Source organism: Castor canadensis, chromosome X (genome assembly GCF_047511655.1).
Source record: "Castor canadensis chromosome X, mCasCan1.hap1v2, whole genome shotgun sequence".
NCBI lineage: Eukaryota > Metazoa > Chordata > Mammalia > Rodentia > Castoridae > Castor > Castor canadensis.
The window spans coordinates 1024331-1092036 of record NC_133405.1 but is presented as its reverse complement, the minus strand read 5'-3'; the positions used below and the strand labels follow the sequence as shown (position 1 = coordinate 1092036).

The following is a 67706-nucleotide window of genomic DNA, read 5'->3' as shown; positions in this document are numbered from 1 at the left end:
CGTCCTCTACTCGTGCCCGTCCCAGTTACCCAGTTACGGGAGAGGGTGAGTGCGCTGGCCGGGCCCGGCGATCCGGGCCTAGTGCCCTACCTGCACGCTGCACTCGCGGCCCTGGAGTGCCTTCACCGTCAGCTGCATGGTGACCGCGCCGGTGTCCACTACGGCCAATGCCAACCCCAACAGCCCCCAGCCGCGCGCCGCCGCCCCGGGCGCGCGCCGGCACCGCCCGCCGCCGCCGGAAGCCGCGAGCGGGGCGCGCCCGCCGCCGTAGCTCCTCACCCACGTCCCTCGATCCCGCCCCCGGCCCCCGCCCCCCGCCTCCGCCCCCGGCCCGCGCCCCGGGAAGAGTTGCCACGGGGACCGAGCAGCCTGTCGGATCCCCCCGCGGCGATGGTGCAGAGGACTGGCGCTCCCAGTCCTCCAGGTTGGGGAGGAGGAACGAGTTGGGCCAGGTTTGCTTCATCTGGGAGCTAGAGGTTGGGAGAAGGAAGGACCAGGAAGTCTGCCGGCTCCCTTAGGCCTGGCCCGCCCTAAGTTCCCAGCCTGCTCGAGGAGCAAGTCAGTGCACCCCTCCCCCTGCCATTGTGTCTCTCTTTGACAGAAATAGCCTAGCCCTGCCAAACTTGCCCCACCGCTTGGTGGCTTTCTGCCTCCTTTTTCTACTCTGGCTGCAAAAACAAACAAACAAACAAACAAACAAACAAACAAACCAAAGCAGAACAAAAAGGCCGAGTTTTGGAGCAAGAAGGGAACCCAGGCTTCTGCCCTCTTCCTCCCATCGCTCATTCTACAAGAGAGGCCTACCTCTCACAGGAGGGGTGCACAGGGAGGACGTCAAGACAGCCTATACAGGTTTGCGGCTACCACTCAGAGGTAGAGCACTTGCCTACCACGTGCAAAGACCTGGGTTTGGTTTCCCGGCACTGTTCAAAAAAAAGCCTGTGCAGGGGTCACCATGCCACTGAAGCCCATCCTCCACTCTGGTCCACACCTACTCCCCTCCCCAGGCCTCAAGGGTCAAGGATTGGAAGGGACCCAGGCTTGCTTCTCTCTTTTATTGAAATATATTTTCTGGGCAGTGCCCATCTACCTAAACCAGCATGGCCTCTTTGGCACTGAAAGCCGGAGAATAAAAAACCAGTAAAAAAAAATAAGCCTGGATTTGGCTGAGTGCATAGTACATGAGAACTAAAGGCCTTTGGTACACACGAACTGTGGGGACAGTGGATGGAGTGTAGGGGCTGAGGTGATGAAAGCTTGACCTAGGGGCCTCATGGAACTGGGAACAGGTTGCTGTAGATGAAGTGGCCAATGACCAAGGCCAGCATCTCGGAGGTACCACTCAGTGCCACAATGAATGGGGCCTGCGAGGCATAGTCTGCTTGAAGGCGGCGGAGGGACAGCTGCAGCATGGCCAAGGCTAGCAGGCTGTTTTGCACCCCTACCTCAATGCTCACTGTCCGTCGCTGGGCCACTGGCAGCTTCAGGCACATGGCCAGGCAGTAGCCCACCAAGAGGCCAACCAGGGGCACCGTGAAGCCCACCAGTACAATGGGTAGCTTGACACCTGCCAGGATGAAGACCCCCATGTGGTAAGCCAGGAAGAGGCCACCCAAGAGGAGCACAAAGCTGAAGGGCTTGATGACCTGCAGCAGCAGCTGGGAGAACTTGGGGAGCTTGGACTTGATCAGCACCCCTGCTGCTATGGGGATGGCGATGAATAGCAGGGTCCCCAGGATCTTGGAGATGGGCACATGGAGTGTTTCGTGGATGCTGAGCAGGTGGCTGTAGATGGCTGAGGACAGTGGTAGGAAACCTGTGGCAGCTACTGTTGAGATAAAAGTCATAGAAATGGCCAGGGTGACATCCCCTCCAAGAAGGAGGCTGAAGAGGTAGCTCCCCCCACCACCGGGTGACGAGCAGGTAATGATGAGGCCCAGGGCCAGGGCCTTGGGCAGCATGAAGACTTTGGCCATCAGGAAAGCATAGAAAGGCATGACCAGAAATTGGCCCAAGAGGCCCAGCAGCATGGGCTGGGGGCTCTGCAGGAGCTCCTTCAGAACCTCGAGTTCCACCTTGCACCCAAATGAACACTTGTTGACAAAGATAAGAGGCAGAAGCAGGTACAGTATTGGGTTTTCCGAGAAGTGGGACAAGTTGGTGCTGAGGGTAGCAGGGGTGTCTTCAGCAGGTGAGACCCTGATGCAGAAATCTCTCCGCTCCTCAATCAGCATGGGTGCAGCCTCGTGTAGGTCAATGAGCTGGATGTGGAGTGGGGCCAGTCCAGCTAGGCCTGAATGGATGCTCACCACAAAGCCACCCCCACTGCCCCAGGTAATGGCACTCACGTTCTTGATGGTCAGCACCTTCGTGTCCAGGGATGTAACCCTCAGTGTGGGGCTGGGCCCTGTCCTATTGGCCCGTCCTGGATATTGGCTTGAGATCACAATGATGCCCTCACTCTCCTCAGGGAACTCAAACTCCATTACTGAGCCATCCCCAATGCTCAAGTAGCGGCCCCCTGTGTGGCCCAGAGCAGTGCTGAGGTTGGCCTTGGCCATCCCTTGGGCCCCCTGTAGCAGGCTGATGAGCAGCAGTGCAGCTCCAAGCATATCTAGGGGGCCAGGCCACAGCTGGGAGCTGCTGCCGCCCCTCCTGAACACCATGGCTCTTCCTGAAGGATACTGTGCCCAGGCCCTCTGCAGCTTAGGAAGGCACCCCTACTGGTGCTGCTGAGTTGTCCTGAGACGGGTCCATGAGCAGAAGCCGGTCCTGTGCTGCCTTTCTTGATGGCAGGGCTCTCCCTGAGAAGAGAAGGAGCACAGAGAGTGAAAGTGAGCATCTGCAAACCCAGGACCATGGGGGATCTGGAAGTCCACTGCCGGAAGGCTCAGCAGAGCTCTTGCCCCAAGCTCAGGAATGGGAAGGCAACAGGTAGCACAGGCCCCTCCCCCAGCACAGCTGCCTCAAGCATCTCATCACTGATCCTGAGGGGCCACCTACAGATAGGAACTCCCATTCAGCCTGCCATACCTGCCGATTTCGATTTCCCTGTGCTTGCCCACCATAGTGGCCTTGCAGAGATGTCCTGATACCAAGGGATTCAGGAGAGCTACCTGTATTCCTGTCACCACTAGCCTTCTCCCCACTGACTTCAAGATGAAAGCACAGCAGGGCTGTAATGATAATTACAATGGAGATGAAACCTTTCAAAAGCTTCCTGGGGGGGTGGAGGGTGGGAGGACAAAAAGACCAGCTGGATGAGAACAGAGGGTGTTGATGGGTACACAGTCTTGGGCCAGATCCAGGAAGTCTTCAGAGAGCAGGCTGGAGATCTGAGTGTCATTTGCACAATGTAGTGGTAAAGTGGCATGGCAGTAGGTGACCACTGGGCCAAAGGCTCCAGGGATTGACGTCTGCCACTGGCACGCAGTTGGGAATACTGCTGCTCTGGCTACATGGCCTGCCCTACCTGTCTACCGTGACAAGACAGGGTCCTGGGGAAGTTGCAGGAAAGGGCAGCAGGACTGGGTCTGATGTCCACTGGGGTACTTCTGCCAGAGCTCCCAGTTCTCTGGCAGTCTCAGAATTTGAGCCCCTAGAGGTGTTGCCTTACATCTGAGGGGCTCTGCACAGAGTCCAGGGCCTTCCCCCATATGTGCCCCTACCAGAGCCAAAACTGCCAGTGGAACTTGAGGGTTTCTAGTTGGTTGCGTATCTCAGAGTGAAAGGAGGGGGTCTGCCTCCCTTCTTCTTCTCCATTGGGCGGCCAAGACCCATCATATCATGTGCTACAACTGGGACAATCAGGATGAGGACAGAGCAGTTTTTACATCACTGTTGTCAGTTGCTTCATGCCCCTGTAGTGTTGCAGAGACCCCACCCCTCTGAATCCTAAATCAGTGTTTGGCCCTCCCTCCGAGGCTGGGGAGAGGGAAAATTGGGGGGAGGAGGGCAAGTTCAGAAAAAGGCTCACCTCTGGGAAAATCTCCCCACCCCCACCCTAGAATGTAATAGTCCTGCTGGCTTGGAGCTTAGGTCACTTACCCTGGGAGCCATGGTCCAACCTTATGTCTCACAGCTGAAGAGGGAGGCAGGAAAACCAGGGTCGGGTAGAAGTCAAGTGGAAAGGAAAAAGATGCAGGCAGCAGTGTTGGGAGTTACGGGAGAGGCTAAGGGCCATCCACCCCACTCCCCATCCCTTCAGCAGGGCTGGCGGCCTTGGGTTACTGCAAGCAGGGTTTGGCCAGGATCCCACACCGTTTCTGCTTGAGGGGCTGGAAGAGTTTGAGCAGATGCTCTCCAAGGCAGGGGAGGCAATCCGGGCAGGATGCTTTCTTCACATCAGCAGAGTGTTTGGGGGCTTAAGGTAACGGGCAGTGCTGAGCGGGACTGCTTCCCACCTGGAACTGTGGAGACTGTCAGGTGGGGCACACGCAGAACCCGGGCGCGAACCGGGTAGGGACCGCAGGAAAGGTGCATGATCGGGCCCAATGGTCTCTTTGGGGTCAGGGGGGCAGTCACGTAACTCTATGGCCCGCCAGGCCTGGCGAATGCGCTGCGGTCCTTCCCTGTAGGGTCTGGCTGGGCCGGGGTGCCTGAGTGGGCGATTGCGGAGCGGGGTCGGGGCCAGAAGCCACCTCCCGCCCGTCCCTTCCCGGCCAAAGGCTCTCACCTGCCTCCGCGGCCGCGGAGCTCGACACCAGCGCCTGCCGGGCCAGCAGACGCCCGCTAGCGGCCCGCCAGGGCCCCGCCCCGCCCACACAGGCCCCGCCCCGCCCGGCTGAGGCTCCGCCCGCGCGCCAGGACCCCGCCCTCCCATGGCGGCCCCTTGCCTCAGGTGGCGAAGTGGGGTTCCGAGCGGATGTGACGTTTCTGAGAGCCACAAGGCGGCGCGCGGCTGTCTGCTTCCTGAGTCACAGCTGGCTGGCGCTGCGCGCAGTGCTTAGCGAGTCACTTAGGCGAATCGTTCCGCCACCGTCAAGGTTCGGAGGGTTTGCTGGAAAGGAATGGAAACAGAGGGCAGAAGGATGGAAAAAAAGGGTGGTGGGAGTGTAGAAAGGGTGCTGGAGACAGTAAACAAGTGCAGTTAAAAGTGATTCGTATGTTCCCAAAGATTTCTGGGGCACTTGCTCTAAAATGAACTTCTTGAGCCTCTTGATGAGTATGGTGGCGTATAACTGTAATCCTACCTACTCTGGAGGCGGAGGTACGAGGATCGAGGTCCAAGGCTGGTCTGGGCAAAAGAGCGAGACACTATTCTAAAAAGAAACTAAAAGCGAAAGGACTGGGGTGTGGCTCAAGTGGCAGAGGCAAGCATGAGAACTTGAGCTCAATCCCCAGGACCGCCACACACAGAAGAACATCTCACAGAAGAACATCTTCCGTTGGGGTGTAGAGCACTTGCCTAGCTTGCGTGAACACCTGGGTTCCACCCCCAGCACAACAAAAGTAAATAGGCAAATAAATACATAATAAGTTAAATGAATCTTGGATTGGAGATGTGGCACAAGTGGTAGAGCATCAAGGCCTTCAGTTCACAACCCTAGTAACAGCCCCCAACCCCACCCCAAATGAACTCATCATGGCTGTGATGGAGGCCAGTGCTCCCCAAAGTCATGGTTGGGAATGTGAAAAAAAAACCAAAACATTGGGCTGGGATGTAGCTCAGTGGTAGAGCGTTTACCTAGCATATACCAGGCTCTGGGTTCCATCCCCAGCACCAAAAAAGAAAAGGCAAAAAAACCCCCGTAGTGTCTCTTTTTCAAATAATCATAATTTTAATAAATTTATTTACATTGAAATTTAAAGCATTTATTTAAAAATTATGTTTTATAACGTTCAAATTAGTACAAGTATATGACATATAAGCAAATGTACATGTTGGGGGGTACATGCTCAAGGGGATTTCAGGTATGAGTGATGGAAAACATTTGTAACCATCATAGCTCTAGGCTATTCTTTGGGCTCAACAGGACCAGTAAGTATACCACTTGTGTGCAAGTACTTCGTGTCCCAGAACGTTGGTACTGTCCCTCTCAAATGGGGTTGAGGGGTACTGATGGAAGCAGGCAGTCCTTGGAGCAAAGACATGTGAGAGGGTTGGGTTTGTCACATGCTGGGGCTGAAGACTGCCGCCTGGAAAAGGGCAGTGGGGATAGGGGCTGTCTGAGGATGGGGTGAAATTGGCCACAGGGAGAAAAAAAATCAGCTGAAAGAGCCACGGAAGGACAACCTGAAAGGTGTGTCTTTGGAGGAAACCAGAGTATTTTTGGTTTTGGCAGCACTGGAGTCTAGACTCAGGGTCTCACACTTGTTAGGCAGGCACTGTACCACTTGAGCCACTTCACCAGCCCTTTTCTGTGTTGGGTATTTGCCCAGGTTGGCTTTGAACCGCAACCCTCTTGATCTCTGCTTCCTGCATAGCTAGGATTATAATTGTGAGCCACCAGCACCTGGCTAGGAAACTTGAATTTTCATATTCCAGTTGCCTATGCTCTTGGGCCTACCTTATGCTGTTCAATGAACCTGAATAGCACCTGCACCTGGCCACTTGAGAGCCAACAATTCCTGTTGTATGTCAGGAGTCAAGGGGAGCAAAAGTTTTCCATTATGATTTTATTTTATTTATTTACATTACTGGGGCTTGAACTCAGGGCCTACACCTGGAGGCACTCCACCAGCCCTTTTTTTGTGATTTTTTTTTTTTTTTGAGATAGGATCATGCAGTTTGAAGCTTGTCCTGGGGTGGCTTCGAACTGCAGTCCTCCTGATCTCTGCCTCCTGAGTAGCTAGGATTACAGGTGTGAGCCACCAGCACCCAGCTTGCTTTCCATTATTGTCAATCACTTCAGCCTTCCCTGAAAATCCAGAGGAGGATGGTGGGATATCTGACATGAAGAATACGGTGGCTTTGTTTGCAGGAAAAGGAGGAAGGAAAGAATGTTTAGTGGGCTCATGGGACCAATAATTTACCCCAGGAGAGAAAAAAGAAGGGCTGTACAGATTAGGCAAGGACATCTGGTTCCAAAAAGGAAGTCAGATGGGAGACCTGCCACTGTAATGTGTAATAGGACCACAGTGTTGACCCTGAGAGCAAGCCTGGCTCTTGCTCTCCAGGCAGGGGCCTCCAGAAATATGTGCTAAATAAGCAGGCATAGAAGTCATATACAAGTGCATGTATGGGGTACATGCACTTCTAGAGAAGCGTGGTTGCAATTGTAGACCTTGCCTGCCTAGCGTCATGTCATAGCACATCAGTTTTCTCTGGAAGAACCATTCCCTTCTCCACTCTTGGTACACATGGTTTGAATGTGTGTCGATGACCCTAACACTGGCCCCTGAGGTGAGCACGTGCCCAGATGTAGCCAGTCAGAGCCATTCAGCTTGGTGCCAAGATAAGCCCATAATCCAATCTGGACCAAGGAGAGTTGGTCTTCAGGGAGTTGTACTGAAACTATCGGGAAGGTGGGAACTCTTTTCTGCTTGGGTTGCTAAATGGGGACCCTACTATTTTCCCCCACTACCCAGGGAAGACAGCATATTGGAAACTGAAGGAAAAAAGAAAAGCAGTGCCAAGGGATGGAGAGAGCCTATATCCAAATGACATTATTGGAACTAGAATCACTTGGGGGTTTGGGGCCCATTAAAGGAACAATACATTACATCCGCTGTTTCAGTTTGGATTCTGGCACTTGCGAAGATATGCTAACTGCTAAAGAGTAGGTGGTGGTGATGGGGGTTGTGCACACCCTGGTGAAAGACAGGCAGGAAAGCCAGACATGCTGTGCTCTGCACCATCAATTTCCTAGCCTGTCTGGGCCATGTTGTTTCCATCTCCATCATACTGGAGCCCCTTAGCAGCAGACTGTAGTCCCCTGAGGAAAGAGAAGTCATCACTGTGGCTCTCTTCCACGTTCCTAGTGTACATTCAGCATGGTGGCTGGCCTAACACAGGTACTTGGTGAATATTTGTTAAGCAAATGGACAAATTGGAGGAATACCGGGCAATCTTAGCAATTGTTTGGCAGGCACAGTTCTATGCCTTTCCCAGCCTCACAGTGTGAGGATCAGTTTCATCTGGGGGCAAGCTAGGAACCAGTGGTTCCATTGAGTAACCCTCCTAAGCTCAACAGGGCCTTTTTCTGTACAGCAGGGATAATGGCTGGACTTGCTAGTGTTGTGTGAACCACGTAAGGGTATAACAAAGTTGAGATTTGCCTTAACATATAGGAAACATGGTAGGGTGCAGAAGAGACAATACTGGTCACGTGTCAATCATCATGGAAGCAGGTGAAGGGTGCGCTGGAGTTCTATTATTCTCTCTACTCTTGGAAATTTTTGAAAATTTCCATAGTAAAAGATTTAAGAAATGAATGTCTTTGATACTATAATTGTGAATAGATGTCATTACACAATTTTGTCAAAACCCAAGAATGTACAATACCAAGAGTGAACCCTAATGTAAACTAATGTAGGTTCATTGACTATAGCAAACTGGAAGTTGATGGGCGGGGTTAGGCACTCTATAATTTTTGCTCATTTTTCTGTGAACCTAAAATGGCTCCAAAAAAAGGAAGTCTCCTGAAAAAAGGAGTAGACAGATGTAACAGGCAAGTGCTCCATTACTGAGCCACACTCCCAGCCCTAGGACTTTTTTTTGTGGTGCTGGGGATGGAATCCACTGTAAAGAGTTTAGCACAGACTCAAGGCTGGGTGTTGTCTGCTATCATTTCATATATACAAAATAAGCAAGCTGAATCCTTGTTTCTCTGGGTACACCCGTTTCCACCATGGTGGCCTCTCCACCTGGGCACCCCATGCCTCTGACTCAACATCTACCTGCCACTGAAATACTTTCATTTTTTGAGGTTTCGTTTGCACTCAGCCCTTTCTCTGGGACTGGCGGCATTTAATGCCACTCCTAAGCTCATCACCCCTGACATGGCCACCTCAAATTACCATGATGCCCTTGACTCCTCCCACTTAGGAAGTCCAAACTGCCTTTTCTTTTTCTGAACTCAGACACTGCTTCTGCCTCCCTATATTTGATAGTCCAGCACCTGGGATGGTTTTAGTTCTTATGTCTCTCCTGGAGGGTGGAGCCATCTCTCCCAGTCAAGGCTATGGATGATGCCAGCTGGGGAGCTACTCTGCTTACCAACCTGAGTCACATCTGAGCCACAGCAGAGCCTGTTGATGGCAGTGGCCCTGAAGACAAAGGCTGTCTGCAGGGCCACTGCAGGGAATAGGTTGGCTGAGCCTCTGAGACTTGTCCCCTCCACACACATAGGACAACAGCACCCCTGACTCACTAAGGACAACATCTGGATGCATTTTATTCCATTGGGGGCCATCAATTTATTAAGAGGCCATCTAGAAGGTGGGCCCTCTGACAACTGCAGGCTGTTGCATGCTGCCACATGATTCCTTAGGAACTTTGATCAGGTGCCGACTACCTTGCCACCCAAGGTCAGCTCCTGCTGAGAGTGAGGCAGGAGGCAGTCAGGCTTGCAGAAGTGGCCATCAGATTTGGCTCACTGACAGGAATCACATTGGAAACAGGTTTGCCCTGCAGTACAATGAACGCCTCTAGAAGGGAGATGTTCTGGAAGAGGCCCCAGCCTGCCAGATGGTTGCTACGATGATGGGGGCAAGCACCCAGCACTCTTGCCACCGTGGGCTCTCAGGGATTGGAAGAAGGAGACATGAGGAGTGGAGGAGAATGGGGGTTGGGGGCTGACTGGAGGGCCAGTTTTAGGAAAACAAGGAGATGGGCTCCCGTGACAAAGTGCAATGGGCCAGCCCCGTGGCCCCCATCACCTTGAGGCCATCTGGTCACTGCCTTGGAGCCCGGATGTGTTGGGGCTGAGGAGCCTCCTTCCTGGGCATAGGGCAAGGCCTCCACCCTGCACTGGCGCCATGCCGCCTCCCTCAGCCTGGTCCTGGAGCTCAGCTGTGCTAGCCGGCTATGCTCCTTCGGGGGATACAGCCTTCCATCTCCAGCGCCTCCGGCCAGCCCTCGTACTTGTTGGTGTGCTTACTGTTCTTCACATGCTGCAGGGCAGGGGAGTGGGGCAGGAAGTCACAGTCTGGCCCCCAGGGATAGGTGACAGAAGCAGGCCGGGGCCCGGGCCTTCTGCCTCTTATGCTGTGCCAACACTTGAGTGCTCTCCAGACTCTCACCCCCTTCCTCTGCCCCAGGGAAAAATGGCAGTGACAGCACTGGCCCATCCCCTCATAGGTGGACTGGACTTTTATGGAGTGTAGGCACCGCAGAGGGGACTGAGAATGTGTGTCCCCAGCTGCAGGGAGCTGCAAGGGAGCTGCAGTAAGAGCAAGGCAGGGGTGGGACACTTCAGCTGGTTTTTCATCAGCCAAAACCTCCTGGAGATTTGTGTGTTGTGGAGAACAGGGCTTGGGGTCACCATGGCTTTTGCTGGGAGCCTCCCAAAGGTGAGGACGAGGCCAGGAGCTCTCCTTTCTCCCCCAGCCCTAAACAGGGTCTGGCAGCCAAGGAAGGTGGGAGAAGAGCACCATGAGGGTCAGGCACCCTGGATTTTGAGAGGACTGGGACAGGACTGAGCATTATTTAAGATGTTTGGGAAGAAGACTTCTTAGTTGTGAATCTTGCCAATGTGCAAACTTTACCACTTAAAGACCCTTTAGAATAAAATACATACAGAATAGGAAAGGTCAAAGTTACTGTCCCTCCCTCCGCAGACAGTAAGGGGGCCAGGGCTACCACTTATCAGCTCAGGGCCCTGCTGGGCAGAATTCAAGGGCAGGCTTACAGAAAGGGCAGCTAGGCTGCCAGGGCTGCGAGGCGGAGGTGCCGGGTTCTCTGCTGTACCTGCTCAAAGGGGCTCTTGTTCAGCACACCCTTGGCCCCCACAAACACCCAGCTGTCCCGGAAGGCTAGCTCCTTGGCATTCCTGCTGCCCAGTTCACTGAAAAGCTTCCTAGTCTCTTCATTCATCCTGCCACACAAGGAAGAAATGTGAGCTGTAAGCTGTCACTGTTTAGGTACAAGGCTGAGGCTGGCTTTGGCAGTCACTTACTTGGTGGCTGGGTCGTCATAGGATGCCACAAACACCAGGGTACCTTCGTGCAATGGCCGAATGAACTTCAAAAGATCGTTGACATCTGAGGGGGTAGGGCCCATGGAACTTGGAGCTTCAGGCCCCACTGAGTACCCCTTCCCCAGCAACCACTGTTCTCCAAATGAGGAAAAAACAAAGTAGGGATTGGGCCAGGGACACGCCCCATTGAGGACCACTATTGTGGCATGGACAAACTGGTAAAGAAGCCAGGGATGTCCTGTCACAAAACACAGTGTCTATACAGACATGGTGGTCTCTCCCTTCCCCTGCCTTTTGTGAACCCAGGGAAGTGTTTGACAAGCCTGAGTGCATGGACACAGGACAGGATTTCTGGGAAAACACGTCCAGCAGGAAGTAGTGGCTGCCGCTCACCTCCAGCCCACATATCGAAGGCCCGGGCCTCAATGAGCTCACCGCTGACCCCTGCATCAAGAGAAGGGGGAAGTCCTGCTGGGTAAGCTGCCAGGGCTTCCCTACCCTACTACTTTGGCCCCAAACCAGGCTCAGGACGCAGTGGGTGGGCAGGTAACAACTGGGTGCAGTCCTTCTGGAAGCTTTTCAACCCTCCCCTCTTATTCATCCCCTTATCCAGATAGCTGCGTCCCACTCAGAAGCATGGAGCCTCTGGCATTTGAGGCCCTCCAGGGGCTCCCACAAGGCACCCTTTACTGCTACTATGCTTTTGTGAATTGGGTTGCTTTGTAGAGCCTTCAGCTGGCACAGACCCTTTCCCAAGGCTCCTTGGAAGTTTCTGGAGGGGAGGGCCAGGGCAAACACCCAGAAGTTGCCTATGTTTGCAGAGGAAGTATGGAGAGGGGTCAGGTCAGAACATGGCTCCTGCTTTTGTGGCCTGAACTTTGACCTGGCAGCATGAGGTACTCACCATTCACCAGGGCAATGTTTAGCCCACGGCCCACATTGTCCTTGACGCTGCTCATAAGCCTAGTAGGGGGACAGAAAATTTCTGTGAATATCTACTCTGTTCTTCCTCACACAGCCCTCAGCCCTTGGCCCTAGAGCCTTCTCACTTCTCAGGCCCTGTGTCCCCCAAGGAGCTCACATCTTGTCCTCGAGGCAGATCTTGGGCCCGATGACGTTGGCGGCTCCACTGACCATGCGGAATGCCAGGTGCTCCTCAGGACATGGTTGGGGCAGGCCACACTTGTACTTCCTGGCCCGTGGTTCTGAGCAGGGACAGCAGTTGTGACCCATGGGCCTGGCCCTGGGGTCACCTGAGATCTGAGGGGAGGAGGTTGGTACTAGCCACAGGGTTGAATATGTGACCATAGAGCAGGGAACCAGTGTGTGTGGGGGAACATGGTTCAGGCCTAGTCTGGGTATACTTCCATGGACATCTTTTTTTTTTTTAAAGTTTTAGCAAAGACTGAGTACAACAGGATAAAGTATGGACAAAGTAGGGGGAGGGAAAGAGTGAAGAACATTTCCTGTTCCTTACACAGAAGATGCGAACAAAGACTCCAACACTCTTGTCTTGTTTACAAGGTGACAGGGACCCAAGAGAGAAGGCTTTTCTGCTACTGGTGGGAGAAGAGATAGGAGGTTGAGGGCTGGCCTGGAGCCCTTACAGAACCAGGATTGAAGCAAGGGTGGAGAAAGTCAGGGTGGGTCTGACTACATGGATGAGGCATACAGCCAGACCAAAGTAGAGGAATTGAGGCAAGTAAAGAGAGAATGGGATTCTGCTAGTCTCCTGATTTCTTCGGGGATCACCCTGAGTTAGGGTGGAAGGGCAGGTGGATGACTCTGTAACGGGTTGAATTGTGTATCCACAAAAGATATGTTGGAGTCCTAACTCCCACTACTTCAGAATGTGGCCTTGTTTGGAAATAGGGCCTTTGCAGACAAATTAGTTAAGATGAGGTCACACTGGAGTAGCTTGAGCCCTTATAAGGAGCGAAGAGACAAAGGCACACAGAAGGAGTCAGCAGTGTAACAGTGGAGGCAGAGATTAGAGTGATGCAGCTGCAAGCCAGTGTATACATGGGTTAGTACTAAGTCTGGGCGGGGCAGGGAAGGATTCTCCCCTAGATCTTCCAGAAGGAGCACAGTCCTGCTGACACCTTGACTTTAGACTTCTGGCTTCCAGAATTGTGAGAAAATAAATTTCTGTTGTTCAAGACACCCACTTTGTGCTGGATACTGGTGGCTCATGCCTGTAATCCTAACTACTCAGGAGGCAGAGATCAGGAGGATTGTGGTTGGAAGCCAGCTCAGGCAAATAGTTTGCGAGACCCTATCTCCAAAAAAACCCATCACAAGAAAGGGCTGGTGGAGTGGCTCAAGGTGTAGGGTGTAGACCTTGAATTCAAATCCCAGTAAAGCAAAAAAAAAAAAAAAAAAAAAAAAAAAAAAGACACCCACTTTGTGGTGCTTTGTTATGGCAAACTCAGGAAGTTTATATAGATGTTGGCATCAGGAATATTGGAGTGCTTATATAACAAATACCTAAAAAATGTAGAAATGAATTTGTACTTGGGTAATGTGTAGAGGCTGTAGAATTTTGAGGTGCAGGGTAGACAAAGCCTTGAAAAAACTGTTGGTAGAAATATGGATAGTAGCTGGTCATGGTAGTGCATGCCTGTGTTAAGGCAAGAGAATCAATCGTGAATCCAAGGCCAGCATGGACTACAAAGTGAGACCCTGCCTCAAAAAAAAGAAAACACATGGGGCCAGACGTGATGGTGCATGCCTATAATCCCAGCCAAACGAGAGACAGAGATAGGAGGACCATGGTCAGAGGCTGGCCCTAGCTGAAAGTGAGATTCTCTCTGAAAATAAACTAAAGTGAAAAGGGTTTGGTGTGGCTCAAGTGGAAGAGCACCTGCCTAGCAAGCAAACCCAGTACCACCAAACAAACAAACAAAAAGAAGCACAGATAGTAAAGACGATTCTGTTGAGGGCTCAGAAGGAAAAGAGCAATAGGAAATGCATCTGTTGTTTAGAGAGCACACGATCATCACAAACTTGCTAGCAGTATGAAAGCTAAAGGTGCTTTTGGTGCGGTCTCAGAAGGCAATGAGAAACATGTTACTGAACAACGGAGGAAAAGCCATTCTTGTTATAAAGTGCCGAAGAACTTGGCTGCCTTGTGTTCTCGTGTTTTGTGTAAGGAAGAACTTATAAATACTGAACTTAGGTATTTAGCTGAGATTTCCGAGCAGTGTTAAAGGCATGCCTGGTTTCTCCTTGCTGCTTATGGTAAAATATGAGAGCAGAGAGAAACTGAGAAAAGAACCGCTAAGCGTGAAGGAAGCAGAACATGAAGATTGGGAAATGTCAGCCTAATCACATTGCAAAATGAGAACATGTTCTCTAGAGAGCCCGCCAAGCATGTGCTGGCTAAGAACTTGCTGGAGGTGAGCTGTGTGACTGACATCCAATCTACCCTCTCAGGAGAAGCCTGGCTCCAGATGGGGTTATCCAGGCAGGACTCTCTTGTCTTACAGTTTGGACCCTGATGAATTGCACATAGTGAATTGCAGGTTTCCTTTTTTTTAACTCTTTTTTTTTCGTGTTTGCAAAACAGGTGCTCTACCACTTAAGCCACACCTCCCCCAGTCCTGAACTGCAGTTTTTGTTAGAAGTTTATACCATCAGAAACACTGTCACACCAGGTACCAGTGGCTCGTACCTGTAATCCTAGCTACTCGGGAAGCAGAAATCAGGAGGATCATGGTTCAAAGCCAGCCCAGGCAAACAGTTCTTGAGACCCTATCTTTAAAAAAAAAAAAAGACCCATGACAAAACAGGGCTGGCGGAGTGGCTCAAGTGGTAGAGTGCCTACCTAGCAAGTGTGAGGCCCTGAGTTCAAGCCCCAGTGATGCCAAAAAAAAAGGAAACTGTCAGCCTATACTGAAAGGGACAGAGATGAGACAAAAGGAAGGAAGGGTGGTTCTGAGGACAGATCCAGAGATGTACAGGCAAGAGAGGGCACAAGCCAAGAGGGTGAGAATATCTCCTGTTCCAGAGGGTGGGGTCACCCTAGTGGGCCCAGAAAGCAGAGCATCAGGTCCCACAGAATTCTTTTCAGGCTTTGAACCTAATGGAATTTTGCCCTGCTGGGTTTTGGACTTGCTTGGGATCACAGACTCCCTTTTTCTTCCCAATTTCTTTTGAAATGGGAATGTTTATCCTGTGTCTGTCTCATCACTGCATTCTGACAGCAGGTAGTTCATTTGCTAGGTTTGTAGACAAGCAGCCTGTGATAGCTAGCTTGGTGAGGCATGGGTAGAGAACAGAAATCCTGAAGGACTGGAGGTAGGCAGGGGTGATACCGAGGCATTATGTGGGGCAGGCACAGGGGAGGAGCAGGGAAGGGACAGGGGGCTTACCTGCAGTCACTGAACTCTCTGGGCCTGTGGGTACAGAGTTGTTACTGTTAGCATGCAGGCCTCTGGGGTTTGCAGCACAGCAGTCACGCTCAGGGGCTAGGGGCTAAGCCAGACTGCCCTTGGCATGCTCCCTGCTCAAGTCTACATGATGTTCAGATCAAAACTGTTCCAGGAAAAGGGTAAATTGGAGTTCTGACCTATGACCAGTCACAAGGTATAGAGGTCCCTCCCTATCTCAGAGCCTGGCAGAAAGCCTGCAGGGATCAATCAGGGTATCACTCCCAGCATTCAGTGGAAGCCTTCCCACCCCTATTGACTTCCACTGGGCACAGGATTGTAATCAGGGGGTCTTGCTTTCCCAGCTAGAGCACCTGGTTGGTAGGGAGAAGGCTGCGCTTGGTGCCAGGAGATAAGCTGAGGGCAGCCAGAGGTAGCATGCTAGGAAGGGGATGGAAAACTCAAGCCGCCCCCACCCCACCCTGGGCATCAGCCCCCAGGCCCTGGAGGCCACCCTGGGTACCTCTGCAGCCAGGCAAGGGAGGGCCCCACACTTACTGGTGAAGAGTTGCTGGATTCGAGGAAAGCCACCACCAGGCCCACCCAGGAGGATGGTGACTAAGATCCAGGTGAGACCCACAGTGATGACTAGGGCCACGATGCGGAAGGGGCCTGGAGGCAGGACAGACATGGGGCAGGCCCACCTTAGGCAACAGTGAATGAACTCTAGAATGATCCCAGGGCCCCTCGTGACCAGCTCTCCCCTTCCATTAGGGAAGAAGTGACGGGAGGACTAAAGAGGGAGACTCAAACTCCCTGGTAGGTGGAAGGAGGAAACTGAGTTCAAGCCCTAAGGCTGTTCTATTTGGTTCTCCCTAGCAGGTTTGGAGGGGACTTCTAGAATTCACTGCTCCAGAAGGGCTTCCTAGCACCCTCCTCAACTCCTTCTTCCGAGACAACCAATAGAGCTGTGTTCTGCCCATCTGCCCGTCCTTTCTCCTGTCCAATGGAGGGTTCTTATGCCTTTGGAAGACCAGTTCCTCCACTTGCTGCAAGCCAGGTCTTGAGTTCCCCTCCCTTCTCAGATTTCTTGTAGTAAGGATCCTTCTTTCTGTTTCACTCTTTCTTCTGTATTGTCAACATCTCCCAGCTTAAGAAAGCAAAGAGGAGCTGGGTGCTGGTTGGTCACAACTATAATCCTAGCCACCCAGGAGGCAGAGATCAGGACTGCAGTTCGAAGCCATCCCTGGGCAAATAGTTCACAAAGCCCAAAGCCCTATCTCAAAAAAACCCTTCACAAAAAAGGGCTGGTGGAGTGGTTCAAGGTGTAGGCCCTGAGTTCAAACTCCAGTACTGCAAAAAGCAAACAAACACTCAAAAAACCCACATCCCCATTCTCTCTCCTCTCACTTTCCTCTTCCCTATCAAACTCTTACTGGGGTTTGAACTCAGGACCTCAGGCTTGTTAGGCAGGCACTCTACCACTTGAGCCACTCTGCCAGCCCCTCATCAAACTCTTTAAAAGTCAACTACACTCACCCTTTCCATCATCTTATGTCCTACTCTTTCCCCAACCTGCTCCAATCTGGTCTTGCCCCCACCACTCCAAGCCAATAGCTTGTGGCCAAAGGACACCCATGATCTTCATGGTGTCATGTCCCTGGTCACCTATGGGCTCCGCTATGCATTGACCTCTCAGTGGGCTGTCACTTTCCTGACTGGACCCCCCTACTTCTCCTCGGTCAATTGTGTTCCTCTACCTTTCCCTTAAAGTTAGACCCTCCCAGGCTTCTGTCCCAGGCTGCCTTCTTGTCTCTACGTACACCCTCCTTATAGGTGACTTAATTAGGTACCATGTAGCAATGAAACCTTATTTTCTGGCTCCAGCCCTGACGTATCTTTAGCCCACACCCTGGCAGCCAGTTCCTCACTGCCCAGTTCCACTTGGATGTACCTCAGCTGGTTGGTTTGTACTCCCATTCTCAAGCTGTACTCTCCATCTCACCCCAGTCATTCCCCCAACAAGGCATCTTCATCGTAAATATCCAGCTGACACCAGAGAAGTCATCCGGTTCATGTGGAACCCCCCTTGGCTCCCATGTCAGTTCCCGTGTAACCATGCCTCTCCAGCTCCACTCCTGCTGCTGTCCACCCAGCCGCCATGCTCCCTGGAGCCTCTCAGTTTAGGAAGAAGTCCTCACAGGTGAAAGGTTTTGCCCAAGGTCACAGAATGAGTGTTTGTGTGCACAGTCCTCCATTTTCAAAACCAAGCCCAGTGGCCACCCCGGTCCCTCCTGACAGACGTCGGAACACCTGGGCCTCCCTCCCGTTCGCTGTGGAAGCCACCCACCTGCCAACCTCATGTCCACTTCTCCCGCTGGGTTGGGACCGCCGGCAGGTGCACTGTTTGGGGACCGTGCGCTGTGTGTGTAAGGGACAAAGCAGAAGAGCAAGCCTGTGCTGGACCCCTGCTGGGGGGTGGGCGCGATCGGTGCTACGACTGTTCCTGGCCAGGCCAGGTTCCTCGGGAACGCCAGGAGACGTCCTGCCTGGCCAGGAGGGGCCTCCGGAACCTGTCCGCTCACGATCGGGCTTACAGAAGCCTCCGGCACTAGGGCGTAGAAGTGGTTCTCACGCACCCTCCCGGCCACTCCTGTGGGAGGCCCCAGGCTCAAGCCGTTGCTCTCGAGACTGGTGACAGCTACCGGGCTCGCCGGGGCCTCGGTCAGGGGGACTCCGTGTCGGGCTGGCGGCCCAGCTCTGCCCGGCGAGGTAAGACAAGGGAGTTAGCGTAGAGCAGCCTGGCAGGCCCAACAATGGCGGCCCGGGGAGGGGCCACAGCCCGCTGGCACCGCCTCGCCATCCGCCTTGCGGCTAGGAGGCCACGCCCTGCTCAGGCCCCACCTCCATCCTTCGCGCTAGCCACCGGGTGGGAGGGGCCTGGCCAGGCCCCGCCCACCCCACCCCGCGGGCTCGCGCTCGGCCGCCAGGCTACTAACTGGGAGGAGGAGCCGACATCAACCCCGCCCTGTAAGTCTCGCCTTGGACTAGCTCCTGGCTTGAGGTCAGATATCTGAGGCCTTGGGAAGAGGATGGATCTGGGAACATGATTAGAAATTTTCTAAAGTTAGCATTTGTGCCTTTTAGGAACAAGGAATGTCCACAAGCCCGTAACAACAGAATCCGACAGACCTAAGTCAACTAGCGTGAACCTAGTTGGCTGCTTTTCCTTCCAGAGTGTGTTCTGTCCAGAAACTCGTTCCTTCGGTTTCATGCATCACTCAGTGAAAGGCAGTATCTGAAACACTGTTGCGACACACTTAAAAGCTTTCGCGTGTTCCTGCCTGAGCTCTGTGCCTCAAGTGCACACAACCATCTGCAGCGATGGCTGCAGCAGGGCAGAACCAGAACGACATCCCTGTCCTTTGATCCCATAACCCCACTCGCATGAAACCCCCTTGGCCCCTTGGGGAATAATCCAAAACACAGAGAAAGTTTATAGAGCCCGGCGTGGTAGAGCTCTGGCTGGAATACCGTGCTTTCTGTAATGGCATGCCTCATATGTCCCTCATACACACTTCTCCCTAACATGATCAAGAGAATCTGAGCAGCTTTCTGCTGTACATGGGTTTGTACTTCGGTTTTATCAATTAATTTGGTGGCCTCTCATGCATTTCTAGTTCCAAACCATTGGCACCATGCCCTCCTCATTGGGGTTCACTAGCAGAAGCTCCCCCAATCACACACTTGGCATCTGTCCCCCGCATCTGCCAGACTGGTAGTTCTTGTTATTTTGTATTTTTCTTTTGGGATGCTGGGGATCAAACCCAGAGACTGGTAGTTCTTACACCCTCCTCAGATTAGGCAGGGAAAGGTTGATTTAATGAGTTCCCCTGATGAGCCAGAGGCACCTCCCCCTTCCCCAGGGTCACCAAAAGAGTGATAGACTAAGAGCTTGGGCTTCAGTTCCAGATCTGTGCCTCCTGGGATAATCCCTTATTTTCTCTGGGACTGGTGTGTGTGTGTGTGTGTGTGTGTGTGTGTGTGTGTGTTGCGTGTGGTGTGTGCTGGGGACTGAAACAGGGCCTGAAGCACGCTAAGCACATGCATTACCACTGACCCACACTCCACACTTGGATTTTCTTTTTAAATTAATTATGCAAAATAATGGGTTTCTACATGACACACACACACACACACACACACACACACACATTTTTGCTGTATTGAACTCAGGAGCTACACCTTGAGCCACTCCACAAGTCCTTTTTTTTTTGTGATGGGTTTTTCGATATAGGGTCATGCAAACTATTTGCGGGGCTGGCTTACAGCTGTAATACCCCTGATCTCTGCCTCCGGAGTAACTAGGATTGCAAGCGTGAGCCACTGGCGCCCAACTTCCTTTAGCAATTCTTGTACCTTAGGTTTGCTGCTGCTGAGTTTCAAGCTTTTGTATGTCTGAAGTCACCTTTGTTTCCCTTCCTATTTATTTGTTTGTTGTCCTGGAGATGAAACCCAGGGTCTTCAGGCATGCTAAGCAAGCAGTATACCATAAACTATACATACAGCACAACTACATTTTCTAAAATGTAAATTTTTGACTGGATGTGATGGTGTAGGCCTATAATCCCAGCACTTAGGAGGGAGGCTGAGGCAGGAGGATCTGGAGTTTTAGAACCTGTCTCAAATCCCACCCTGCCCTCCTTGCAAAATAACCCAAAATTTCTACTTTGGGAAAATTTTACATTTTCAGAAAAGCTGCTGGGACAGTGCAGAAAGTCCCCATATGCCCTTTATCCAGGTCCCCCAAATCTCACCTCACCGTGGTTCATCAGTTAAGAAATTGACATTGGTAAATACCGTTAACTGGACTACAGAATTGATTTGGATTTCACTCCTTTGCAGCTGATATCCTTTTTTGCTTTGGGATCCTCGGGGACACCGCAATGCAGGCAGTCATCATGTCTCCTCAGTCTTAACGTCTGTGACTGTTTCTCAGGCCACCTTGTTTTCCACAACCCCAAGAGCACTGGAGGGTACTTATGAGGTATTTGTAGATTCTCCCTCTATTTGGTTTCATAGCTTCCTTTCTACCTTAAACTGATTTACTGAGATATAATTTGCATACTATGAAATTCACCCATTAAATGCATATATAAAATCCAATAGGTTTTAATAAATTTATATAGTAGTGCAACTACTACATTAATTTGATTTCAGAACATTTCTATCATCCCGTTCAGTCGTTCCTTACTCTTTCTTCTCAGGCAAACACTGATCTGCCTTCAAATAAGATGGAAGTCATAAGCTGGACACTGGTGGCTCATGCCTATAATCCTAGCTTCTCAGGAGGCACAGATCAGGGGGATCATACTTTGAAGTGAGCCCTGGGCAAGTAGTTCATGAGATCCTATCTTGAAAAAACCCATCACAAATAAAGGTTGGTGGAGTGGCTCAAGTGGTAGAGCAGTTCCCTAGCAAGTGTGAGGCCCTGTGTTCAAACCCCAGTAAAGGAAAAAGATGGGCTTCCCATAAACAGGACCCTGTGACAGGTGGGCTTCCATGATTGGCTTTCTTCACTTAGTGTCACTTTTTGTGGCTCATCCACATCACAGCATTATCAGTAGCTCATTCCTTTTCTTGCTGTGTGGTAGGCCATCAGATGGACAGGCGGCATTTTGTTAGCTGTTCACCAGTGACGAACTTTTGGGATGGGTCCAGCTTTCTCCTAGTATGAGTACTGATGCTCTAATATTTAGTGCAAGTCTTACTATGAATGTATATTTCCCTTTCTTGTGGGTAGCTACATAGGAGTGGAATTACTGGTCCCCTGGTAACTATGTTTACGCACTTAACTGTCTTTTATTTTTTTATAGTACTAGGGATTGAACTCAGGGTCTCAGGCATGCTAGACTAGTGCTCTACCACGTGAGCTACATTCCCAGCCTAGAACTCTGTTTGACCTTTTGAGGAACTGCCAGGCTGCTTTCCACAGTGGCTGCACCATTTTATAATCCTGCCAGCAAAGTATGAGGGTTCTAATTTCTCTGCATCCTCTTCAGCACTAGTTATTGTCTGTCTTTCTAATTGTGGCCATCCTAGTGCACGTGAAGTGGAATTTCACTGTGGTTTTTAAAAACAGAACAAAAGAACATCTTGCATATTTATTTAGAAGACCATTTTGTTTTATGCACAAATTGTTACACTGAAATGAAAAATGCTGGAGGTGTACAGCTCAGTGGTAGACTCCTTGCCTAGCACTCTTCAGGTCCTAGGTTCAATCCCCAGCAGCAACCACACACACACACAGTATGCCATAAAAATGTATTCAAACAACCAAGAGTCATTAAAGAAAAACTGCTAATTTTCCTTTTCTTTTGTTTTTGGTGGTACTGAGAGTTGAACTCAGGGCCTCATGCTTGCTAGACATGCACTGTACTACTTCTGCCATACCCCCAGCCCTTTTTGTGATGGGTATTTTGAGATAGGGTCTGGTTTTATGCCCAGGCTGGTCTGGACCTCCATCTTTCCCAAGTAGCTTGGATGACAGACACAAGCCACCACACCCAGCAACTGGTTGAGATGGGGTCTCAATAACTTTTTGCCTGGGCTGGCCTTGAACTGTGATCCTCCTGATCTCAGTCTCCCAAATATGTAGGATTACAGGTTTAAGTCAGTTGAGGCTGACTTTTTTTTTTTGGTGTGGGGGTTGAACTCAGGGCCTCATGTTAAGCAGGTGTTCTACCACTCGAGCCACACCAAGCCCCTTTTTCCTCTCTTTGTTTCCTTTTTTTTTCTTCAGTACATGGTCTCACTATGTAGCTTGAACTAGCCTGGAAGCTGCTATATGGCTTCAAACTCTGGATCCTCCTGCCTCAGCCTCCCAAGTGCTAGGATTACAGGTGGTATATACCACCATTCCCAGCTATTTTATTTTTATTTATTTATTCTGGTAGTACTAAGGTTTGAACTCAGGGCCTTGCACTTGGTAGGCAGGTGCTCTACCCCTTGAGGTATGTCTCTAGCCCACTAGTTGGTTTATAATTTCCTCTTTATTTAGTGTTCATCAAAGTCTCCAGATTAATGCTCAGGGGTAGTGCGATGTAGACTATTCACTCTCAGACTTAATACCATCTCATTGTAATATGGTGCCCTAATAAAATTCCACCATCCTGGCCTGGTCTACTTCTGCCTGACAATGAAATTAGTCCATCTAAGGGTTAAAGGAAGGAAGCCCCTTATCGCTGGGATGAATATGACCCCTTCCTCAGAGAAAGTCATGAATAATCCCCCACTCACTGACAAAAACCCTCCCCCTTCCTTTCAAAGGGACTCATCCTTTAGCAGGAGGGGATTCTGATCTGTGAGTTGTTTCTCCAGCTTCTTCTTATCTGGCCAAAGAACAAAGCTTTTCTTAACTGCATTATCAGCTCTCAGTTTTGTTTGGGGTTCATGATTCTAAGAGGGAGAAAAAGTCCAGATTGGGTTAGAAATTGGTAACACATATATAAAATTCATTCTTTCTGGGTGTGGTGACAGTACGTCTATAATCCCAGCACTTGACTGAGGCTGGAGGATTTCAAATTCAAGGCCAACTTGGGCTACATAGGAAGATCCTGCCTCAAAAGATAAAACAAATTGTATTCAAGTGTACAATTCACTGGTTATTAGTGTATCCATGGTGTTATACAACCATCACCACTGTCTAGTTCCAAGTATTTCCATATCCTGCAAAATATACCCCAGACCCATTAGCAGCAGTCAGTACCCATTCCTCCCTTGGTGTCTCTATTCCTATTGTGGACACTTTGTATAAAAGGACTCACACATGATGTGGCCTTTTGTGTCTGGCTTCTTCCACTTGCCATGTTTTCAAGGTTCATACATGTCACCTGTATCAGTAGTTTCTTATTATTTCTAATTAGTTTTACTCACTCAGCCATTTCTGCATGCTAGGCAAGTGCTCTACCACTGAACTACATCCCTAGCCCTCCATTTACACACCCCCTTTTTTTTTGTTGGCACTGGGGCTTGAACTCAGGGCCTTACACTTACTAGGCAGATGCTTTATGAATGGCTGGGACATGTGGCTCTCCTGTCCCTGCTTCAGTGTAGGAACTGAGAGCTGAGGTGCTAGTTTTTTTCTTTTTTGTGGTACTGGGGCTTGAACTCAGGGCCTTCACTTTGAGCCACTCCACCAGCCCTTTTTGTGATGAGTATTTTTGAGATAGGGTCTTGTGAACTATTTGCCCGGACTGGTTTTGAACCATGATCCTCCTGATCTTTGCCTCCTGAATAGCTAGGATTACAAGTTGTAATTGCTATTTAATGAGGTGCCAGTTTTTTCACCCCGCCTAGTCCTTCATGCCTCTGCCCAAGTTTTATGATCTAGAGATGAAGTGACATTGAGTGACCTAAATGGTCCCTCACCTCATTCTTTTTTTTTCTCGAGTTATTTTTTAGATAGGGTCTCAAGATTTTTGCCTAGAGCCAGCCTCGAACCTGGGTACTCTGCAATCTGTCTCCTAAGTAGCTGGGATTACAGGTATGAATCACTGCTCCTGGCTCCCTCATTCTCCTTTCCAATGTAGTCACCAAGATTTGTGCTTTCAGTTGACTTAGCTCTTCTGGCCCTGATGCAGACAACCCACCATGAAGTAATAGTTGATGGTCCTCAATTGGGCCCCTCATATCTTCATTTGGTATCTGTGGCCAGAGCTGATGTAACAGTTGGCTGTCCTCACCTTTACTCTGTCTTTGTCCTTTATATACACCCAGAGGTAAAGTGACAGTTGGGTGTCCTTACTAGAGCCCTCCTGCCTCTGTTCCAGTATAGGCACACAGAGCAGGATCAGATTGGAAGGTCATCCCCACACTTCTTCCACCTTGGTCACTTGCAGTCACTTCTGTGTTAGGGACCCCCACATGGAGCTGGATCCCTCTTGCATTTCGGGCTCCTCCTGCTACTCCTAGATAGCAGCCTCCACCCCAGTGATGCTATGCCAGCAGGTTCCCAGCACACAGCTCTGCAGTCTAAAAGGGTGCTCCCCTAAGGGCTTTGTGAGAGCTCTGAGCACAAAGATACACCGTGGGGTCAGGACTGGCTCCTTGCACCTTCGTTTTTCTTTTTACAATGGTTCAGTGCCATCTTTAGGCCCACATCTGAGGTTTTGAGGACCCAACACGGAGGACTAGGGGGACTAGGGCGGTTGGAGATTTAAGACTCTTTCTCACGAGCAGACATGAGGATGGCACCATCTGGTGGTGTGCGGGGGGAAGGCCTCTCTCATCTTCAGGGACAGGTCTGCTGGATTTTATCTCAGGGTTCACCCTCCTGGAATCATCTCTAGCCTTTTGCAAAGCTTCTTTTGTTCATTGCAGCTACATGGCACCGCAAGAGTCAAGACAAAGCCCTTTTATAGCCATATACTATGGCCCCGGGGTTAAAGAGGAGCCGTGTGGCACTCTGCCTAGCATGAAGGGCCCAGTGACATTCACGAGATTCAGAGGAAGTGACTGTGTGGTATTGAGGCCCAAGACTGACCCTTATCCACTCACCGGGGCTTTGGGCCCTGTCCCTAGAGTCTTCCTCCTGGGTCTACAGCAAGAAGTAGAGGGGGCTGGCCTGGCCTGGAAGGCCCAACAGCTCAGCCCTCACATCTGACCCCAGAGGACAAGAGGTGGCAGTTGCTGCTAGTACACATACTTGCCTGGCTAGCTCCCAGGCCCAACTCCAGTAGCACCACCAGCTCCTGGGTGTCAGGCTCTACTGTGCCCCTTTCTCCAGGAGGATGGAGGCCCAAGGCCTCTGTAACCGAAGTCTGACCTCCAAGCCTGTCCACAGAGCCCTGTCAGCTGGTCTGAGGACCTGGGCTAAGCAGAGCCCTTAAGGGACTATAATTTGTCTTGGTCCAACCATCAAATTTCTATTCAAGGTCGAGGTGACCTTGGCAATCCCCTTCCTCCCACAACTTGGAGGTACCACCTCGTCTGCTAAAAGGAGGGGACGGGAGGCTGGGAATTGCACACGAGGATGCAGTGTGGATGTCCACACATATATGCATGCATACTGTGTCTGGAGTGGTGCAACACACCATCCTAGATTATGGGACAGGAATAAGCCTACTGAACATTCAAGTTTCTTCTTCCTCTGTGTATTTCCCCTTGTAGGGTCCTGGACAGGAGTCCAAGCTCTCCCTTTACTTAACCAGCCCAAGTGTTGCCATTCCAGCCTAGGGAGACTTTGCAGGGCTGAGGGTGGTTGGTTTTCAGTAGTAGACTAAGGAGAGGCTTGGATGGTTCAAACAGAAAGCTCTGCATAGCTGGATATGGTGGTGCATGCCTGTATTCCAGCTGCTTGGGCCTCCCCAGTCCCTGAACGCTGGGGCTTATACTCACCTCTGCCAGGAGCAAACTGTTCCTCACGTGGTCATTTTCTGGGCCACTGGCTTGCTCAGTCCGTAAAACACACTGCCTTCTGATCAGTCTTCTGTTGCCCTGATCTACCACAACCTGTGCCCTAAGTGCAGGGACCATGGTGTTACTTTCTGTTATCTGCTCAGTGCTCAGCCACAGCAGAGGCTCAGGAGAGGGCAGGAAAAGATGCTTGATGGCGACTATCCTTGTTGGGGGCAGGGCAGTGGTTGAGCCACATTTGTGTTCCCCTAGAGCCTCATAATGTGAACTTATCTGGAAATAGGTGTTTTGATTTTGGAATTCCGACCACCAGAAGTGAGAGGATGCAGTTTTGCTGTTGGAAGCACCTGGTCTGTGGTGCTTTGTTAATGGCCACCTCTGGAAGATAACACAGGCAGACTGGGCAACCTCAGATCTCTCGCCCTTCAGCTGCTGCCCAGTTCAGAAAGCTGGGCATTGCTTTTGTCTAGTACTTCCCCCTTGGCCACTGAGGTCAGTCACAAAATCCACCAAATCTCCTGGCAGTGTTGCCTGAAATGACCTTGGGTGAGACAGGGACGCTGGGGATGGAGGCTGGCTAGCTGGCCCGCTTGCATTTACAATAAAAGTGGTAGAAATATTCGTGTAGAAGGTGAAAGAAAATTGTGACCTGGCCTTGTACTACAAGCCGTTTTTTTTTTTTTCTTGGTGGTACTGGGGTTTAAACTCAGGGTCTCACACTTGCTAGGCAGGTGCTCTACCACTTGAGCCAGTCTACCAGCCCTGCAAGTTGGTCTTGATGACAAACACCTGTGGAGTGGAACAGACTGATGGGAACAAGTGTTTCACACCCAGTCAGGTCCACGGCTGCAGCATGGTGGGAGATGTCAGAGGTAAGGAGGCTAAGGGAGAGGCCTGGCGCAGGTGCTGGGGTGGAACTTAGCATGCAACATGGGGAGTGGGAAAGTTACATATTTCTTCTCCATGGTTTTGGGGAAAGGGGGTAATGACAAGGGGACAGATGGGGCTGTTTGAGGATTTAATGGCAGGGGTTGAGGTAGGGGATCACAGTTGTTGCTTCTACCTTTCCTGGGGCAGGGAAACTGCCTGTGGGTGGGGTAAGGGTGGCCATGGAGTGCAGAGCTGGTGAGAAGGGACCTCTGGGGGGCCAAGATGTTGCTGTGCAGCACAAGATTTCCTTCCAGCTGGTGACCAGGAATGTTGAGTGGCACTGAGGCTTAGGTGGCCTCTCACACAGACACACTTGACCACTTCACTCCAAGCTCTGAGGAGCTTGCCAACAGCCATTGGGGAGTGGGGTTTGGCAACTGCCCCTCACTGTCCCTAACTCCTGTCCTGAGGAGTCCTAGGACAGACTGATAGGATGTTCTTCTCCTTCTTTCTGTGGGGGCTGGAATGAGGGGAGGTGGTGTTTCAGGTCCCGAGGAGAGATGGGTGGCTCAGTTAGGGCTGGTGGTAGCCCTGCGAGTCACAGCAGAAGTCTTAAGTGCTTGGTTGTTGAGGAATGTAGCTGGGCTCTGGTGGCAGCAGCGGCAACAGCGAGGGGCAGACAGTAGTGGCCTGAGCCCGGGGCCAGGAATGTGAAGCTGAGGCCTATGGTCCCGAAGTCCTCCCAATGTGGGGTCAGTCCTCTTGATGTGAGGTTGGATGGTGGGAAGGTGGGAAAGACAGGGTGGCTGAGGAGGGGGGGTGGAGTGTGGGTGGAGTGGGTGCCCAGGGCTCAGAGCTTGTGGGGATTCACCCACTTGTAGGTGCCCTCGTACTGGAAGCCTACTCTCTTCATCAACTCATCTGCCTCCGTGGGGCCGCGGCTGGAAGCGGGACAGGCAGAGGGGAAGATGTGAGGGATTCCTGCCCCTGGGGAACCCCACTGCCCTGCTTAGCTCCGCTTGGCCTCCCCAGCCCCCACTCTTCCCTCACCTGCCATAAACATAGGGGATGGGCTGGGGCTTCTCGTGATCAATCTTGTGTAGCAGTGGTGTGAAGATCCTCCAGGCCTCCCGGAGCTCATCACTGAGGGGACACAGTATGGCTTTGGGAACAGTAGGGCATGCAGGGAAGGAGAAGGCCACCCCCATTACCTGCCCCCCCCGCCAAGGGAAGCCAGGGCCAGGCTGCTGGGTACCCTCACCTGCGCACGAAGTGCATCTGGCTCCCACAGAAGACATCCAGGATGAGGCGCTCATAGGCGTCAGGGAGCTTCACATTCTACAGGGTGTGATGGGAAGGTCCTTACTGACACCACTGTGTGCAGCCACCCAGGCCACCCTCACAGGAGACTTTCTTGGCTGGCCCTCCCAGTAGGCACCTTGTATCTGTTGCCATAGGTCAGGTCCAGCTCTGACTCCTCAGGGTTGAAGAACATGCCAGGTTTCTTGGTCATCATCTTGGTGTACACAGCCTCGTTGGGCTGCACACGGATCACCAGCTCATTACGCTTGCATTGCTGGTGGAAGATGTCACCAGCCACATCGTGGAACTGTAGTCTCACCTCAGCCTTGCGCTCATTCAGTGCTTTGCCACAGCGCAGGATGAAAGGCACCCCTGGGTGGGGACAGGGCTGGCCTCAGGACTGGGTCTCATAGAGGCTTGGGCATGTGTAAGACAGACTGAGAGCTTCAGTTTGAGTGTGTGTATGTGGTGTGAGTATGGCAAGGGTGTTGTATTCCCTGTGCGCTAGACCTCCCACTCTAGTGTCCTCGGCTGCTGAGCAGTGTGTGTCTGACCTCACTGAGAAGGATCTCCACTCTGGAGGTGTCACTTACCATCCCACCGCTCATTCTCCACATAGAGGACAACAGCTGCAAAGGTGGCAGTGGTGGACCCACGAGGCACTGTGGGGTCATCCAGGTACCCTTTGGTGGCCTCACCTTCTCCATTGGGGTTTCCCACATACTGACCCAAGATCACATTATTGGCCTTCACCTCTGAGATACATTTCAACACCTTGACCTGGGAGAAAGCCAGGGGAGAGTGGGCCCCTTGGATAAAAGGATGGGGGCAAGGCAGTGGGCATGAGGAAGCCCAGTGCCTCATCCCAGAGGGTCCTGCTATGGGACATAGCTGCTGGGGACGTGGCAGGTGTACTTCTACCTACTTTCTCGTCACGGACGTCATCTGAGTCAGTGGAGGCAGGCTTTTCCATGGCTACCAGACACAGCATCTGTAGGAGGTGGTTCTGCATCACGTCCCTGGTGGTAGAAGAGGCTGAAGCTTGAATGAGGCACCACTTCCAGGGTTGGAGTGAGGGGTGAAGAACAGGCACACCTTAGTTGCAGCCCCTCCTCCCTGCCTGTCGGCTAGGTTCTAGGGGGCCCAGAATCTCCAAACAAGGCTTTCTAGTGACAAACTAGGAGACTTGCTTCCTTATCCCCAATGTCTTCCAGGTCTCCTAAGGCAAGGAAGTAGACAACGACCCTATTGCTTACCCTGGAAACCCCTGCGTGGCTTGGCTGGGGAGGAGTTGCATCCCTTATAGCCACCTCTGACAACTCTGATTTGGACCTCTGGGTGTGAGCAGGAGCTGCCCAGAACAGGGATGGAGGCTCTGCAGGGTGGCTGGATCATGCCCCATGTCCCGTGTCAGCATCCTGAGATGGGGACAGTCTCTCACCTGATTATCCCAAATTCGTCAAAGTAGCCTCCCCGACCCTCAGTGCCAAAGGGCTCTTTGAAGGTGAGGATCACACAGGCAATGTTGTCCCGGTTCCAGATAGGGCCAAAGATCCTGTTGGCAAATCTGTGGGGAGGCACAGGGTGGAGGCTGGCGAAGGACAGGTGGAAGAGTCCACCTGGGGCACCCATCCTTGACCTGATCCCCTTTCCCCTGTGCAGGCCAGGGCTTGGACCCCACCTCAGCACCATGAGGTTCTGCACCATCTCCTTGCCCAGGTAGTGGTCAATGCGGTAGATCTGGTCTTCGCGGAACAGGGAGGAGATGTGGTTGGACAGCTGTTCAGAGCTTTGGAGGTCTCTCCCGAAGGGCTTCTCCACAATGATGCGGTTCCAGCCTCTGCCAAGAGCCCAAAGACACATTATCCCCAAGCCCCTCCTCAGGGAGCAGGGACTGTATCTTCTTCACATTCTCAGGTGACACAGGGAAGCTCTGGTAAGCCGTACCTTGCCTCTCTGCTTTTGCACAGAGCCCTTTTATACCCAAGGACACCTGGGAAGTCTTCCTGTCAATTGGCTTGTGATTGAAACAGCTCCTAAGCCTGCCTCTTGTGTGGTAGGGTGGCACTGCCAGCACACTCTTGGGTGGCCCTGTTCTCCTCCTGCCCTAACACCAGGTCCTCAGTGGGCTGGAAATAGCCCAGTGGCTAGTGGGGGAGCAGGGAGTAGGGGAATCAGGGCATAGCTACCCCAGTGATTTTCTTTATTTTTGAGATGAGGTCCTCACTATGTTGTTAAGGTTGGCTTGGAGCTCCTAGGCTCAAGGGATCTTCTTGCTTCAGCCTCTTTGTTTTGTTGAGGTAGGTTCTCTCTACACAGCCTAGGCTGGCCTTGAACTCACAATCCTGCCTCAGCCTCCTTAGTGCTAGGATCACAAGTGCCACCATGCATAGTCTCTTTCTTGGCAGAGGACTTACAGGCCACTACAAACAATCTCCATTGGTTTGAAAAGGAAGCGGTGACCTTTTTTTGGCTATCTCTTCCCACAATTAAAGTGGCTTTCTGCATCAAAATCAGAAGAGGGCTGCCAGCAAGCAGTGGTTTCTCATGGAACAGCACTGCCACCTGGCAGGGACTCTGGGAAAGCACAAATGTACAAGAATGAGCATAACAGCAGCTAGCAGTTCGTGGAGCAACACTACCATCTTGTGGTCATGGTAGTAACTGCAACCAGGGACCTCTGGTTTACACAAGCATTCGAGCTATAAGCATTTTCAATAAAGATTGTTAGAAAACTACCATTATTTATAGCCTATTTCATTCTTTGAAGCGATAACTCAAGTAAATAACAAACAGGGCACCTATATTTTTAGACTGTCTAGACCTGGGGGGTTGTTAGGAGCAGTGGAGAGCACCCCTTTCTCACTGGCAGATCCAACCAAGGTACAGCAAACAGAAAGCAAGGAAGGGAGGGAGTGGGTCAGGCCTTACATCTGGCTCATGCAGGTCTCACGGATATTCTTGGTGACAGCCTCGTAGACAGTGGGGGGCAAGGCCAGGTAGAAGAGCCTGTTTGCCTGTGACCCCTGGTGGAGGGCATTCATATGGCTATTGAGGTGCTGGTAGGAGGCTGGATCGTTGTACTGGCCGGACACATAGGAGTTACGTGCAAAGAACTCCTCCAGCTTGGGCCTCTCTTCTGGAGTGGCCTGGGAGAGATGGATGGACAGACAGCCATATGTCAGTACCCTCCTTCCACTTCCCTCACAGTCTATGTCTGCTCTGCCCCCAGGGACTGAAGGATCTCCTTTGTGCATACCTTCTTTCTCATCCCACAGCCAGGGTGGGCTTCTCTAGAGGCCCATAGAGGTCTCCCTTAGAAGTCGGCCATCCTGGCCCCACATAGTGAAGGTTCACCCCATCTTGGCAGCTCTGCATACCCATGGGGAAGGGGTAGAGGCAGGCAGCATGAACATTGTGTGATGGGGCCCTGCAACCCCCTGCATATCCCCACAGCTCTTATGCTGTAGGACAGATGTCAGATTTCAGGAAAATTTGACCTGGGAGAAGATGTTGGGAAAATCTCTGCCCAAAATCATTAAAAAAATCATTAAGAAAATGCCAGTTGGTAGGACTTCCTGTAGGAAGAGGCACCTGGGGATAGTCCTTTTTCTAGTTCATGGCAGGTCCCAATGTGGCCCAGAGCAGAGCAAGATGAATCCAGCAAGTCTGGTTCAGAGTGTGGCTGGGAAACAGGGTCTTGGGCTGGGGGAGCCTTTTCCCCTGCTCCCTGCCCAGAGCTCCTCCTGTTGTGAAGGAGGTAGTGTGAGTGTTCAGTAGCTGCAGAGTGGTGGTAGGGCAAGGATGTAAGGTGCTAGGCTTGAGTGCTCCAGGTGGCCCTGCCTCTCTGCCAGTCAAGTGAGGTGGGGGGCAAGTCCCCTAGTGAGCCCCTTGCTGGAGGCTAGCAGACAAAACAAGGCTGGGGGAGACGTAAAGCCACTCACTTTGAAGAAAGGTTCACTCTGTTTGCGGATGTCATCCACTGTGAGATGGGAGCGTGCATAGCCCACAATGAAGGTGTCTTCAGGCAGAAGTCCATCCCGAAACAGCCACCTGAGGGCAGAACACAGCTGCTGCCAGGATGGGGAAAGGCAAGGCCAGACCTATCCCTGACAGGAAGACCCTGGATGCAGTGGGGGATGCACTTACCAGATGGTGGGGTAGATCTTCTTTTTGGCCAGGTCACCCTGTGGCAAAGGGAACAGGTGCGGTGAGTAGAAGCTAGGAACATGACCTACATCATCCCCCAGGGTCACTAATTCAGCTATAAGCACCCAGCCTGTCCCACTCTTGTACTCCTGATCCAGAAAGCATAAATGTATCTCCTGAGTTCAAGAAGACAACCTGGAAATCCAATTCATTAGAGCTGAATGACAATGGAGGTGCCATGTATCAAAATTGGTGAGATATAGTCTTAAATCTTACATTAGCATAAGACTGGATTGAAAGTAATGAGCTACTTATTCAATTCATGAAGCCAGAAAAGGACAGCAGGCAGGCACAATGGTACACACCTATAATCTCAGCACTTGGGAGGCTGAGGCAGGAGGAATTTGAGGCCTGTTTGAGCTACGTAATGACTTCCAGGCTAGTCTGGGCTTTAGGGCAAGACTGTTGTCTCAAGGGAAAAAAAAAAGAGAAAAGGACAGCAGAATTTTAAAATAAAAAAAATTATAAGGAAGGAAATAATGAAAAACAAAAATTAATACAAAGAAAAGAGAATTCCAGTCTGAAGCAAACTTCCCACTGTAGACAGAAAGGAGAACATTCCCAATGCCACATTTTGGGCCCTCAGCCTAGCTTACACATGTGCAGATGCACAAATCCTACAGAGCATCAACAAAGCAAATCTCAATGTTAGAAGATGTAACACATCAAAACCAAATTCAGTTTATCTGGAAATGAAAACGTTAAGAACCAAAAAGTAATAATTGAGGGCCAGGCATGGCAGTTCACACCTGCAATCCCAACACTCAGGAGGATGAGAAAGGAGGATCAAGAATTTGAGGCCAACCTTGCTAGGTAGCAAGATCCTGTCTCAAAAAATTTTAATCATTTAAAGTCACATTAAGAGATTAAAATAAATCACTAAGAAATGTTTACCTATTCCTATGTATTGACTTTTAAAATCTAGCGACCTTGCTAAACTCAAAACATGTACATAAAGGGCTTCAGAAAGTTATGTATAAAAACGCTTTGTGGGACTGAAGTTTGAATTCAGGGCTTCATGTTTGCAAAGCAGGCACTCTATTACTTAAGCCACACCTACAGTACATTTTACTCTGGTTATTTTTTTTTTTGTGGTACTGGGGTTCAAACTCAGGGCCTACACCTCGAGCCACTCCATCAGCCCTTTTTTGTGATTTTTTTTTTTTTCGAGATAGGGTCTCACGAACTATTTGCCCAGGCTGGTTTCAAACTGTGATCCTCCTGAGCTCTGTCTCCTGAGTAGCTAGGATTATAGGCATAAGCCACTAGCACCCGGCTTGCTCTGGTTATTTTGGAGATGGGGTCTCATGAACTATTTGCCTGGGCTGGAACTGAAATGTTATCCTCCCAATCTTAGCCTCCCAAGTAGCTAGGATTTCAGGCATGAGCCACTGGGTCCTGGCTAAAAGTCTTATCAAAGTAGGAAAAGAGAACTTCCTTAACTTGATATAGAGCGTCAATGAAACACCCTAAAAGTCTTATCAAAGTAGGAAAAGAGAACTTCCTTAACTTGATATAGAGCGTCCATGAAACACCCTAAAAGTCTTATCAAAGTAGGAAAAGAGAACTTCCTTAACTTGATATAGAGCGTCCATGAAACACCCTAAAACCATATATAATGGGAAATGTTGAAATAATTTCCCGTAAACAATCAGGAGCAAGAAAAGAAAACCTGCTACTGGCTCTTTAGTCAATGCTAAACTAGGAGGCTGACCCTAGCCAGTGCAGGAAGGCAAGAAAATGAAAATGGTGTAAGGTTTGCAAAGGAAGAAATGAAACTGCCATTATTAGATGATAGTTTGTCTATTAAAAAACTCCCTCAAATCAATCTACAGATAAATTATTAGAGTTTATGAGAGTTTACCAAGGTTGCTAAATTAAAAAATCAATAGACAGGCATAAACAAAGATTTCTTAGGACATACAAAGCAATAATCATTAATAATTGATAAAAAGACTTCCTCAAAATTAAAAAACCCTTCTGTTTATCCTAAGTTACTTCTAAGACAGGTGGTGGCACAGGATGCCTGTAATTCTAGCATGTGGGAAAAAGAGGCAGGAGGATTTCAAGTTTGAGGTTGGTGTAGACTACAGAGTAAGTTCAAGGCTAGCCTGAGCTACATAGTAAGACCTGTCTCAAAAAAACCTATCATCAAAAAGATGCTATTAAGAAAATGAAAGGGCTGATGGAGTGACTCAAGTGGTAGAGTGTCTGCCTAGCAAGCATGAGGCCTTGAGTTCAAACCCCAGTACTGCAACAACAACAAAATGAGGTTACTTGGGTTATGGCTCTGTGGTAACTTTACACACACAAGGCCCAGGGTCCAATTCCTAGCTTCCAAAAGGCAAGTCACAGGCTGAGAGACAGTACTCACCAAGCTTATCCATATCTAGATAGGTAAGTGGCTCCTACAACACAGCAAGAAAGCCACCCAACTAAAAATTGGTAAAAGGCTAGTCCAGACACTTTGCAAGGAAGGAACTGAATGCTCACTAAACACACAGAAAGGTGAGAAAAATGCAAATTAAACCACAATGAGATACCACTTCACTCTAGGATGGGTCAAAAGACCAAAAATCGTATGTTCTCCCTCATATGTGGACATTAGATCAAGGGCAAACACAACAAGGGGATTGGACTATGAGCACATGATAAAAGCGAGAGCACACAAGGGAGGGGTGAGGATAGGTAAGACACCTAAAAAACTAGCTAGCATTTGTTGCCCTTAACGCAGAGAAACTAAAGCAGATACCTTAAAGCAACTGAGGCCAATAGGAAAAGGGGAACAAGTACTAGAGAAAAGGTGAGATCAAAAAGAATTAACCTAGAAGGCAACACCCACGCACAGGAAATCAATGTGAGTCAATGCCCTGTATAGCTATCCTTATCTCAACCAGCAAAACCCCTTGTTCCTTCCTATTATTGCTTATACTCTCTCTACAACAAAATTAGAGATAAGGGCAAAATAGTTTCTGCTGGGTATTGAGGTGGGGGGGGGAGTGGGTGGTAAGGGAGGGGGTGGGGGCAGGGGGGAGAAATGAACCAAGCCTTGTATGCACATATGAATAATAAAAGAAAAATGAAAAAAAAAAAAAACAAAAAACAAAAAACAAAACACAGACATATTTTCCTAGTGTTGGCTGGGAGCTCACAGATGCTGCAGATGGAGGTGTGAAATGGTCACATCTAAAACAGCTGGGCAGTCTTTTATCAAATCCAGAATACATAATTATCGTACAATGCATCATTCTGCTCCTAAGTATTATCTCAGAGACATGAAAACACTTAGGCAACCGCTCAAAGATTCGTGCATGAATGTTCATAGTAGCTGTAATTCAAAACAGCTCCAAACTAGAAACAACCCAAAAGCTCAAATCAATCAACTGGTGAGTAGACAAACTGGATTTGTACAATATAGCAACAGAGGAATGTGCTATAGATCCATGCAACATTGGCAAATTTCAAAACAGGCTGAATGAAAGAACCTAGACACAAGATACTTAAGAGTTCACTTAAAGACTTAGGACGGGCAATAGCAATCTATTATGACAGAAATTAGATCAGTGGTTGCCTGGAGCAGGGAGTACACTGGCAGTGAAAGGGTACCCAAGAATTTTCTGGGGAGGTGAAAATGTCCTGGATTGAGTAATCAACTGTACAGTCACTATTTGTGCGTTGCCATGTATAGCAGAAAAAGATGGCGAAAAAAAATTTGAGCAGAGGGTGGGAGGGGGTTAGAAATTATATTTGGGGGACAGTGACTGTCAAAGGGGAACCTCTTAAGTATAGATAATGTTCTGTTTTTCTTTCTTTGAGTCAGAGTCTTGTTATATTGTCTAGGCTGGTCACAAACTCCTGGGCTCAAGTAATCCTCCTGCCTCAGCCTCCCAAACGCTGGGACTACAGATAATAATGTTCTGTTTCTTGATTTGGGAGAAGCTTACATGGGTGTGCTGAATTTGTGAAAAATTGCCAAGCTGTACTCATATAGTCTGTGTTGTTTTTGACATACATTCCAACAAAACATAAAAATTAGTAGATATAAGTCAACTTGCCTTCACACTTACTAGCAGCAAGCAATTTAAAAGTCATTTAAAGCAATGCCATTTACAATAGCAGACATGATACAAAGAACCGTGTGTGGGTCAGCTACAGAGATGACACCTCCATGGAGACCCCGGACTCTTGGGTGGCAGAGGCAACAAGAAGAATCACAATGACTCCTTCTTCAAGTCAGTTTACTCATCCTGTCACCATCAACAGCCCAACATGCTTTCATTTTGTAACTCAACAAACTCGGTGGAAAAGGAAGTGGGTGGAATGGCCAGCACACTCCTGAAGAAGAATGGAGCAGGGCATCTGTCTGCCCTTTCATCTCAGACCCTATAATCAAGAGCATGGGATGGATTGGGTGTGAACCCACGCTCCCTGGGGCACCAACACTCCATGGGGAGAGGTGAGCAGGTGGCACAGGTGTCAGGCACTGGTCTGATTTGGATCCCAGCTCACCCAAGACAGAAAAATCAACTCTAGGGCTTAAGGTCCTGAATATCCATGCAAATGTACTTTGTAGAAAGCTTCCCTGCAGACATCTCTGACTGAAAAAGTCAAGACATACATCTAACAAGGGATTTTCCCAGATGTTTGGGGCAATTTTTTAGATGGAGCCAGTCTGGGCAGCCGGAACCTTGCTGAGCTCAAACAAACTGTCCAGATGGCAGCCAAAATGACACTCTCCACCTTGGCCCAATGTGACCAGTGGAAGTGCTGGGTTCCATGAAACAGGAGCCCCTAGAAGGTAAAGTGTCCTTCTGTCCCCTTTAGTACAACACTCAAAAGGCAATGTACTGCCATCACGAGGGTCTCATATACAAGAGGTCTTGTATAAAGGGCTCACTAGCTCTTTAAACTGAAGAGGTAACACTGCCTTAAATATAAACTTCAAAAATGATTGGGTTGGGGATGGTGGCACGTGCCTATAATTCCACCTACTTGGGAGGCTGAGGCAGGAAGATCTTGAGTTCGAGGCCAGCCTGGGTAACTCAATGAGAGCCTGTCTCAAAATAAAATTCAAAAAAGGGCTGGGGATTTAGCTCAGTGGTAGATTACTTGCCTACCATGCCTGAGGCCTGGGGTTCTCCAGTATTCCATCCCCCCACATACACAAAATGAAGAAGCAATGTGGCTACACTGATGAATCCATTTCTATGAACAATTAAAAATGAAAGCCATGGGCTGGGGATGTAGTTCAGTGGTAGATCACTTGTGAAGCATGTGCAAGGCCCTAGGTTCCACCCCCAGCACTGCACAACAAAACAAAAACCCCAGAAGTCATGTAAATAGAACCACCCCATACCTAGAGATAGGCAGTTAGGAAGCCATTTGAGAGCTCCTAGGTGGGAAATGGCTTCTCTGGGTGGGGTGGTTGGGGGTTGGGAGCTTGAGTGTTTGTGCTGCTCTGCTGCTTGGCTGAGTGCCAGGCCCACAGAGGCAACTGCTGGCCATCTCCAGACTCCACTGAACTCCAAAACTTCCACAGCAGGCTATTCCCAAAACTAGGGTGCCCTGTGAGACCAATGTCCTCCACTGTCTGCTTACGTCTGCCTACTGTTCACTCTGAGCACTCTGGAGTGGGTTCCTACTGTAACTGCCATCTTCCATGTGAAACTGCTGGGAGCTTGGGCCAGCCATCATCTGTGGTGACTGTCTTCAGGAAAATATCTCAGACCTGTTGTTAGCTGGGCTTCTACTGCTTGTGAGACCTTCTTGCTCATTTGTACAATCGTGATGCCCAGCACGGCCACCTGAATGGTCTACTGGCTGCTCTCCGAAGACACTCTCCTGGGCAAAAGCTCTTATGTTACTGTGTCAGATGGCTTCCCTGCCTGGTCTCTCAAGGTCCAGCTCAGACAATCCCCAACCCTGGGCCAGGAGCTCCCCCAGCACAGCCCTCAGTTTTTCTACCAGTGGGACTGGAAGAAGCAGTGCTCATGTCCACAGCACTCAGTGTTGGCCTCACATGCTGCAGAAAGGGGCAGCTTATTGGGAAAGAAACAATGGGAATCCTGGCCTGCAAAACCCTCTAAGCAGGCAATGTTTGCTTATGATCAAATTTCAACAGATTGGGAGGAATCAGGGCAGACTCCACGCAATCTACTGGTGGCAGGGGACTGGTTTGCTGAGTCACAGTTGCCCCACATCCCAAGCTGTTTGTTCTTGTTCCCTTTGGGATTAACTAGAGATAGAACCTGCTTGCCTTGTTTCAGCTCAGTCCCTGCAACCGACACTCTGCTTGGCTTCAAGTCACCCAAGGGAGAGGAGAGGTAGGACCAAGGACAGTGGGGGAGTGGGGAGGGGGGTAGCTTTTCTCCTCAGAGCTGGGGGTGTCCCTGCCCTCCTTGGGGGCCTGCAAGACTCTCACTGGACTCCTTCAGAGTGAGGAATATGGGATGAACTAAAATCTAAACATGCCACATATGGGGGTGGGGACAATTAGAGAGGCAGTTGAAAGGCTGTCATCTTTGTCACCCCCTCACAATGCCCAAGGGCCATGGTAGGGACACACAGTGACTTAGGAGAAGTAGGACATGATTAAGATCTCCAGCTACCAACACCTGGTTAGGCCAGGCAAAGGGACTTGGGCTACCACCTTCCTGTGGTCACTTGAAGTTTGACCATGACCTCTTGTTTTATAAACCTAAATCACTGAAGCCCTGTGTCTTGATAGTAAGGGTTTTAGGGTGGAGGCCATCCTGTCCCTAAGGGTTGTTGGAGTCAAGGATCCAAGTAGCTTCCCAAGGTAGAGTTCTGGTCCTTGGGTGAGGCCTAGCTGGCTTTTGGCCACTAGGACAAGGGAACTTGGGGGCTGCTGAAGCAAGTTGGGGCTGAGAAACTAACAAAAAGACCTCCCTCTTATACTCTGAGGCTTGGTGAGTCACCAAGCCTTTAGGGAAATGCCAACATCACCATGACACAGCAAGAATCTTATCAGCCCAAGGGGGAAGTCAGCCCAGCAATGTCTCAAGAAGAGGGAGGGGCTAGGGTTGTCAGGTCTTCCCCTCACAAGCTGGTCATCAGGATGGATGCTGAACGCCCACTGAGCCCATGGCTGCCATGGTCCTGATGGGGAAACTGAGGCCCAGATAGCTGAGGACCTTGCAGTGAGCTTATCTGCTCATGTGGTCTCCAAGTCCTAACCTTTTCCCTTTGCCCCTGCGTGTGGGGGAAGAGTTGCTTTTCAGCCTGGCCAAGGTCCTATCAGGTTGGGGAGGTGCCCTTCCACACCCAAGGTTCCTTTCCCCACACTGGTCTTTAAGATTAAGGCTTTGTGGAGTAGGACAATAAGTACCTCTGCTTTGTTCCTTATAGGGGAGAACAACCACAGCAGGGGGAACTTTGAGTACTCCAAAGCCCATTTGGTAACTCCATGAGGCAGAGTCAGGGTGCCCCCAGGAAGGAAGCTGGGTATGTGGGTAAAGGTTGGGCAAAGCAGCTAAGGGAGCAAGAAGGGGCAGATGGTTACTTGGGCACAAATAGCCCTAGAGTGTTCCACTTGCCTGGGCTCTGCCTGGCCAGCCACTAGCCTCCTTTTGGTTCTAGATCACAGTGAGCTTGTTCCTAACTTAGGGTTTTGGGTACTTGCCCTTTTGATCTTCAGGCCTTGCTCTCAGCCTTCAGGCCCTTCTCTTGAGATCTGTGTGCTATAGAGGCTGGGGATACAAGCAACCTTTTGTGGCTTCTGTCACATGTGTCCCTCTGAACTCTTGTTTATTTATTGCTTATGGAGGCTTGGGTCCCTGGCTCCCCCATAGTACACAGGCCCCACAAGGAGGACAAGAACCATGGCTGCTGCGGTCAGGAAGAGGTACTTGACCACTACATATTGAGTGAGTGAATGGAGAACTTGCTGGTTTCGCAGAGCAGCTGGTACTGTGCCTACCTCCTGCACTGAGTGAGGTGTAAGAGCTACTCTGGGTGCTGCCTGGGCACTGGGCCCCCACTCTGCTCCAGCCCCCTCCAGGGTAAAGAGGGAGAAACAATGAGACTCTTCAGAAAATCCCTTATCCTCCCCCACTCCCGTCTGCTGGAGCCAGCACTTCTCATTTCTGCTACGGAAGTCTTTGGTTTTTACTCTCAGAGCAGAGGAGAGCAAAGGGGAACACTACTGATTGCAATGAAATAAAGTTGCCCAAACCAAGGCCAGTGAGAACTCACACAATCAGCTCAGAGGCAAAGCATGAGGTCGCATGGCACTCCTGTCAAAAGCCCTTGTTTACTAGAAGAAAAACACTAAGGTTCAGAGAAAGTCAGATACTTGTTCCAGGTTACACAACAAACTTGGATACTGTTGATGAGGTATGTAAGAGTTGAGGGCCTGGAGTTGTAATCAACTATAGTAGCCAGGGTTACGGTTGGTACATGCTTTTGACAGTATGGGATAGGGGATAGGAAAGGAGAGGAAATCATCCTCACTTACTTTTTCTTCTTCTTTGTTTTCTTTTTTTTTGTGACACTGGGGTTTTTGAAGTTAGGGGTTCATTACTTGAGCCACCCCCATCCCTTTTTGCTTTTGTTGAGATGGGGTTTTGACAACTTTTTGCCTGGGGTGGCCATGAACTGTGACCCTCCAGATCTCTGTCTCCCAAATAGCTGTGATTACAAACGTGAACCACCATGCCTGGTCCTCATTCTCAGTTACTGTCTCTTCCAGTCTGCTCCTTGAACTGAAGGCCTACGGTCGGATTCCTAGGTGTTAAGGTTTGTGGCTGCTACAGGAATGGCTCCTTTAAGGGAACCAGGCCAAGCCCGCCCCACTGTGTGCTCCAACTAGGTACCTCCCTTGGGTCTTAGGGTTATGCAGAGTCAGAGGACAGCACTTGGGATAGCCCTCCCTTTCCCTTACAGCAGCAGAGCCCTTCTTCCTTGCTCACTTCCTCATTCCTTTTCTAAGTTCTCCTTTTCCAAGTTCTGATCAGAAATACAAAGGCAGCAGGGAGCATGTTTGGCAGAGGGGGGTGGTGTTGGCATATTTTGTATGAATAAAGAACCACTGAAAGACCCAGAATGTGGAAGGTGCTGAGCCAGTGGCTAACCTGTTAAGAACTCACTAGCTCTAATGGAGCTCTTGTTCAAGACTATGCAATAAGGCTTGGCATGTGGTACCTGCCTATAATCCCAGCTACACGGTAGGAAGACAGGAGGATAGAAATTTAGGGCCAAACCTAGGCAAAAGATGTTAGTGATATCCTATGTCAAAAAACAAGCTGGGTGTGTAATCCCAGGTATGAGGGACACTTAAGCAGGAGGATCATAGTCTGAGGCTGACCCCAGGCAAAAAAATGTGAGACCCTATCTGAAAAAAAACTAAAGCAAAAATAACTAAAGCTGGTGGTGTGGTTCAAGCCCAAGGCCTTGAGTTCAAACGCCAGTACCACCAAACAAACATGTTATTGGTGAAGACAGGTCAGCAAGTCTTGGGCACATCTGTGGTTAAAAGTAATTGAGACCATATCTGTCACCAAACCTTGGCGTGAACAGTCACTCCACATGTCTTCCTGCACACAGCACAAAAGAGAAGGCAATCTAGCCTGGGCCCATGGCTCTACTAGTGGCACTGCTCCTTCTCTTGCCTTGCTGTGTACCATCAATGTGTTGTTTCTACTCTTTGGTCTTTTCTATCAGACTAAAATGGCAGTTGTGTCAGCTGCACAATTGGGGCCAGGTGCAGTGAGTCAAGGTCCTCAGGAGGCTTTAAAAGATGTGGCAAAGTGGAGGTGGTGTTCAAAGAAAGTGTATTTGTCCCCAGGGAATGTCACCCAACAGAGAGGGAGGAGGCAGAGACAGAGCCTCAGATCCTGCCTCTAAAACTGACTGTGTAACATTTGCCAAGTAAAAAAACAGGTATTTTGGAAAAATACAGAATGGACAGTATTCTCCGTATGCATCTCAGTTTTTACCATTGAGGAAGAAGAAATGCAAGTAGGGTCGCTTAGGACCTGGCAGCTCCAGGACTCTGGTCCACATCCAATGGCTGAGCACAGATTTCAGAAGTGCCTTGGAAGTCAGAAACGACTTGCAAGTCTATGTATACCAGGTGGTGCTGGGATGGTAACTGTCCACAGGTGGGAACACTGTGCCATAGAGTTCAACCTAGCAGAGTTTGTGTGCCCTCACCACAATCTGTTAGGAAAGCTGAGGTACAGAGTGGGAAGTACCTTACATATGCCACATTCAGGGCCTGGGGAGACTCACCGATGCACCCATGATGATAAATATGTGTGTATCAGTCTGGTGGAATGCATTGCCCTGGTACAGCTCTTCCCGCAGGATCCCGCACACCTGGGTCCGGCTCAGTGCCACCTGTTCTGCCATGATGCTCTCTGGTGGAAGAAAGGCTCGTTGACAAGGCAGGAGAACAGAAGAGTATTGAGAAGCTGGTCTCCTTGAGGGGGCCTTTGGGCTCTCATCCATCTGATTGATTTACCAAAAACACTAGCTGGGAACAGCCAGGAGTGGGGGTGGGGCAGGAGGATAGGTGTGTTAGAAAATGCTGCCTTTGGGCTCCAGCCATACTCTCTCTCCATGCTGCTTTTTTTTTGGAACGTACATTATAAAACTACTGAAAGCATTAATGGACTTCAGCTAGAGCATCAATCCTGGGCGGCCGGATAAAATCCAACCAGGGCATCGCACTACATGCCAAGAACCATCTCACTGTGGACTATGCCGGAAACCCCACAATGAATTTGGAGCATTTTTGATTGGAGCAGATGATGGAGTTCAGCTCCAGCTCTCCCCTTGCCAAGCCAGCAATGGGGAGATCTCGGCAAATGACCTAACCTCTCAGAGTCTCGTCCTCATGGGCCCAATGGAGAAGGTGCGGGGTACAAAGGGATGGGTTCAGACCCTCTCGATTCTGCTCCATTCCCAACCATGGCAAAGCGTGTGTCTCAAAGGGACGCCCCTCCGCCGGTGCGGCGCCCGGTTACCTGCGACTCGTCACCGCCGCCCGCCTAGTTCACAGCCCCGGAGAACACGGCTGTTTCCGGGGGCTGCGGCCCGCCGGCCCATTTAACGCGCGAGGGCGGGCGCTTAGGCTGAGCTGACCAGCCTCAGGAGAGGCGTGCGGGGCGGGGCCTCGGCCAAACTCGAGAGAGGGCGGGGGCAGGTGCGCGCGCAGCCCAGGCCAGGGCGGGGGTAACGCACGGTCTGTCCTGCCCCTCTGGCACCTGCACCGGCAGCTACTCCGCCCGCCGCCTACTGTCCCGGCTGCCGCTGCCCTGCAACCGCGATGCCTTGCGGGCACAGGTGCAGCTCCGTGCAGTTCTCCCTGCGTCCCCATTGCCAGTCCGGCCTCACCCCACGGTCCACTTTTCCTGCCAGCTCCCTGGCTGCCCCGCGCCCTCACGGAGGGTCCCACTTCCGCGGGCAGCTTGACTACTCCTCCCCTGCGGATTCTGGGCGGGGCCTTTTGCAGCCTCGTCTTGGTTCCTCATGTGGCTGGGGCGGGGCGGCCGAATGGCTGGATGCCGCCGCCTGAGAGACTAGGGGCAATGAAGGTGGTGACGCCCTGAGAAGCAGAGGGAGGTGCTTATGAGTGGAGAGTGTCCTGCTGGCCAGTCGGGGCTGGCCGGCTCGGGCTTGCCTCTGGAGGAGCATGCGGCCTTGCCGTGCTCGCGTACCTCTAAGCAGCATCCTGTGCTCCTGGGGTCAGGGCTTGTGTTTCACTTCCGGATTTCACGGTTACGACACCGGAAGCCGGAAGCGGGGGTTTTTCACAGCGGACCAGGGAAGGCTGACCGTCGCACCCGGCCTTTCTCCCAGCGCAGGGGCCCTAGGATCGCCTGCAGCCCGCTGCTCCCGCTGCTTCACGTCTGACCGACTCTGCTGACAGGTGTGATCTTCTCCCAGGACAGGGTTATATCGGTGACGTTCTGCTTCCTCCATGACTCTTCTGGATGTCAAGGCTTCTGTTGGGCCCCAGCCGGTTACTGTTGCATACTTCTGTAACACTGGTTCAGGAGGGCGGATTCGCGACCCAGGTTACTTGGGCAGCGAGTGGGACTGAGTCTGCCCCTCCCACCGCTGCCGCTGCCACCTCGGGGTGTGACCGTACCCCTAGTGCAAGAACTCTTCTGGTTCGCAGACAGTTAACCTTTCACCAAACTTTTTTTTTCTTTTCTTTTCCTTTTCTTTCTCCTTCCTTCCTTTCTTTCCTTATTGAGGCAAGGTCTCACTCTATTGCCTAATCTGGCCTGGAACTCTCTATGTGGCGCAGGCTGACCTCGAATTCACAATGCTCCTGCTTCAGCCTCCCAAATGCTGGGATTATAGGTATGAACCACCATCAAACTTAAGTGCACTTGAGTTCTTCGAAAAGGCTTCAAGTATAGCTTGGCAGCTAAGTGTCTTACATCATGCCCCTCAGCTCACTTTGCAAAACGATTAATATCTACAGCCTCCACCCCATTTCCGTGACCTGATAATGAATGGGCCGTCCTGTCATATTTTAGGAACAGCGAGGAGGACACTGTAGGTGCAGCAGAGAGAGCAAGGGCAGAATAGTTGGAGAGGAAGGAATGTGGACGAGATAATATAGGGCCTTGTTGGTTGTTGCAGGGACTTTGGCTTTTACACTGAGGGCAATGGTACAGAAGGTGTGTAATCTGAATTACCTTTAAGACTGATGTTCTGGCTGCAGTGAGAACAGTTGACTATAAGGGCAAGGGTAGAAGCAGAGTGTAAGGGAAGAAGTTATTGGTAGGTGAAAGACGATGGTGCTGTGAGCTTCCCCGAATACTGGAGTTTGTACTTAGGACTTTGTGCTTTCTAGGCAGGTGCTCTACCACTTAAACCACACTCTCACCACTGTTTTGCTTTTAGTTATTTTTCCAATAGGGTCTTGCAGTTTTGCTTGGGCTGGCCTTGGTCCTTGATTCTCCTACCTATAGCCTCCCTCATAGCTGGGACCACGAGTGCCATACCACCACACCCAGCTTATTTTGTTGAGATGGTGGTCTCCATAGCTTTTTGCCCAGGATGGCTTTGAACTGCTTCCTTCTGATCTACACTTCCTAAGTAGCTGGAGTAGTACAGGTATTAGCCACCACAACTGACCTGTGAACTTTTTATTATTGAAAAAACTAAAAAATGTACAAAAGTAGGGGTTGGGGCATGACTCGAGGTAGAGACTTGCTAACATGAGGGAGACTCCAGGTTCAATCCCCAGTGCCACAAAAAATGTACAAAGTACAAAGATTAGTATAGTAAATCCCATCTACCCATTTAGTTTTAACAGTTATCAACTTGTGACTAATTTTGTTTTATTTACACAATTTAGAATCTTATTATTTTCAATAACAGCTTTTTTGAGACAATTTGCATGCTGCACAATTCACCTATTCATAGCATACAATTCAATGGTTTTTAGTATATTCAAAGGGTGTGGAAACATCACCACTAATTCCAGAACATTTTCATCACCCCTCCCCTCAAAAAAACCCCTGTATCAATTAGCTGTCACCCTCACTCACCCACCTCATCTCCTAAGTAGCCTCTAAACTCCTTTGTGTCTCTGTGGATTTTCCTATTTTGGACATTTCTTACAGGTGAGATCATACAATATGTAGCTTTTTGTGACTTGTTCCTTTCTCTTAGCATAGTGTTTGGAGATTTGTTCATGTTGTAGCATGTGGCTGTACTACATTTTATTTATTCATCAGTTGATGGACATTTGGGTTGTTTCCACTGTTGTGCAGCTTTGAGTAACGCTCCTGTGCGCATTCATATGTGGACATGTGTTTTCATTTCTCTTGGGTATATTCATGGGAGTTCCCTCTTTATTTTGAAGTGAATCTCAGATATCATATATGCTTCAGTGTGCATATCTCTCAGAAAGGTCTTTAAAAAACACAACCACAGTACCATTATCACACCTAAAACAGTTAATTTTACAGAGTTTCCTGATGGATTAGTTATGAGCTGAGAGACAGACACACACACAGACAGAGACAGACAGATATGTATTTGAAGAACTCTGAAGTTTTTTTGTCCTAATAATTGGAGGATGGATTTGTCTTTAGCTGATAGTAAAGAAGGCTTTGGGTAGAACTCAGCTTTGGGGACTGTCAGGAGTTTTATATAAGTACCACGTGCTAACCAATTGTGCCACTGAAGTGCCCTGTCAGGCATTTTAGAATAGGATTTTTTTTTTAGTGCTGGGGATTAAATCCAGGGCCTGGTGTATATTAGCTAAGTACTCTATCACTGGGCTACTCTCTCAGCCCTGAGAAGTTAGTTTCCAGAAGCCTAATAGATATCCAGGTAGACATTTTGAGTTTGATATGAAAGTCTGGAGTTCAGGAAAGTTATCAGTTTTTGGCATTATCAGCATTGAGATTGGGGTTAAAGCCATGAGCCTGGATGGAATTACTACAGGAGTGAATGAATTTAGGGAAGAGGTCCCAGGGCAGAGCCTTGGGCACTCCAACATGAAAGGGTAGGAACCCAGTAAAAGGGCTGAGCAGGATTGGCCTGTGAAGTAGGACAGACACCAGGAGAGTGGGCTGTTCTGGGAGCCAAGGGAGGGAAGTATATGAAGGAAGAAGGAAGGGTCAGCTGGTTCACTAGGGATGTCAGTGGGACAGTATCAGTGGTAATAGGCAAAGCGGCCAAGTTGACTTGGTGTTAAAGTTACCTCCCCTCACCTCAGGTCTGCTTCTGCAAACTTACATTGGGGCTGGTCTCTGCCTGATAGTCTCAGGCAGGATTTAGGAGGTCTCCAGGCTGGTGCTGTCCTGCATGGTCTGCCTCTAGTTCACAAGTGAACATAAGCAGCTCAGCTGGTCTCTACTCTACTGTCTCAGGCTGACAGTCCAGCTCCCACTTTCAGATTCCTTACCATATGGCAGATACCAGAGCACCCCCCACATCCAGGGAACAGTCCTCAGGTTTATGTAGACTCCTAGAAGCCACTTTACTAAGTGTATGAGTTTCCTGTGGTTGCTGTATGGAATGGCCACAAGCTTGGTTGCTTAAAACAACAGCAATTTAATCTCACAATTCTGAAAGAAGTCTAAAATCAGGGTGAACAAGGCCACATTCCCTTTGCAGTCTCTAAGAAAGGATTTTCCCTTGTCTCTTCCTGGTGTCTCAGTTGTTCCTTGACTTGTAGTTGTATCACTCCAGTCTCTTACAACTTCCTTACCTATGTATTTCTCTGTTTTCGTCTTCCATCTCTCTCTTTCTCTCTCTCTCTCTCTCTTTCTTGAAACAGGGTCTCTCTATGCAGGCTATCCTGGAACTTGGAATGTAGCCCAGGCTGGCCTTAAACTCTCAATCCTCCTGCCATAGCCTTTGGAGTGCTGAGATTACAGATGTGTGCCATCATGGCTAGCTATCTTCTGTCTCTTATAAGGATACTTGTTATTGGTGTCAGGGCTTACCCATGTGACCCAGGATGTTCTTATCTTGAGATCTCTAATGTAACTACATCTGCAAAGACACTTCTTTTCCCCAAATAAAGTCACATTTATTAGTTCTACGAGTTAGGATATGGATATGTCATTTTTTGGGCTATCATTCAGCCCATTGCACTAAGTTTGAGGCCAGGACCTTTCACTTCTTTTTCTTGGAGGTGTGTTGAGGAGATAGGATTCCTAGTACATTGAGATTTCTTCTCCCATTAGAATGGGAGTATTTGCTGCCTCTCAGACCAAAATCCATTTTAGCATCCAGTTACACTAGATGAAGTAGCCAGCATTCTATTGTGAGTGAATGCGGGCCCAGGGCTTCTGCACAGAGTAAACTTGTCCTGTTGGGTAAGAGAATTTTGCATGATGTTGTGTGATGCCCCTGCTGCCTTTCTTCCAGACGCTGACTTGTTGGATGAGCAGGCACCTCTGGAAGAATCAGCTGTGTGAGATGGTGCAGCCCAGCAGTGGTCCGGCAGGGGACCAGGACGTGCCGGGTGAAGAGCCTTCTCTGGGGAAACCAGCCATGTTGCATCTGCCTTCAGAGCAGGGCACTCCTGAGACTCTCCAGCGGTGTCTGGAGGAGAATCAGGAGCTCCGAGGTGAGTACGTGCAGTGTGTGTATGGGTGCAGTAAAAAGTTCGGTGGTCCATTCTTGCTGAAGGGAAGGCTTACTCTCCTCGTGCACCTCTGCTTTTGCTGGGTCTGGCGTGGGCATATGCCTGAGAGCATTTCAAGCTTAGCTGTGAAGCACTTTGTTTTTTGGGGGAGGGTTCCTTTGAAGAAGACTCTGAGGTGCATGTTAGTGTGCAGGAAGTGTCTTTAGAGTGCTTTCAGAACAAGTACTGGGGAAGAGAAGGGAATGATAGGAAGGCGCAGGGATGGGTAGAGGGGGAAGTGGACTTTGAACCAGGTACTCCCAGCAGTGAGGCTTTCTGGTCTTAGCCCCATAGTACATGCCTTTTCTCCAGAGCCCAGAGTCTAGCTATGGCAGGTCCTCCCCACCCATTCTCCCCACCTCGCCCTCCCAGACAGCACAACCCCTGCTCACTATGGTTACTGGCGTCCTGAGATCAACTGAGCCAGAAGGACTATGAAATACCCTCTTCAGCCCACACTAAGCACACCATCCTTTGAGGGCAGTACAGTACAGGGTCAACTCGCAGGCTTGAGGGCCACACCTTATACCTCCCAAAGACAGGTCTGGGCTCTGCCTAGCTCCTGGAAAATCCTCTAAGCCCCTGGAAAATCCTGCCTGCTGAGAGTGTCCTGGTTTACCTGAAGCCTGGAGCCCTACCAGGTAGTCTATGCTGGTGCCACGATGCACATGGGAGCCTTGGAATGCACAGTACCAGCTGGACCTCAGAGTAGCTGGGACGTGAGCAACCTAGGTCAAGCACTCAGGCACTCCATGCCTACTGTGCCTACATGACCAAGCCCAGTAAAAAGCCTGGACACCAGAGCTCAGGTGAGCTTCCTGGCTAGTAATACTTTGTGCATGCTGCCCCACATCGTAGATGGCAGATGGAAGCTCATGCCCTGCCTTTCCTGGCCCCTGTCCCACGTACCTTGTTCCTTGGCTGACTTTAACCTGTATCCTCTCACTGTAATAAACTGTAACTGTCAATATGGTGGCTTTTCTAGAATCTGTGAATTCTCCCAGCAAATTGAGACTGAGGGTGCTCTGGGGGACCAACCAGCTCTCTGCAGAAACATTAGTGTCTCAGTGGACTTCAGGAACAGGAATCCTGGGAGGGGTTATGGTCTTCCCTGGGAAGAGGCATGGTCCCTGGGAAGGGGTGGTGCCAGCTGCTGTGTTTAAAAGAAATGAAGGGGAGTGCAGGACAGCTCTCTGGGGCAACTAAGACAGTCCTGGCAGAAGCTTCAGCTGAAGGTCTTCTGTCCTCTGGTGACTGGGAACTAGGTTCTTTTGTGGACTGTCAGCTGTGACACTGGCAAGTATTCTATCTTGGGGAGAAGCCATCTGGTATTACAAGGAGGGTACCATTATGGTGGCCTAGTTTTGGGCCTTGTACCTCATGGGTCTTAGGCTTGCATGGGCCTAGGCAGGGGGTAGTGGGCCAGACTGTCTGGCTGTCAGGACTCACCTCCACTTTGCTGTCTCCTCTACCCCCAGATGCCATCCGTCAGAGCAACCAGATGCTGCGGGAACGTTGTGAGGAGCTGTTGCATTTCCAAGTCAGCCAGAGGGAGGAGAAGGAATTTCTTATGTGCAAATTTCAGGAAGCCAGGAAGCTGGTGGAGAGACTGAGCCTGGAGAAGCTTGACCTAAAGAGGCAGAGGGAGCAGGCCCTACAGGAGGTGGAGTACCTGAAGAGATGCCAGCAGGTAGCCAGTGGGTGGAGTAGGCTCTTTCACCCTACCTGTGTTCTGAAAATCACTGGGACACTAATGTTTCTGCAGAGAGCTGGTTGGTCCCCCAGAGCACCCTCAGTCTCAATTTGCTGGGAGAATTCACAGATTCTAGAAAAGCCACCATATTGACAGTTACAGTTTATTACAGTGAGAGGATACAGGTTAAAGTCAGCCAAGGAACAAGGTACGTGGGACAGGGGCCAGGAAAGGCAGGGCATGAGCTTCCATCTGCCATCTGCGATGTGGGGCAGCATGCACAAAGTATTACTAGCCAGGAAGCTCACCTGAGCTCTGGTGTCCAGGCTTTTTACTGGGCTTGGTCATGTAGGCACAGTAGGCATGGAGTGCCTGAGTGCTTGACCTAGGTTGCTCACGTCCCAGCTACTCTGAGGTCCAGCTGGTACTGTGCATTCCAAGGCTCCCATGTGCATCGTGGCACCAGCATAGACTACCTGGTAGGGCTCTAGGCTTCAGGTAAACCAGGACACTCTCAGCAGGCAGGATTTTCCAGGGGCTTAGAGGATTTTCCAGGAGCTAGGCAGAGCCCAGACCTGTCTTTGGGAGGTATAAGGTGTGGCCCTCAAGCCGGCGAGTTGGCCCTGTACTGTACTGCCCTCAAAGGATGGTGTGCTTAGTGTGGGCCGAAGAGGGTATTTCATAGTCCTTCTGGCTCAGTTGATCTCAGGACGCCAGTAACCATAGTGAGCAGGGGTTGTGCTGTCTGGGAGGGCGAGGTGGGGAGAATGGGTGGGGAGGACCTGCCATAGCCAGGCTCTGGGCTTTGAAGAAAAGGCATGTACTATGGGGCTGAGGCCAGCATGCCTCACTGTTGGGAGTACCTGGCTCAAAGTGTTTGTTTCCCATTTGGGGAGGTACATAAGTTTGCTAGGGCTTCTAAAACACAGTGCCACATTCTGGAAGGTTAAACAACAGACATATTGCCTCCCAATTCTTGAGTCCAGTGGTCTGATATCAAGGTGTGAGCAGGGTGGGTTACTCTGTGGGTTGTGAGGGAGAACCTATTTCAGGCCCTTCTCCCAGTGTATGGTGGGTCTCAGCAATCCTTGGCACTTCTTGGGTTGGTAGCTATACCTCTTTAGTCTCTGCCTCTGTTTTCATATGATCTTCTTCTCCTTAGGGATGTGTTTCTTCTTTTTTTGTAAGGAATCAGTGTCAAATACAAACAAAAGTGTATATTTGTTGAAGCTATGAAAACAGATTTTGTTCAGTAACTAATGATAGTAGGGTAAAGAACTAAGCTCACTACCAATCTGCAGAGGTGACTAGGTGTTTTGAAGAGAGAATGGGGGTTGAGATGTAGCTTAGTGGTACAGTGTGTGCTTAGTATGCATGAGGCCTGGGGTTGTATCCCCAGCACCGCAAAAAAAAAAGGTAAGCCAGGTGTGGTGGCACACATCTGTAATCCCAGCTACTTGGAGGCTAAGGGGATCTTTGTTGGAGGCCAGCCTGGGCAAAAGTTAGACCCCCCCCTCTCAAAAACAAGCCATGTGTGGTAGCACACAGTTGCAGTCCCAGTTGTTCAGGAGGGGAAGTAGAAGTATCATGGTCAAAGGCCAGCCCAAGAAAAAGTGTGAAAGCCTATCTGAAAAATAAATTAAAAGCAAAAGAATAGGGAGCATGGCTGAAAAGGCTGGCAGAGTGGCTCAAGTGGTAGAGCGCCTGCCTAGCAAGCGTGAGGCCCTGAGTTCAAAACCCCAGTACTGCCAAAAACAAACACAAAGAGGGAGGGAGAGAGAATATGAGGGAGTTGGGCAGGGGAAGGGACTCAAGTGAAAAAAGACAAAGGTATCAGTGTCAATAAGCTGGTGTGTCTGCAAGCTGACATGAATCAAAGTTAGGATTCTGTCCTCTGAAGGAGATTGGGAGGACTGGTGGAGTGGCTCAAGTGGTAGAGTGCCTGCTTATTTGCAAGTGTGAGGCCCTGAATTCAAACCAAACCAAACCAAACCAAAAAAAAAAAAAACCTCCCCCAAACCAAGGAGACTGGAAGACTGAGGCCCTGTTTTTCCTGATGATTGCATTTCAAAGGACCTCTCAGGTCCTGGAGACAGATACAACTGGATTGTAGGAGATACACAGACATCTTAAAGAGATAGAGGAAGGATTCACAGTTGACAACCATTTTCAGTATCTGCTTCCGGAAAGGCCAGGGGCCCATGTCAAGTGTTGACAGTCAATTCTTTTTTACATCCCTGAGTGTTTACAGATAAGAACTGGGAAGGGGCCTGGAACATTTCAGGAATGCGACTGTAGGCTACTTGAAACCATGTTAAAGTTTGGTCACACTTCTTAGTGCAGGATTTGAATGTAGTGTTTGCACAGAGTTTTTTTGCAGTTCTCAGAAATTAAAAAGATTCAGAATCCACTCTTGCTTTGAGAAACATCTCACCTTCTAGTGGCCCTGGGTATGTGGACTAGATATGTATTTTCATTGCCATCTTTGAGTCTCACCTCCTTTTATACTGAGTTTCAAAGTGGCTGAGATAAGTTCCCTGCTGGGTCCCCAGCTACATGGCATCCAAGTTCAGCCCATATAGTGTGGTGAACAGGCAGTGGCTGAGCTGTCAGCAGCTGCACAAGACTCCAGGGACCTCTATTCTCCTGTATCCCTTTGGGGGTCTTGTGTTGCCCTGTCTGTAAGGATGAGGAGGGGGTCTTGGGGTGTGGTTGCTTAGGACTGGATCCCTTTCCGTTGCTAAGTTGCCCTACTGGGTCAGGCAGCTGTGGAAGGTGATGAAAGGGGGAGGGTTGGGTGGAGACTGGGAAATGCAGCTCAGCCAGCAGCAACCGGCTCGTGAGGCCTTGGGGTGTCTGGGTGCTGAGGGCAGGAGAGAAGCTCTCGGTACACATGCCTCAGCTGCTTGCTGGATGCCTTGGGATCTGGGGATGCTGGGAGCCAGCAACTAGGGAGAAAGCAGCACTGACAGGAAGTGACCTTTCCTCCTGTAGCAGATGGCCGAGGACAAGGCCTCCGTGAAAGCCCAGGTGACATCGTTGCTGGGGGAGCTCCAGGAGAGCCAGAGTCGCTTGGAGACTGCCACCAAGGAACTCCAGGCTTTGGAGGGCAGGTGAGTGGGGGTGGGGAAAGCTAGCCCTAGAGACCACTTCCAGGTTTTTTTCCAGTCCTGGTGTACTGGTGTTTGAACTCAGTGCTTTGCTCTGCTAGACAAGTACTCTACCACTTGAGCTATGCCCCCACTCTTTTTGCTTTAGGTTTTTTTTTTGTGATACTGGGGTTTGAACTGAGAGCCTTGTGCTTGTTAGACATGTGCTGTACCATTTGAGCCACACCTGCAGCCCAAGCTTTAGTTATTTTTCCAATATGGTCTCACATTTATGCCCAGGTTGGCTTGGATTGCTGTCCTGTAATTTATGCTTCCCACATAGCTTGGATGATGCACATACCACCATGCCCAGCTATTGATTGAGATGGGGTCTTATGAACTTTTTGTCTGGGCTGGCCTTGAACTGTGCAATCCTCCTGATTGGCTAGGATTACAGGCATGAGCCACCATGCCTTGAGTACTTCCAGGGCTTTGAATGAGGCAAACATAGACATCTTCAGGGTTTCCTTTATGAGAAGATGGATTGGCAGTCGCAGCATGAATACCTGGGGGCCTTCAAGGTTGGTTTGGGAGCGCTCTGGCTAGGCATCCAGTACCTCGGCCCCAGCTATTGCCTCTAGGCTCTCTAACCCTTTGCTGGAGTTTTGTATTATTTCCTTGGGAGGCATTTCAGGGGCCCCCAAGGCCACACCCAAGACCTCATCCTCTTGGCTGAGGTTTGTCATGGAATGGGCATGTGGTGGGATCCACCAGGGCAGGACTCCTGGGTGAAGACTGGAGAAGACTGCCTCAGTTCTGTCCCACGCCCTCTTTGAGGAGCACAGAGAACAATACTTCTCTATAGGCCATTTCTGCCCAGAAATACCTCACTCATTAGAGACTTAGCACTCTGTGTTTCTGTTGGGAATTGGTCACTTTGGCACCCTTTGCCAGGTATGTACCAAAATTCCCAATTCCTGGCAGAAAAGTAGGTGCTCGGTGTAGGCTGCATTATATGAATAGCCCTTGCAGGGGCCCAGGGCTGACCTTGCAAACTAGTGGCCTCAGGCCTGCTGGACACTGTCTTTTGCAAAGGGGTTTGGTTGCCATACAAGTGCAGTCATTGGGTAAAAGGGCAAGTTTGCGGTATGTCTCATAGTACCCTGCTGCTGCCCTCCAGACAGATGGGTGCAACTGAGAGGGTGGCTCCAGTCCTCCTAGTGCGGTAAGTGGTCAGGGTGTATGTGGGGTAGTCTTGAGGGCTTTTTTTCTGCAGAAGGGAGGGGAGTCTGACTTGGGCTCAGAGAAAGCTGGAGTGGGAGCAATGTGAGCAAAGGCAGGAGGGGAGAGGGGCTAGCAGCTCAGGCCTGCCTTGACAGGGTTGGAGTGGCCTGCAGCTGGAGACTACCTTAGGACCACATGGAAATCTCAACATTGCCCCCGCAGCAGGATCCATGGAAGGCATTACGGCAGCAGGATGATGAGGCTGGAACCTGGAAACTGGAGATTAAGGGAGCTGTGGGGCACTGTAGGTCCTGATCAGGAGATTTTGGAGCTGTGGGTTGATCGGGGTGACACAATCTGAACTTTTACAGTGAGAGGATGGAGGGAGGAATTCCCTGCCAAGGCCATGGATGTCATGTTGTATCTCACAAGTTCCTAGTACTCAGATGTGGGAATTGAGCCTCCAAGCAGGGTGTCTTGGACTCCAGCTGAGCTGTGAGCAGCAGCGGGCCTGAGATCAAATTGTAGTCCACCCTTAAGCTCACTGTTAGCAAGCCCAGGTGGTAAGTGTCCTTGCTGTTTCTAGAACAGTCTCTGTTGATACTCATCCATTGAGACTGCTCTTGCTAAGGCCCCAGCACCAACCCTGGGGGCTCTTCTCACCTGATCCCAGCATCTAGCTCAGGATGCAGGTGATCCATCCTCTTCTTGGTCTACCTCCTTCCCCTAGGGTCCAAGTCTCCTTGCCATCTGCACTTGGTTGTCTGCTGGGCCTTTGCACTGCAGCAAACCCATTTAAGGTGGCGCTCCTTATCTGCATCTTCCTTCCAACTGGTTCCTTCCTGTTTTCCCTGTCCTTGGTGGCCATGCCTCTACTCTGTCATCTGCAGTTAGCTTGCAGTCACAGGATGTTCAGAACCCGACCCCTTCCCTATGCTACACTACTTGTAACCCTCCCAGTGTGTTCTTTCTTCCCATGCCAGGGTGCGGGCAGCCAGCGAGCAGGCCAGGCAGCTGGAGAGCGAGCGGGAGGCACTGCAGCAGCAGCACAGTGTGCAGGTGGATCAGCTGCGCATGCAGAGCCAGAGCGTGGAGGCTGCCCTGCGCATGGAACGCCAGGCCGCCTCGGAGGAGAAGTGAGTTGATGGGAGGGAGGCCTTGAGGGACACCAGGAGGTCCACAGTGTTTTCAGCTTTCTGGGGAAACCTTGTGGGGACTGGCTGTGGGTGAGGGCTGACTTTCCTTTAATGTTGCTAATGGTAGAGATGATCATTATCAATATCCAAACCATCTTGGAGATAAGAATATTTTCTATGATCCAGTCCACATTCATAGTTAACCATGTGTCCTGCATGGGTTCTTTTCTCCCCTACTTATTTCAGGATACGTTATTCTCAAAACAGTTCACAACAGTAAGCTTTTGGACCATTCTGCCATTGTACAAGCTACAAATGCTTGCTCTGCAGCTGAGGGGTACTCTTCAGTAGCATGTTTGAAAAGTCACACATGTTCTTAACCTTCAATTGGCATCTGGTCCAGCATCCCAAATTCCTTTCCTTGGCATGTCTTTTGAGTCTCCTTTGATCTGGAATAGTTTCCTTGCCTCTATGGTTTTCATGAAATTGACATTTTTGAAAAGTACAGGACGGTTCCATGTTATTACAAACATTTTACTTATCTATTTTCTTTTTGGTGCTGGGGATGGAGCCAGTACCTCGTACATGCTAGGCATATGTTCTGCCACAGAGCTACTGAATGTGTGGCTTGAGTGGCAGAGTGCCTGCTTAGCAAGCAGAAGGCCCTAAGTTCAAACTCCGTTACTGCCAAAAAAAAAAAAAAAAGTGAGAGAGGAAAAAAAAAAGAGGAAACTGATACAAACTACTTAGCAACCAAATCAGTTGTAGTAATTATTTATAGTCAGTAAAGACTCCTTCAGAGTTGATATATTCTTGGAAGCCCCCATTCCAGGTTTGATATGGGACAAGAAGGAAGAGGTAGATTTGGGTGTAGGAAAGCTGCGGCTGGGCTGGGATGAGGTGGTTTCTCTATTGGCAACTCCTTTTCATAGGCGGAAGCTGGCCCAGTTGCAGGTGGCTTATCACCAGCTTTTTCAAGAGTATGACAACCACATGAAGAGCAGCAAGGTGAGCGCCAGGCATAAGCGAGTGAGTATGGCCAGTTCCCGGGGACAGAGAAGAGCATGATCTGTGAGACTTGACAGAATTGGCTTTGGGGAGGGACATTCAACTTGCCCTAAACCTTCATAGGGCTGCAGCTGTGACAGTTCAGGGAAGACCACCAGGAGATTCGACACATCAACAGGGCACCCCCAGGGTGGGCTGGGCTGGGCCTCGGCATGCTCTTTCTACAAACTTGTCTCCATGGCATCCCCTCCTACTGGCCATCACCAGTGTAGCATCTGGCTCAAAGCCAGGGTCAGCCCTAGTAGTGTTTCTGTGCCAGCACAGAAAGGCAGCTGGGAACTCTTTTCTAGTTTGGGTATAGATTCTAGTGATCACATTTTAAGAAGGACATTGTCAATCTTGGATGTGCCCAGAGGGGATTTATAAGGATTATTCTTAAAACTAGGTCACATGAGGAAGAGTTAGTTACAAAAATGGCCACTTAATCTCTGGAGGGAAGTCTTGGCCAGGGGCGGGGAGTAGAGAGAGAACATGAGAATGAATGAGAATGTTTACGTGGTATGAGTGGGTATCTGTGTGGGATGAACAGACCTTTGACCAGGTGGCAGAGTGGAAGGACCCCATCTGTTGCAGCTTAGCCATGCATGTGGTGGGTCTATAATCAGTGGATTATTAGTGCTTGGCACCCTCTCATAGTGGAATAGGCAGCCTTAGAAGGGAGGGTGGTCCCTGCCCTTGAAGGGTCAGGGGAGGGCTATCCAGCTGGTAATTCTTTGAAGGGAATGACTCCCAGCTGAGAGGCAGTGCGACATGACTCCAGAGGGTCCTTCAGTCTTCAGAAAAATCTCACCATTTCCTTTGCCCTCTGGGCCTTAACAGGATGCAGCCTTTTTCTCTGCATACATTGAGAACTTGTCATTGGCCCTGAAGTCCAAGGGGCTGGCATTGTCCCAGCTTTGATGAGCCAGGGGCCCCTTTTGTCCCTCTCAATTCTTACTCAGCAGTGGCCTGCCCCACAGGTGGCTTGGCCTTGCCTTGGGCTGTGAGGCTTTGTCAGCACCCTTTACCTATCTCTAGGGAATGCAGCTGGAGGACTTTAGGCAGCAGCTCCAACAGGCTGAGGAGGCCCTTGTGGCTAAGCAGGAAGTGATTGACAAGTTGAAGGAGGAGGCTGAGCAGCACAAGATTGTGATGGAGACCGTGCCAGTTCTGAAGGCTCAGGTGAGTTATCTCCTCAGGCCTGCATGAGTATGAACAGCCCGGCCAACCCTGGCATTGGGGCCTAACATACCTCTTTGGTAGCATTTTATGGTGGTCTCTCTTGGGCTTTCTGAGACCTTTGCACTGTTCCTTGACCTCTCAGTGCCCATGGGGTCACTTGCTGCCAAGAGATTCTGGAGGGCAGGACAGAGCTCTGCTTTATTCCCCTGGGGAATAGCATGGAATATCTGATGGGTGGTGGGCATTGTCCCTCTTTTGGATTTGCCAGGCGGATATCTACAAGGCAGACTTCCAGGCTGAGAGGCAGGCCCGGGAGAAGCTGGCTGAGAAGAAGGAGCTTCTGCAGGAACAGCTGGAGCAGCTGCAGCGGGAGTACAGCAAACTAAAGGCCAGCTGCCAGGAGTCAGCCAGGTGGGCCTCCAAGAGCATGACTTCACAGGAGTGGGTGGTGACATGTACTAAGTGCAGGAGACTGATGGCTCCTAGCTTTTGGGTTAGGTTCCCTGTCCCTCCCTTGCCTTTCCCCCTGCCCTGTCTTCCAACAACCTTTCCTGATGGTCCACCTAGGAGCTTCACAAAAGTGCATCATTGATCACATGGTTTCTGTTTTCAAAGGATTGAAGACATGAGGAAGCGTCATGTAGAGACCTCCCAGCCCCCTTTACCCCCTGCTCCAGGTAAGTGAGCGAGCATTAGGCTGCAGGGGTAGGTGGCTTGGAGGACAGGGTGCTACGCTGAAGGAAGGCATATGTTCACCTGCCCGCTGCTCTCAAGAGCCCTGATGGTGGCTCCTGATGTTGGGAGCTTGTGTTGGCCACCCCCGTCAGTATCCCACCCCAGCCCAAAGCTAAGGGAGGAATGCAGTGATAGTGGTGGCTCCTGGTCACACATAGGTGGTGACCCTTGTAGTCAAATATGGTGGTACCATTGGGTTTCAGCGCATTGTCAGCCTTCCCTTCCCTTCAGTTCCTACCTGGGTTGCGCACAAAGCTCACCCAGCTGGTGCCTGTTCTCTTTTCTCAGCTCACCACTCCTTTCACCTGGCCTTGCCCAACCAGAGGCGAAGCCCCCCTGAGGAGCCACCTGACTTCTGTTGTCCCAAATGCCAGTATCAGGCTCCTGATATGGACACTCTACAGATACACGTCATGGAATGCATTGAGTAGGGCCAGCCGCTGCAAGGCCGCCTGTGGATGCTATGCCCAGGGCAGTGCAATCTGTGTTTTCCTCTCCCACTTGCTTAGTCCAGAATTAAGGGCTTGGTGCCAAAGAGTGGGCCCCAGGAGCTAGCTGTAGGGCCCATGTTTCAGCCCTTTTGTCTGCTAGTCCACCTCTTTCAGGGTAGCTAGAGCTCCAGTCTGCTCTTTTCCTTCCCTTCTTTCTGCCTGAACCACTTACCCCTGGTGGTTAATCTCTTCCTCTTCTCCCATCCCCCGTGGGAATCTAGAATGAAGGCCAGGGTCTCTCAGGGAGAACTGCTTCCCCTAACTGAGCTGGGTCCAGCTCATCCTCCTTCTGACTTGCTTGCCCTGAGCTCCAGCCTCTTCACCCGGCCATGTGGTACTCTACTTTGTGGCTATACCATGGTATGTTTAGCCAGTGCCACTGATGGACATTTGGGTTGTTTCCAGTATTTTTGCTACCATAAGCAATGGTGCAGTAAAAATGCTTGTGCACTATGTATGTATGTATGTTTGTCTTTGGGACAGATGCTTAGAAGTGTCACTACAGTCTTGGCATGGAGGAGGTAGGTAGACCTTTGGGTTTCTTGCCATCTAGTAAGTATGCTTTTCTCTACTAAGAGTGAGCTTAAGCATCTTTCCTGTGGAGAACGGGCTCTCAATTCCTCTGCTGTGAATGGGGTGTTCATATTTCTTATCCATTTTTCTATTGGATCATTACCTTTTGTTCTTGGATTTTTAGGAGCTCCTTGGTCATTAGCAAGATTAGCTCTTGTCTGTGACAGAAAGCATACATATCTTTTCCCACTTCGGTCTTGCTACTACTGTTTTTGACCTTGAAGATATTTTATCTTTATGTAGTCACATTTATTCATTTTTTTAAACTTTCACTGCTTTGGGTTTGGAGTTGCAACCACTGTGGTCTACACTGTTCTTTAACACTGAAGTGTGCTTTTGCCTTTGCCATGTGTATTATTGTCCAGAGTGAATGGTGGTGGCCATGGCCCATCGCATTTCCCAAGTTGTGATGTCATGTCCTACACTAGCCCCAAATGCCCTGACCTTGCAAATGGAAGCCAGTTGGCAATGACTGACAGATTATGAACAAGGGGACTCTTTACTTGTTTTGCAAGATTCTGGACATTTTCTAGAACATGACAGCATGCATATTAACTCTGCAATTGTAGTAATGGAAATGAAGTTGAATGGCAACACGTATGCATCACTGACTTCTCAGGCCTGGAAACCACCTTCCTGCCATCCTCCAAGCCTCCCTGGTTATGAATGGGATGCTCTGAATCCATCCCCAGACTTTTTTATGTTGGGCTTCCTGCTGGTTGGCAATCAGAGGGCTAGAATTGGGGTAGAGGCCTTTTAAAAATAAGCCAGAATGATTTCTTCATCTCAAGAGCTTTATCTTCACTGCAAAGACATTTGTTCCAAGTAAGGTCATAGTCACAAGTTCTGGTGGTTTGGACCCGCACATATCTTTTTGCACCATTCATTCCAGTATGGGGCATCTTCAGAGCCCACAGAGGGCAAATGTAGCCTGAAGACAGATGCTTCTAAGACCTGCAGTTCTGCTAGAGGGACTTGGTCCACAGGGTGATGGTGCCTACCAGGCTGTAGAGTTTGGTGTAGGGCAGGTCCTTTCAGGTATGAGAACATCTTGCCTGCTGTGGGCCACTGCTGCTAGGACCAGTGGATGTGGGTGGGAGAGTCTGGTGGACTACAGTAGTCGTTGGACTACCTGCATCCTGGTTAGCAGCCACCAGCTGTGTAAGGTTGGGCTTCATGCTTCTCAGGAACATGATGGGCACACAGGTCCCCCTCTGACAAGCACCCTCTTCTGAAAGGGCCTTAGGAAGAAGGCAAGACGCAGGAGCAGTGCGAAGCAGTTGTTCTCCCAAGGAGAACTCTGCACAGCAAAGTCATCAGGAGTTTGAAAACACTCTGGTCTTGGCTCCCTGGACCAGTTGAGTCAGGACCTGGGGGTGGGCCCAGGCATTGGTTGGGACCCACTCTTGCTACATGCTTTCTCTAAAGCAGTATGAAGACCTAACCACACATTAGATACCACAGATTTTAAGCTCTACCACTTTCCTAGACATGGGACATTCTGCTTTCTTTTCTGGGTGATTTTTCATTTTTGGCACTACTGGGGTTTGAATTCAGGGCCTTGTGCTTGGTAGGCAGGCATACTACCATTCCAGCCACTCCACCAGCCCTTTTTTCTGAATTTACTTAAGCTGGGCTTCTGGAACAACTGGTTGGATTCCTCTCATGAGGGAATCAGCCTGCCTGCCTTATTAGCTGTGGCTCCCGGACCCAGACAGAAGCATGTCCCCCCCTGGAATCCCTGCTCCCTGTTCATGCATGCTCCCCTCCTGGTGGTCAATGTCCAAGGGAAATCCAGAGGTCAAAAAGCACAGTATGAAAGGATTTTATATGCACTAGTAACTAAAACTGTACATGCAAATGGTAAGCAGAAGTGACATCAAAACGCCAACCAACACAGCCCTATGTATGGTGCCCTGCTGGTAAGGTGTGGGCACAGGCCTTGCAATGTCATCCCTTCTGAGGGAGCTGTTTGGTGAGATGAGGCAAGCACTTGAGAAGCATCCTCAGTCCTCTTTACCCTGGGACATTTGGCTACTCACACTGACACCATCTGTCACCGTCAGAGGCTGTGGTGAAATAAGAGGCTGTTTATCTGATGACATAGCCCTGCACAGCTAGCATTTTGAACATCTTCTTTTTTGGGGATGGGGGCAGTACTGGGGATTGAACTCAGGGCCTTGAGCTTGCTAGGCAGGCACCCTACCATGCCCCCCGTTTCGAACATCTTGTTACATGGAACACACTCTTCAGTATGTTGGTGTCAAAAGGCCAGGGGACAAAATTATGTATAAAGTATGAAATAAAAGAAAATCTGCAAGTGTGTATACTGATATCATTTGGATGGATGTGGTGGTGGGATTACCAGTAATGAAAAGGTTTTCTTTTGTATTTATATATTTCCTGTATGCCCATAATTTGCATGTATTATTTTGATACATAGACAATACATGTTAGTGCAAGTTACATGCAGCTCTGAGGGTTCCTCTGTGCTAGTGGTTGAGGAGAGCTCATTGCTGATACCACTGTTTGTCAACTCAAGCACTGTTTGGCACAGGGAACAGCTCAACATTTCCATGGGGCTTGCATTTCCTGTGGCTGGTGCAGCAAAATACCACACAATGGGGGTTGAAACAACAGACATTTATTGTCCCTCAGTTCTGCAGGATAGGGGTCTGAGATCAAGGTGTGGGAAGGGCAGGGTGGGTTCCTTCTGAGGGTCATGAAGGAGAACCTGCTTCAGACCCCTCTCCTAGCATTTGGTGGCTTCTGGCAATCCTTGGCAGGCAGCTGTATTGCTCCAGTCTCTGCATCTCTCATCACATGGACTTCTCCCTGTGTATCTGTGTCTCCTCTCTCTTTATAGGGACACTAGTTCCAGACAAAGGCAGATATTTGTTAAAGCTGTGAGAACAGATTTTGTTCAGTAACTACTGATAATAGGTGAAAACTGAGCTCTAAAGGGAGACAGGCCAGAGCACCCGAGGGCCCTGAGCATGGAGCTCAGCCAACGAGATGGATGGTCGCTGGCTATAGAGGGAGGGAGGACGAAGAATCAGGGATGACTCCTGGGCTTTTGCTTTAAGCACCCGAGTCCACTGGGCCACCTACCACGATGAGGACTGGAGTTTTGGGAAGGATGGTCCAGTTCTGGTTTGGCCAAGCTCAGTGTGAGATGTCCTCTGAATCCCTTCATCTTTTGCCTGGACTATTATGGGGACCTCTTTACTGGTTTCACATGAGACTACAGGCTGTCTGTAATCCATTCCTTACATGGAAATCAGTGTGATCTGGTAACCTGTTTCTACTTTGCTTTACCGCTTGAGGCAACTTCTGGGCTGTTTTGCTCTGGTTATTTTTGGAGATAGGGTTTTCATGAATTATTTGCCTGGGCTGGCCTTGAAATGTGATCCTCCCCATCTCAGCCTCCCAAGTACCTAGGATTACAGGCATGAGCCACCATTGTCTGGCTATGGTTTCTGCTACTCTAGAGACCTAAACTCCATCCCTATCCTTGTGCTGTTCTGATCTCATTTCATGTTCCTTCCCTGCTGGCCCAGCCATACCTCACTGGCCTTTTTTCCCTTCCTCAAATATGCAGCACTTCTGTTTAAGGCCTCTATAACCCTGTTGTCCTCTTTGTTGGGAAGTTTGTGTCTCCTAATCTTTGCATGGCTGACTTCTTTTCATCATTCAGCTGTAAGTGTAAACGTCACCTCCCTCCTCTGAAGTCTTCACCCTAAATTGTATTACCGTTTTAATTCCCTGCATGGCGTTTTGTTTTATTTTGTTTTTTTCTCTCTCCCTCCACTAGAGGGAGAGCAGAAACCTTATCCATCCTAGTTGGAGAGAATTCCCCTACAATACTGCTCAGTGCATATTTACTGATAGCATGAGCTTGTCTCCAAGCACAGGCAGGAATCCTCTTGTCAGTACTTTTCATACATCACCCTGTCACCCACCATAAATGGTGATTGGTAGAAGTGATAACACTGAAAACGTATTTTAGGGACTGTGGTGACTAACTTGGGGATCTTCTAAGCATTTTTTAATGTGTTCAGAATTTGGATGGGTAGCCAGGCATAGTGGTTCATGCCTAGAATCCCAGCACTCAGGACATGAAGGCTGTAACAGGCAAGTTTGAAGCCAACCTGGGCTACATATCGAGTTCTAGGCCAGTCTTGGTTACATAGTGAAACTCGTCTCAAAAAAAAAAAAAAAAAGGAATTTGGATGGGTAGATTGTGTTTGTTTTATAATATACAGGCAAGAACACAGACTCTGAGGTCACATGAACAAGTCCTTCTCTGCCCCTTAAATTTCTCTGAGCCTTTGTTTCCTTATATGTAAAATGGGCAGAATCCTGCGTCTGTGTTGCAAAGTTACTGATGAGATGATGTGTATAATGCACCTCTGACTCAAAGAAGGGAAAACTGTAAAAGCAATATCAGTTTAGACTGTGCCAAAGCTGGATTTTCTATGATTACTCTAATGGTTTAAAGTGTTGTGTAAAGAAAGGCAATTGTAATGCCCCACCACTGATGAATGGATTAAGAAAATGAGGTATCTATACACAATGGAATTTTATGCAGCCATGAAGAAGAATGAAATGTTATCATTCGCTGGTAAATGGATGGAACTGGAGAACATCATTCTGAGCGAGGTTAGCCTGGCCCAAAAGACCAAAAATCGTATGTTCTCCCTCATATGCAGACATTAGATAAAGGGCAAACACAACAAGGGGATTGGACTTTGATCACATGATAAAAGCGAGAGCACACAAAGGAGGGGTGAGGATAGGTAAAACACCTAAAAAATTAGCTAGCATTTGTTGCCCTTAACGCAGAGAAACTAAAGCAGATACCTTAAAAGCAACTGAGGCCAATAGGAAAAGGGGACCAGGAACTAGAGAAAAGGTTAGATCAAAAAGAATTAACCTAGAAGGTAACACACACGCACAGGAAATTAATGTGAGTCAACTCCCTGTATAGCTATCCTTATCTCAACCAGCAAAAACCCTTGTTCCTTCCTATTATTGCTTATACTCTCTCTACAACAAAATTAGAGATAAGGGCAAAATAGTTTCTGCTGGGTATTGAGGGGGTGGGGGGGAGGGAGGGGGCGGAGTGGGTGGTAAGGGAGGGGGTGGGGGCAGGGGGGAGAAATGACCCAAGCCTTGTATGCACATATGAATAATAAAACAATAAAAAAAGAAAGGCAATTGTAACTGGGTATGTTGGTGTACACCTGCTTCAGGAGGCTGAAGCAGGAGGATCATGAGTTTGAGGCCAGTCTGGGCTACACAGCAAGACTGTCTTAAAACAAAGTCAATTGGTGATTACCTAGGGTTGGAGGAGAAGTTGGGGGGAAGGGAGTGACTGCTAACAGGCACTGGGTTTCTTTTTAGTGTGATGAGAATATTCTGAAGGTCATGGTGATGTTTGCACTTGTTTATGAATATGCTCCAACTCATTGTATGTAAATTGCATAGTATGTGGATTAAGCCTCAATAAAGCTGGTATTAAAATACTATCTAAGCCCTGTGCAGCTTCATATATAGGTTTCTATGAAAATGCAAGTGAACACACAGAAATGGAGGGGGGGGATAAAGGAGAGTGATGGAGGGGGTGAATTCAACTATGATATATTGTAAGCACTTTTGTAAATGTCACACTGTACCCCCAGCACAGCAATAATAAAAAATAAAAAATTAAGATACAGAAAAAGATGAACATTTACATCTCCCAAAGCTAGGTTTGATAAGTGACTTATTGATGGGCTCCTGATGCTGTTTCACTAACTCGAAGGCTAGAAGAATTGGAGGTCAAGAGTAGATGACTAACTTTGTCTCATGAAGCAGAGTGCTTTCCCCAGAGACCCAGGGTTAGGATCAACCAGAAGACTAGCAGTTGCTCCTTTACCAGACTGAGGCTTCTTTCACCATGGTCATGCAGAGGCATATGCCTGGAGGGGTGGGCAACTGATGGGTGCCACTGCATTCCCAGATTAACAGAACTGGGTAGACAAGTGTGATAGGTTCTGGCCAGTGAGGAAGAACAGAGACCTAGGAATAGCGGCTTTTCTAGAATTGCATTGCTTCTGAGTATTCCAAGCTTAGGAGTGGGGACGGGATTTGAGTTCTCAGTGTGGCGGAGCTTTGGTAGACATATACCTGCTATATCTAGAAATAAGGCTTCTCCCTGGGGGGGGGTGGCAGTCAAGATTAAGGATTGCTAAAAAGCATTGCAGAACAAGCTGTACACAGAAACCAACCAACCAACAAAACAAAAAACTAAGTACATAATGAAGTGTACTCAAGGTGCCCAGGAGCAGGAAAGGTTCCATGAGATAAAGACTTCAGATGCTGGAGCCCTTAGACATTGATGACAGGACAACTGAACCTAAAAAGTTCAAACCAAAAAAGTTTTGAAATACCTGCAAGGAATAGGAAATTATAGAAGGTTACTCATATCCAAGAAGTAAAGGATGTGTAACTTTAAATCTGAATTTGAAATATCGGCATGAATTTGATTTATTTTTCTCTTTTCAAAAAGTACACATTTCCTTCATCTCCTGAAATGGCCTTGAAGCAATGGTAACCTAGTAACAGGTGGCACCAAGTCTGTGCTCTCAAAATGGTCCCATTGAAGGGAATCATAGCTCCCTAGAGAAATGACTTGTTTCAAGTATGAGGCGGGAGGTGCTCAAAGTAAGCCTAGACACCATCTTATTAAAAGAAAAGAAAACTATCAAAGACCATGGGTTTTGTCAGGATGACACATCTGTCCACTAAAGTTGCCGCTGGATAAGAGTATAGGAGGAATAATGGCTTTTCCTGCCAGTTTCCCTGCTGGTCTTCTCTCCTGCCTCCATCCCTTGCTCCTGTCCTTTTCTTTTTCCAAGAAAAAGAAAAGTGTCTGGGGATCTCAGGTGAGGGCAATGGCACTCTGGAGAGAGTTGGGCCAGTATAAAGAATGATCCCCACTGAGCACAGCAGTATCCTTTACCAGAAAGACACACTCAGTGAGGGTGACAGTGTCTTGGGAGGGGTTGAGGGCCTAACAAGGAAGGTGTGCCAAATTGGGTGCTGGCCTGATGGGCTCAAAAGATTGGCTGGACCAGGTGTGGTGGTATTGGATTGGATTTGAAGTTATTGGTGTAAACTCCTAATTTTCAATCTACTGAGAGGTACAGAAATTAATGTAGGTGTGTGCACACATGTGCCCCCAGCTCTGCCACTGAGAAGGCCTGGGGTCAGTGGGTGTCTCAACATAGTGAACACACCTGGCACCTGGACCTTGATTTATTTCTAATCCACTTCTAGAGAATGTAAGCATCTAGGGCAGATGTGTCTGTATGTATTATTCTCTGCTCTATTCCCAGTGCCTAGAACAGTTGCTGGGATCTAGGAGATGCTTAGTAAATATTTGTGTGAATGAAAGTTTCAGAATGGGTCATAATGTTACAGTGGGCTGAGATCAGTCACCACTTCACAGAGGAAAAATAAGGAAGTGCTTAAGGAATACTGGGGATACATTCAGTTGGACCAAGAAAAAAAAGAAAGAGAACTCAAATTACTAAAGTCAGAAATGAAAGTAGGCACATTACAACTACCATCTTTACAGAAATATCAAGTATGCATGCAAACCTGGGGCTATGTTTGACCTCCTTTATTTCCCTATCCTCCTTTACCTCCTAATAAATCAAGAATTGTGAGCAAGAGTTTGTGAACACTTTGCAAAGGGTTCTACTGTGCCATTGTAGCTATATTACAGAAATATTTTTATTTACTGCAAAGTCTGTTGTGGTTGGTTTTTAAGAAATGGTGAGGGGGATTCCAAGATGGTGACTAGAGGGAGGAAGCAGAAAGCATGCCTCCTAAAGTAAAATCTTGGAGAGACGCTGGTGATACACCTTACAGGAAAAACCACTGAGAACAGGCAAAACTTTGACTCCTCCACACCCCCAGCCTGCACATAGCATTCCCACTCCATGTTAAACGGAGAAACAAGGAGGGCTCCTGTGCTGCCAGATGCCAGCGCCCAGACCGCTGGGGAAGACGCAACCACAAGGTGAGCTAAGTGGCATGCGGTACTCCCACAGACAACCCTGGGCAAGATCAGCATAGCCCCCTTGGACAGACTGACCCCCACCCAGGGA

The 67706-nt window shown here is 49.6% G+C and overlaps 5 protein-coding genes across 14 annotated transcripts in view; 1 reads left to right on the top strand and 4 right to left on the bottom strand.

The window, feature by feature from the left end:
• The window catches only part of Ubl4a (ubiquitin like 4A), a 2917-nt gene extending 2690 nt beyond the window's left edge, over positions 1 to 227 (bottom strand). The window contains exon 1 of the mRNA XM_020172192.2: positions 91 to 227. Coding sequence (XP_020027781.1) covers positions 91 to 138 — 48 coding nt within the window. The 5' untranslated portion in view covers positions 139 to 227. The remainder of the gene's footprint in view (positions 1 to 90) is intronic.
• Positions 228 to 319: 92 nt separating this feature from the next.
• Slc10a3 (solute carrier family 10 member 3) lies at positions 320 to 4669 on the bottom strand. 3 transcript variants are annotated; one of them, XR_012444568.1, is made up of 4 exons: positions 4048 to 4669; positions 1446 to 2804; positions 805 to 923; positions 320 to 470 (listed from the first exon to the last, which is right to left on the bottom strand). XR_012444568.1 is itself a non-coding variant. In XM_074063835.1 (3 exons), exons 2-3 carry the CDS (start codon positions 2664 to 2666, stop codon positions 861 to 863), a joined length of 1284 nt encoding a protein of 427 aa, XP_073919936.1. In that variant the 5' UTR covers positions 2667 to 2804; positions 4048 to 4669; the 3' UTR covers positions 320 to 860. The 3 variants fall into 3 exon arrangements, 2 of the variants coding, with proteins under 2 accessions (XP_073919936.1, XP_073919935.1); XM_074063835.1 differs by having other exon boundaries at positions 320 to 923; XM_074063834.1 differs by lacking the exons at positions 320 to 470; positions 805 to 923 and having other exon boundaries at positions 936 to 2804.
• A 4649-nt stretch (positions 4670 to 9318) lies between these two features.
• On the bottom strand, positions 9319 to 18309 carry Fam3a (FAM3 metabolism regulating signaling molecule A). Of its 2 annotated transcripts, XM_020172195.2 has the most exons (9): positions 17802 to 18309; positions 16010 to 16123; positions 15455 to 15478; positions 12163 to 12286; positions 11986 to 12044; positions 11475 to 11525; positions 11061 to 11145; positions 10853 to 10979; positions 9319 to 10056 (listed from the first exon to the last, which is right to left on the bottom strand). In XM_020172195.2, the coding sequence occupies exons 1-9, from the start codon at positions 17812 to 17814 to the stop codon at positions 9961 to 9963; spliced, it is 693 nt and encodes a 230-aa protein (XP_020027784.1). In that variant the 5' UTR covers positions 17815 to 18309; the 3' UTR covers positions 9319 to 9960. The 2 variants fall into 2 exon arrangements, with proteins under 2 accessions (XP_020027784.1, XP_073919933.1); XM_074063832.1 differs by lacking the exon at positions 17802 to 18309 and having other exon boundaries at positions 12163 to 12341; positions 16010 to 16115.
• Positions 18310 to 26872: 8563 nt separating this feature from the next.
• G6pd (glucose-6-phosphate dehydrogenase) lies at positions 26873 to 43948 on the bottom strand. Of its 4 annotated transcripts, none has more exons than XM_074063810.1 (13): positions 43930 to 43948; positions 42500 to 42627; positions 32189 to 32226; positions 31984 to 32092; positions 30971 to 31188; positions 29721 to 29879; positions 29481 to 29606; positions 28965 to 29058; positions 28633 to 28819; positions 28176 to 28411; positions 27999 to 28075; positions 27788 to 27880; positions 26873 to 27678 (listed from the first exon to the last, which is right to left on the bottom strand). In XM_074063810.1, the coding sequence occupies exons 1-13, from the start codon at positions 43940 to 43942 to the stop codon at positions 27588 to 27590; spliced, it is 1569 nt and encodes a 522-aa protein (XP_073919911.1). In that variant the 5' UTR covers positions 43943 to 43948; the 3' UTR covers positions 26873 to 27587. The 4 variants fall into 4 exon arrangements, with proteins under 4 accessions (XP_073919911.1, XP_073919912.1, XP_020027788.1 ...); XM_074063811.1 differs by lacking the exon at positions 43930 to 43948 and adding an exon at positions 43607 to 43704; XM_020172199.2 differs by lacking the exon at positions 43930 to 43948 and adding an exon at positions 43237 to 43390.
• On the top strand, positions 38461 to 61872 carry Ikbkg (inhibitor of nuclear factor kappa B kinase regulatory subunit gamma). Of its 4 annotated transcripts, none has more exons than XM_074063812.1 (10): positions 38461 to 38571; positions 48119 to 48320; positions 49856 to 50070; positions 53065 to 53183; positions 55367 to 55519; positions 56452 to 56527; positions 57605 to 57748; positions 58017 to 58159; positions 58364 to 58425; positions 58772 to 61872. In XM_074063812.1, the coding sequence occupies exons 2-10, from the start codon at positions 48134 to 48136 to the stop codon at positions 58912 to 58914; spliced, it is 1242 nt and encodes a 413-aa protein (XP_073919913.1). In that variant the 5' UTR covers positions 38461 to 38571; positions 48119 to 48133; the 3' UTR covers positions 58915 to 61872. The 4 variants fall into 4 exon arrangements, with proteins under 4 accessions (XP_073919913.1, XP_020027791.1, XP_020027790.1 ...); XM_020172202.2 differs by lacking the exon at positions 38461 to 38571 and adding an exon at positions 43723 to 44141 and having other exon boundaries at positions 49856 to 50067; positions 53068 to 53183; XM_020172201.2 differs by lacking the exon at positions 38461 to 38571 and adding an exon at positions 43723 to 44141 and having other exon boundaries at positions 49856 to 50067.
• Positions 61873 to 67706: the final 5834 nt, after the last annotated feature.

Bases quoted from the DNA above. Each gene is read 5' to 3' on its own strand.
- Slc10a3 (XM_074063834.1), bottom strand. From the start codon at position 2,666: ATGGTGTTCAGGAGGGGCGGCAGCAGCTCCCAGCTGTGGCCTGGCCCC.
- Fam3a (XM_020172195.2), bottom strand. The intron at 12,045-12,162 runs GTGAGCTCCTTG...TCCCCCTACTAG, and splicing joins ATCTGCCTCGAGGACAAGAT to GCTTATGAGCAGCGTCAAGG. The intron at 10,980-11,060 runs GTAAGTGACTGC...CTTGTGTGGCAG, and splicing joins TATGACGACCCAGCCACCAA to GATGAATGAAGAGACTAGGA.
- G6pd (XM_020172198.2), bottom strand. From the start codon at position 43,172: ATGGAGCAGAATCGAGAGGGTCTGAACCCATCCCTTTGTACCCCGCAC. The intron at 29,607-29,720 runs GTGGGGTCCAAG...GCCTCCCCACAG, and splicing joins CAGAACCTCATGGTGCTGAG to ATTTGCCAACAGGATCTTTG. The intron at 28,076-28,175 runs GTGCCTACTGGG...CACACCCTGTAG, and splicing joins CCTATGGCAACAGATACAAG to AATGTGAAGCTCCCTGACGC.
- Ikbkg (XM_074063812.1), top strand. From the start codon at position 48,134: ATGAGCAGGCACCTCTGGAAGAATCAGCTGTGTGAGATGGTGCAGCCC. The intron at 55,520-56,451 runs GTGAGTTGATGG...TCCTTTTCATAG, and splicing joins CAGGCCGCCTCGGAGGAGAA to GCGGAAGCTGGCCCAGTTGC. The intron at 57,749-58,016 runs GTGAGTTATCTC...TGGATTTGCCAG, and splicing joins TGCCAGTTCTGAAGGCTCAG to GCGGATATCTACAAGGCAGA.